Source organism: Macadamia integrifolia, chromosome 3 (genome assembly GCF_013358625.1).
Source record: "Macadamia integrifolia cultivar HAES 741 chromosome 3, SCU_Mint_v3, whole genome shotgun sequence".
NCBI classification, from domain to species: Eukaryota; Viridiplantae; Streptophyta; class Magnoliopsida; order Proteales; family Proteaceae; genus Macadamia; species Macadamia integrifolia.
The window spans coordinates 10,638,811-10,710,899 of record NC_056559.1 but is presented as its reverse complement, the minus strand read 5'-3'; the positions used below and the strand labels follow the sequence as shown (position 1 = coordinate 10,710,899).

The following is a 72,089-nucleotide window of genomic DNA, read 5'->3' as shown; positions in this document are numbered from 1 at the left end:
GTATCATAAAAGTATAATTGCAAATAACATGGATTTTCTTTATCTAAAAAAATTGGAGGTAAATCATGATATACTTGTCCTTGAACTCTAAAGGTATATATACATTCTTTTCCATTTGCAAGATCTTTGTCGACTTGAGCTTCAAAGGATGTGAAAGAAAATATACTATTGAAAATACGTATATATCTACGGAATTCAATAGCTTCAGATGTTTGAGAAGTAAATAAATTATGTAATTCATCCGAAATTGTTGTAGATGCCAAAACAATATTTCCATTAGAGCAACAAAATGAAGGTGGTTCATATTCAAATTTCTTCGCTCCACAATGGCTACATGAGGTAATTTTTTAAGTACATGTACTTTAGAATATTGTGGTTCAAATACTCCTATATCGCATAAAAAAATATACTATAAGAAATGCAAGAAAAAAATTAATCTCAATCATTTTTAAAATATAATTATTTTAATACTAACCTTTCATAGCAGATGGTTGATTTTCAAAATTTTTAGAATTAGAAGTTGTCGAACTTGATTCTGTATGTTGGGCTTTCAGTAGCCATATTTGATTTTTGTTTCTTTTATTTGTACCTAGGGTTCTTCTAATAGTCCTTTTATTTTCATTGTATCTTTGACGTTGACTGTCAGTTGCTATATATTTTGGTGGCATAGTGATCTAAGAAGGAAAAAAAAAATCCATTAACAATAAAAATATGAACAATCAATGTAAAATATTAAATGCAACTAAATTAACATATAAATGTACCCTGACATTGTTCGTGTAAAGAGAGACAAATTAGTTATTATTTGAGCAAGTTTGGATCTTAAAAAGAAAATCCATTAGAAGTAAACATCATGCACAATGGGGGATAAATTTATGGTTATAGACCCTATATATGAAATATTAATAGTAGTTAAGAAATCTATACCAACTTCACAAAAAAATAACAGAAAATATATTGACAATCTGGATAGAAAGATTAAACAAATTAGAAAAGGTGACATTGTTAAAAAAAAAAAAAAAGAAAGAGTTACATAACCATGAAAGTCCGTACAACAGGAGTACAATAGTGAGTAACTTACCTCACTGACTTTTCTATAACGAACAAAAACATTGTGCTCATATGCCCTGCAAAAAATAAAAAATAAAAAGTAACTATATGAGAGCAAAGGTGAATATATGGAATACTCATGATTAGTATTTACTTTATAGGAATTGCAGAATCTTGAGGTCCTTAACCTCTGCTAGGTGTTCCAAACTTCAAATTGAAATGGATTGACTGATGAAAAATTTGATCAATTATAAAGTCTTCTAAGTAAAATATTAAGTACAAAGCAACAACTCAGCATTATCCCAATTAATTGGGATGCGCAAGGGTGGGGAACCGTTGGATATGATGATGAGGTTATCGGGAGAGAGGTAATCCTGGTATAACATTAGAAAAAAAGACCGAGGATTTCCAATAACTGATAGTTAAATGAATGTTTCCCTCGGTTACAAACTCAATTTTTAAGGCCCCACCAACTTTGGTACCTCAATTTTGATTGGCATTCACCTATGATTGATCGAGATTTTCCCCATTTAAACCCTCAATACTAAGGGAGATGCAATCTAATAAACCCAAATGGTTAACTGGATTGAAAAAATTTTAACCAATATGAATGCATCAATTAAAAAAACCATAGCAAAATATTGATAAATTTCTGAAAACTTACAAAGAAAAAGAATTCTGCAATTGTCACACGATCACCAGCAACAACAAAATGGTAACAATTATTGTTCGTTAGCCCCACCTGGTGTTAGAAACCTGTAACGGATATATTTGTATGATTGCCAAATTAGAGCTTCTTATAAAAAAAAAGTAAAATAAAATAAAAATAAATACAGTAACAAAAAAAGTGAAAAAAACATAGAAGATTCAATGGTGTTTCTATAGAAAGACAAAAAAGGATTCCCCAAATTCATCAAATCAACAAAGCAGAAAAAAGAAAAAAAAGAAAAAAAAGGAGAGAGAGAGAGAGAGAGAGAGAGAGAGAGAGAGAGATAAATCAAGCACATATAGGAATCGATTGACAGGAAAGAAAGAAGATAGAAAAGATCAGAAAGAAGGGGAAGCGGATAGGGGGATGAGGGTGGGTTTCTCATCCCACTTGTGTCTCACGGAGACTTGGCTAACGCTAACCCAATTTTTTTTTTTTTAAACCATTCAATCGTATAGGCTTGATCATCGTTGTAGACTACTTCACTTGTTGGCAAATGCACAGATATATGGGGAAATTGGTGTAAGATTTCCTATTAGGTGGGCTAGCATAGTCAAAGATTTGTTTCCAAAACCGATTTGGTGGTGTTGGCTAAAGATGGAGTAAGCAGAAATAATCCAATATTATTGGCAAGTGATCTCTATGGAGATATTGGATTCTATTAGCACACCTTAATGGTATGAAATATTTATTACTATGTGTGGACTTAAGGTATTGTTTCCTTAATGGGGAGGAAACCCTAATTTTATTGCAGGGTTAGTCACTACCCTCACCCCTATATATAGTTATCACTGACCCATTAAGTGAAACTAACGACCAAAAGCAAAAGGAGAAGAGGGTAGACCAGACCAACATTGATCGTGTTGTACGAGGAGCATACAAGAATACATTGAGGAGTTCTTATTCTTCAGTCATGGATTCAGATATGCCTAAAACTTGTTTTTATAGTATTTGTCGTGCATGCTTATCGATCTTCATGAATCGTTCCGCATTTATTTTCTTTCAATTAGGTCATTACTCAATTCTTTGGTCAAGAGTGTGAGAGGTGCTCCAACTCTTCATTAATCTAGCCTGGGTTATAAATTATGCTGATTAACTTGGTGCCTTTGCACCATGACACCTGTGGCTGTATCTCTCACCTAAGATATTGTCTAAATTTGATAGTTTCAACCATCCATTATTGCAATTTGTGGGAGCATAATGGAAGTCAATATTTCAGAAGATTTTCATCATCCAAGATGGTTGGTTTTGGGCTTGGGAGTCCATGGGATTGGATAATTGGCAATTGGTAGACATAACATCCATAATTGAATTATCAAAGAAAATATCCTGTTTTTTTATACAAATTTTCAACAATAATGTGATTGAATGATTTAATACCAACAAGAATCTCTTAAACATTAGTAGGAGATTTTACATCCACAATTGGTAATTGTAGGCGAGAGAGAGAGAGAGAGAGAGAGAGAGAGTTAGATCAACTATGGTAATTCTAAGAGCTTAATATAGTAAAAGAATGAGGATTATTAACCAAAAGAAGAAATGTACAACTACTTGGAAATTCTGGAAGAATATATGGACGGCAAGTGAAGGAGGGCTTTACTTGAAATCCTTGAGTTCCTAGATTCACCTTTGGGATTTTAACTGTTGCCCTTCTGCCATTTTCTACTGTTTACCCAAATATTTTCACTATTCCTTTTGAGACTTAGTTGGAAATTGAGAGTTCACTACTGCACTTTAAAACTCTCTTAAGTAGATGAAGATGAAGATGAGGTAGAATAGACTCAGTAAGTAAAGTAGTAGAAGGTATAAGGGTCAACAAGCTAAGCTCCCATTGTCACTATTCCGTATGATGTATTGAATGACCTGTTGGCGTATGATGTCTTATATTCCGTCACAGTTTAATCTAAGGAGTACTGGTGCAGCGCCTCGACAGGAAGGACGACTGTTCGGCTAGCCAATTAGAGGGCCATGGGGGTTGCAAGGGGGCAGGAGACTCCACTGCATAGTAGGGGGTGTAGGGGGCTGCGCCCCCTACTCGAATTTTTTATTTGAGGGCAATTGTGTACTTTTCGGATTAGGGGTTTTTGCTATATATTTGTAGCGAGGATTTCTTCCTTTGTAATACAAGCAATACTGAAATGTGTGAGGACGAGCGCTGTAACCCTATTCTCCATTGATAGTGAAGCAGGATCTCATCTCACCCGCGACGTAGACAACCTTGCCGAACCTCGTAAAATTCGTGTGCATTATTTATTTTATTTTTTCATTATCTTCTGCATCGTTTTAGGGCTGCGTTTCTACAAATTAATATAAGAGCTCTAGGTTTTCGTTTTTTAGGGTTTATTATCACGATGGCAGGGAAATGATCGAATGTCAAGTATGATATTGAGCGGTTCAATGGGAAGAATAATTTTACTCTCTGACGTCAAAGGATGAAAGATCTTCTGATACAACAGGGTTTGGCGTAAGCGTTGTTGGGAAAGTCGAAGAAACCTACAAAAATTACTGACGAAGATTGGGAAGTGATGATCACATTTATGTGTGAAATCTAGTGTAGTAAAATATGCATTTTACATATTTAGAATGGAGCTACCTTGGGTTTTACTCTCTTTTTGTAGGTTTTATATTTTTAAGGCCTTAAGGACTATCGAGCGCTATATCTCCAATTTTATACGTAAAGAGGTCCTATATCTCCACACGTTTTCTCTCTTCTCTCTCCTCCACTTCATCAACAAGATAAAAAAAAATCATTTTTTTTAGAAGCTAAAATCGTTAGCTTCCCTCCCCCATTCTCTATATAATAGAATTAACACAAGGGGATGAGACACTTCATTCTTCTTCTAGGGTTTTTTCTTAGTTGCTCTATCTCTTTCTCTAGTTCTCTCTTTCTCTAGCTCTAGTTTTAGGCTTATGCTTTAAACACTTTTGTAAGTTATTTTTATTCAATTAATGCAAGCACTTTTGTTTTTGATTCAGTCTTTTATTTTTATTGTTTAAATAGTTGAAGTTGTAATTTTCAAGTTCTAGTTCTAGGCTTAGTTCTAGATGACAAGAACAAACTATGTAGCATGTCTTTCAAGTTCAATTTTTTTTCTTCAGATTTGTTTTCTCTAGTACTAGAAATTTCAGATTTGGTTTATTTCAGATCTGGTTTTTAGTACTGATAGTATCTCAAATCGATCAAGTTTTCAGTTCAAGGAATGAAGTTCAAGTAAGTAGGCTCTTTCAGTAGTCTTCTTTCCCCCCTCTCATTCCCTCTTCTGACTACCATTTCTTTCTTAATTTAAGATTTTAATTTCAATCGTTACGTTATTGCTATCCCTTTTCCCCAAGGTTTATGGCTAGTGTATGTGTTGGCTTTGTCCCTCCTGGCCATAAAACCATAATTTTATTATTTTTATTTTAATCGTCTCCCTTTCCTTAAATCCAAGTAGAGTAACCTTTGTAAGAGTGACTCTCCGGTCAAGTAGGGAAGTTGATATTATGATGCATCCCTCGGGCTAAGTAGAGAAACCTACTTGTGAGTCTCTCTCTAGCTTTATCCCTTTTTTTTACTTTATTTTTATTTTAACATTTTTTTTTTCATTGCTTTTTAATTGTGTGGGGTGTTTATTTTCAGCTATTTATTTATTTAATTTTAATTGCGTGATTTATGTGTTTAAATTCTAAGATGATGAATGATTAGGACGTTATTTTAGATACATATGTTTAGGACGGTAATTATAATTAGATCACAACCATTAATTGATTCACTTTTGTATTATTAAAAGAAGCAAAAAAAATAAAGTGGTTACTCTCCCTGTGTTCGACCCGTAGCTACACTGATCCGTACGCTTGCGGTTATATTTTAAAATCTCAAACAAGTTTTTGGTACCGTTACCGAGGAGACAGTTCCATGTTATTTTTTGCTTTCTTTTGGTAAATCGGAGTGCTTTATTTGTTTTGTTTTGTTTTTTCTTTTCTTTTATTGAATTCCTGAGAAGAATAACTTGCAATAATAGTTGTATCGGTGGAGGTCATCATACCTCACAGTATGATAAAGACAGGTTTCGCCCTGTAGCAGTACCTCAAGAATTGACCTGAACAACCCCGGATCCCTGCCGGTAAGCTCCCAAAAAGCCAAAAAAAAAAAAAAAAATTCAAAAAAATCAAAAAAATCAAAAAAATCAAAAAAAAATTTGCTATCAATTCTTTTGTGCTTGTCTTACTCTAGTTGTGGGTAGTTTTCTGTTGCATGAGTGTTAGGTGTGTACGTAATACTTAAAATCGGTTGAAAAGAAGAGATCCAATAAGTAGTGATCCTATACGTTTGTTCTCTTTAAAACCTTTCAATATAGGAGACCAACATTAAAGCCCTTCACCTAAATCTCTAAAAGATAGGTTCTACCCTGCTAGAACAACCCAACCTTTCTGCATAGTTCTACCACAAGCATAGGGCAATAACTTTGATCTCAAATCTCAATACATCACTATGTTGCCCCACTTCCATGGGTTGACCTCTGAGGATGCATACCTATTTCTAAGGGAATTTGAAGAGGTATGTGTTCTAATTAAGATCCAATAGCTTTTTGATGATGCTGTTAAGCTTAGGTTTTTCACTTTTGCATTAAAAGACAAAGCTAAAAAGTGGTTGTATGGGTTATCCGCAAATTCCATAACCTCATGGGATCAGTTCATAGTTGTCTTCCTTAAGAAGTTTTTCCCAACTCACAAGACCAATAAGCTTAGAAGTGATATCCTTCAGTTTGGGCAAAAGCCTAGTCAATCATTTTCCAAACTTATGGAGAGATTCAAGGATCAACTCCAAGAATTCCCTCACCATGGCCTAGACTTATGGTATTTATGTCAAACAATTTATGAGGGTATTGATTACCCAACTAAAGAAATGATAGAGTCTATGTGCCCTGAGGGATTCACATCCTTTACAGATGAAGGAAAGACATGAGAATTCTTACTTGACTTAGCTGACAAAACCCGTGAGAGGAAATCAACCTAAGAGAGTGAAAGAACCATAGGAGGAAAATGATATTTTGTGGATGGGATAGTAACCAAGGAAGCCCATTTGGATAGCCTAATCAAAAGAATTGAGGCTATTGTTCCTAGAGAGCCATCATCAGTCAATTTAGTTAAGATTTGTGCTTGGTGCCAGTCCCCTGGACATGTCATAAAAGAATGCCCCAACACCTCTGGGAGCACTTCTAATGATAATATTAATGCCTTATACCAGAATAATCTATATAGTAACATCTACAATCCAGGATGGAGAAATCACCCAAATTTCTCTTACAATCAGGGCAACCAAGCAGGGCCTTCCAATTTTTATAATCAAGGTCAACCTGGACCCCAAAGGCCTCCCTTTGCATAACAATCTTTTTTTCAAAATATTTTTCCTTGGTAAAATGTATGACCTCAGGCTAGTTTTCCTAGGGCCCCTCTCCTATCATCTTATCAACAACCCCCTGGGTTTACCAACACTGGAGAGGTAAGTAGAATAAGTGACATAGAAAAAAATATGACCTTCCTCATGAGAAGCCATCAAAATATTACGAGAGAACTCACCCAAATTATCTTAATTATGCGTGAGAGGGAGAAAAGAGCTTTACCTAGTCAACCAGAGCCTAATCTTAGGCATTATTAGCCTGTTAGTTCACAAGCACCAACTAATGCACCACTGAATATAGTATAAGGTCAGACCCAACAAGGGCCCTCTAACCAATGTAATATTGTTTATGCCCTTAGAAATGGTAGAGAGTACCAACAGAGCATTCCTAAATCTTCCCCATCTATTACTCCTATTAACTCTCCTTCAGTTGAGGACATAAGTGTGCCTCTTGTTCTAGGTTCATCTGATGAACTTAAAGATTTTTTTTAAAAAATTAAAGATGATTTGGTTGAGGAAACAAAAAATGATTCTTTTGAAAAATGCCAAATCCCTAATAGTCCTTATGTTCCTCTTGTCCCATTTCCTAATCGCTTGGTAAACAAAAAAAAGATTGCTTTTATGGATAAAATTTTAGAAGTCTTCAAAAAGGTAGAAGTGAACATCCCTCTTTTGGATGCCAGATCCCAGATCCTCGCCTATGCAAATGTACTGAAAGATTTGTGTACTCACAAACGTATCACTAGTATGCCCAAAAAAGTGTTATTGGTAGGTAACATTAGTTCCATAATTACTCAGCCTATAGCAGCCAAGTATAAGGATCTAGTGAACCCTACCATATCTTGTGTCATAGGCAACACCTACATTGAGTATGCGTTACTTGACTTTGGCGCAGGTGCGAATCTTTTACCTTACCATATGTACAAGCAACTAGAATTGGGAGAAAATTGAAAGCCACTGGAACTACTCTTTAGTTGGTAGATAGGTCTGTTAAGATTCCTAAAGGGATGGTTGAGGATGTCTTACTAAAGGTGGGGGAATTTATTTTTCCTGTTGATTTCATTGTGTTAGATACCAAGCCCTTCTCAACCAAGGATGAGATCCCAATAATTCTAGGAAGACCATTCTTGGCTATCAGTAATGCATCAATCAACTGCTGGAATGGTTTCCTAAGGTTATCTTTTGGTAACTAGACTGTTGAGTTTAACATGTTTAGGATAGGCAAGCAACCACATATGGAAGAATAGATCAATATGCTTGAGGATTTTCTGGATTTTTCTAATGATTTAGTTACCAACTTGGATATTAATTTTGATTCAGAATTCTAAGAGCGTATGGATGAGTTGGATGATGATAGTAAATTTTTTTTTCTGAAGTCTTGAGTCTTCACACACATGTGGAGCCCTTATGAACCCTTTCTAATTTCATTCCAAAATCTTCCATTGTTGAGCCCTCTAAGCTAGATCTTAAGGAGTTTCCATCTAATTTGAGGTATGCTTTCCTAAGGCCTGACCAGACTCTTTCTGTAATAATTTCTTCAAATTTGACTTCTAGTCAGGAAGAGGAGTTACTTAAAGTGTTAAAAGATAATAAGGAAACCCAGGTTGGACCATGGCTGATATCAAGGGTATAAGCCCTTCTATTGTGCAACATCATATACATCTTATGGAGGATTCCAAACCATCCACGGAACCCCAAAGAAGAACTAACCCAGTGATGATGGAAGCTATTAAGAAAAAGATCCTAAAGTGCTTGGATCATAGAATAATTTATCCTATTTCTAACAACCAATGGATAAGCCTAGTTCACGTAGTGCCTAAGAAGTCTGGTGTGACTGTAGTTCCTAATGCCAATAATGAACTAATTCTAACCCGTGTCCAATCAAGGTGGAGAGTGTGCATAGACTACAGGAAACTTCATGTGGCAACTTGGAAGGATTATTTTCTATTGCCATTCATTGACCAGATGTTAGAGAGGTTAGCTGGACATGAATACTATTGTTTTCTTGATAGATATTCCGGTTATAACTAGATCTCAATTGCTTTAGAGGACCAACATAAGACCACTTTACATGCTCATATGGAACATTTGCTTACAGGTGTATACCCTTTGGGCTTTGCAATGCTCCTGCTATGTTTCAACGATGCATGATGAACATCTTTTCTAACATGGTCGAAAAATTCTTAGAAGTATTTATGGATGACTTTTCAATTCATGGGAATTCCTATCCTGAATGTTTTTATCATCTTTCTCTAGTTTTGAAAAGGTGCATATCTAAGAATTTGGTTTTGAATTGGGAGAAATGTCATTTCATGGTTAAATCTGGTATTATTTTAGGCCATGTAATATCCAAGGAGAGAATTAAGGTAGATAAAGCCAAAGTGGATTTAATTGATAATTTACCACCTACTCAATCTGTTAAGGAGATTCGGTCTTTTCTAGGGCATGCGGGCTTCTATAGAAGATTTATTAAGAACTTTAGTCAGTTAGCCTGACCTCTCACTTCATTACTTGCCAAAGATCAAACTTTTGAGTTTTCTAAAGAATGGCTAGAATCCTTCAAACAACTTAAGAATGAGTTGACCAATGCACCCATTATTCAACCACCTGTTTGGACTGATCCTTTTAAACTGATGTGTGATGCTTCGGATTTTGCCATAGGAGTGGTTTTGGGTCAAAGGATTAATAAGTTTCCCACTATCATTTACTATGCTAGTAGGACCTTAAATGATGCACAACTCAATTATACAATCACTGAAAAAGAATTTTTAGCTATTGTGTTTGCATTAGAAAATTTTCAGTCTTACTTAGTTGGTTCATATGTGGTGGTGTATACTGATCCTTCTGCTCTTAGATACCTAGTTTAGAAGAAGGATGCCAAAACCGCTCTCATTAGGTGGGTTTTACTTTTGTAAGAGTTTGATTTAGAAATTAGGGATAAGAAAGGAGTTGAAAACCTAGTTGCAGACCATTTATCCCGACTTCCCAATTTCTTGACTGTCGATTCTCCAGTTAACGAGAACTTTCCAGATGAACAATTATTTGCAGTGTCCAGTGAACCATGGTTTGCTAACATTGTCAACTTCTTAGTTTCAGGTGTGACTCCGGATCACTGGTCCACCCAAGATAAGTATAGGTTTCATTCCCAAGTTAAGCACTTTTTCTAGGATGATCCTTATTTGTTTAAGATATGTTTGGATCAGATTATCCGACGATGTGTTCTTGATCATGAGCATCATTCTATTCTCTCTTTTTGCCATGATTATGCATGTGGTGGACATTTTGGACCTAAGATGATTGCCGTAAAGGTTCTCCAATGTGGATTTTATTGGTCCACTCTTTTTAGAGATACTTTTGATTTTTACAAGGCTTGTTTCGCCTACCAGTCTTTTAGCCGTATCAATAAGAGGAACATGATGCCCCTCAACCCTATTTTGGTAGTTGAGATCTTTGATGTATGGGGCATCGATTTTATGGGACCATTTCTTAATTCCTTTAGGAATTTATACATACTTTTGGCTGTTGATTATGTTTCTAAATGGATAAAGGCCATACCTTGTAAATCTAATGACCACAAAGTGGTGGTCCAGTTTCTCAAAGAGAACATTTTTTTTTTCACTTTGGTGCACCACGTGTAATAATTAGTGATAGGGGTACTCATTTTTGTAATCGACCTTTTAAGGCCTTAATGAAAAAGTATGGGATCACCCATAAGTTATCTACCTCTTATCACCCCAAAACTAGTGGCCAAGTGGAGGTGTCTAATAGGCAGATCAAACAAATCTTAGAGAAAAATATTAATTTCAACCATAAGGATTGGTCCCTTAGGCTCATTGATGCCCTGTGGGCCCATCGTAAAGGGATTCAAGTTGTGGGATCCAAGTTTACAGAAAGTTGTGGTTAGTTAGGACATTGTGTTTGATGAGTCTCATATGGTGAAGTCAAAATGTAATTCACAAACAGTTGGTGAAAATAAAGAAGGTTCTACTGTGCAGGTGGAGTTAGGTGAGTCAGAACAACAAGAGAAAATGAGTCATACAGTGACTTACCAGGATAACAGGAAGCAATAGAAGTTCCCTACACTATAGCAAAGTGTAAAGGAAAGCGTACTCATAAAGCACCTGTGAGATAAGGGTTTGAGGACATGGTTGCCTATGCCCTCACTATAGGTACAGGTGATCCATCTTCCTACCATGATGCTTTGAGTGATACACAACATGATAAATGGATGACAGCTATGATAGAGAAAATGGAGTCTACAGAAGAACAAGTTAAAAAATTATGAAAAAACCTAAGGGAAGAAAAATCATTAGCTGTAAATGGGTCTTTCATAAGAAAGAGGCAGCATCTGAGAAGGAGCGTGAAAGGTATAAGGTCAGACTTGTAGCCAAGGGCTATGCACAGAAGGAGGGGATAGACTACAATGAAATATTCTCTTCAGTGGTGAAACACACTTTGATCAGGATACTACTTGCTTTGGTGGCCATATGTGATTTAGAACTTGAACAACTTGATGTGAAGACTGCATTTCTTCATGGTGACTTGGAGGAACAGATTTACATAGAACAACCTGAAGGTTTGAAGGTGCAGGGAAAGGAAGATCATGTTTGTCTGCTTAAGAGGCTTTATGGTCTTAAGCAATCTCCTAGACAGCGGTACAAACATTTTGATTATCACATGATGAAGATTGGCTACACAAGAAGTGAGTATGATAGTTATGTTTATTATAAAGTGTCAAGTGATAATTCTATTATTTTGTTGATGCTTTATGTTAATGATATGCTTATTGCTGCAAAGAAAAAACATGATACTCTTTGAAGTCTTTGTTGAGTGCTGAATTTGAGATGAAGGATCTTGGTGCTGCTAAGAAGATCCTTGGCATGGAAATCCTTAGAGATAGAAATATAGGTAAACTTTGGGTAACTCAGAAGAGGTATATTGAAAAGGTGCCAGAGCTTTTCAATATGAAAAAGGCTAAACCGGTTAGCACTCTGTTAGCCAGCCACTTCAAGTTATCTAAAAGGGAATGCCTTATAACACATGAGAAGGTGGAGCAGATGTCTCAGATCCCTTATGGTAGCGCAGTTGGGAGTCTCATGTATGCTATGGTTTGTAGCAGGCCGGGTTTGTCTCATGCAATCAGTGTTGTTAGCAGATACATGAGTAATCCAGGGAAGGAGCATTGGAATGCAATTAAGTGGATCTTCAGATATTTGAGTAAAACTAAATATGTAGGTGTTATTTTCAGTGGCAAGGGAAGTTCCATAGAATTGGCAGGTTATGTTGATTCCGACTATGCTGGTGATTTAGATAAGAGGAGGTCTACTACAGGGTATGTATTTACATTGGCTAGTGGATCTATATCATAGAGGGCAATGCTTCAGTCTACAATTGCATTGTCCACTACAAAGGCAGAGTACATGACGGTAGTTGAGGCTGCCAAGGAAGGAGTCTCGTTGGCTGGACTGGTTTGTGAGTTAGGGTTGGAGCAAGGAGGTACAATGTTACATTATGATAGTCAGAGTGCCATACATCTTGCAAATAATCAGGTGTTTCATGCAAGGACAAAGCATATTGATGTGAGATTTCACAAGATCAGGAAGCTTGTGTCAGACGGCAGTATTCACTTGAAAAAAATTCATACAGATCTCAATCCTGCAAATATGTTTACGAAGCCAGTTACTACAGAGAAGTTCGAGTCCTGTTTGGACTTGATTAATATTACTCATTGTTGAAGATGAGGGATGCACCAAATAGGTGCGGGTTTGTACCTCTGATGAGGTACAAGGATGAAGACATCTGCAGGTTATCTTTACACGAGACTTGACAAAATTCAAGCCAAGGTGGAGATTGTTGGTGTACGATGTCTTGTATTCCGTCACAGTTTAATCTAAGGAGTACTAGTGCAGTGCATCGACAGGCAAGACGACGGTCTCGCTAGCCGGTTAGCGAGCTGTGGGGGTTGCAAGGGGGCAGGGGGTGTAGGGGGGCACAACCCTTTGCTCGAATTTTTTATTTGAGGGCAATTGCGTACTTTTCGGATTAAGGTTTTTCACTATATATTTGTAGTGAGGGTTTCTTTCTTTGTAATGCAAAAAATACTGAGAGGTGTGAGGACGAGCATTGTAACCCTATTCTCCATTGATAGTGAAGCAGGATCTCATCTCACTGAGGATTAGCATCGTTTTACGGTTGTGCTATGCGAATTCCCCAAATTCACAAAATCAACCAAGCAAAAAAAAAAAAAAAAAAGGAGAAATAAACCAGGCACATACAGGAAATGATTGACAGCAAAGAAATGAGATAGAAAAGGGGAAGGGGTTAGGGGATGGGGGTGGTTTCTCATCCCAACAATGTCTCAACTTCAGTTAATCATGAATTCATAAAAGTTCGAAAAAGGCTTACCTCCTCCTTTCTTCTTCTTCTTCTTCTTCTTTTCTTCTTCTTCACAAAATCACAACAAAGAAGCAATCATGAGTGTAAAATAAAAAAAAAAAGGCTCAAATCTTCTAAAGCAGAGTCTTGCTAGAGTTCTCTGAATTGAAACAATATAAACAGAAAGATAGAACAAAAAATCATCACTAAGCTTTAGATTCAGACGGAGAAGAGGTGCTTCAAGAAATCACAATAGAGAAGCAATCATGAGTGTAAAAAAAAAAAAAAAGAAAAAGAAAAAACGCTCACCTTCTTATGGAGCAGAGTCTTGTTGGAGAAATATAGAATAAAAAATCATCACTGAGTTTTGGATTCAAACGGGGAAGAAGTGCAAACGGGCTTGAGAACCATGCATTCATATTAACATTATAAGTTGGTCATGAATTGAATCATATTACAAAAGGAAATTAGTCGGACTCACTGCCTTAAAAATCAGAAATCGTTTAAAAACAATATTCGAGTGACAAATAAATAAAGAATCCAGATGATCTAACCTAAAATTCAACTATAATTGCAAGTAACCTTAGCCTGTAAGCCTATGATTTAACCCTAAGTATAATAAATTCACCAAACGTGAAGTTCTAGTTTGGCTAAACAAAATAACTGACCTCCGATAGAACCATACGTAGAGTAGTGAAGCTTTCGGCAGTGGCCATTGAATCCCTCTCAAAAACTTCTAGAGCTATCACAATCCATTCAGGATCAAGCGAGGGTTTTGATTTACATCGATCTTCCAGAGCATCAGAATAGTTTTGAGAAAATGGAGACATATCGCGTTAGGGTTCTAGAACAGGGGGTCTTCGTATACATCGAAGAATCGTATGAACTGTGTACTGAAGAGTGAAGGGCCTAAGGCTAAAATGTTGTGTTAGTGGTTGATCAGCAAATGCTTGATTTTTTTCTATTATTGAGCTTCAGATGCAAAAGGAGAAGAAGATGAAGAGAAAAGCTTGGAAGATGAGGAACTCTTAGGCTCCGTTTGGTATCATTTCTGTTCCAGAAACTCCGTTTCGTGTCAAAAATGAAAATTTTAGTTTTTGGGTCAAAATGTCGTTTTTTAACGATTTAAGGCTATTTGGTGAATCTGTTTCTGAAACAGTTTCAGAATAGAAAATCGACAGTTCTGCCATTTGGTACTGCTTGTTTCAGAAACATTTTTTTAATCAATAATTACAGAAATAACATTAAAATATGTTTAGAAATTACTAATCCTTTGGGACAATAAAGTATTACATACCAAAAGAAAAAAAAAATTGGTTTCAAAAGGATGAGTAAAGTACAGAATTAACAATGTATTGTCCAAGTTAATTGTTACATAATTCTTCAAATTTTCACTTTTTGTCCCAAGTCTAAAGACTTGAATGCATGGAGGATGTCTTTCATCTTATTTGTTTGGTCCTCTAATCCTTTAAGTGTCCCTTCCAGATATCCTTTCATGTACTTGTTCGAAGTGGACGGTGATGTGGATGATGTTGATGTTGAGCTTTCTGAATATAATGTATGTTGTATGGTAGAGATATGTGTTTCATCTTTCAACCATACAAACATACCACATTCACGGTTATCAGTCTATATCAAATAATAGATGTGATTAGGGTCGTTGAAATCTAACATCGAATTAAAAAAAAAATTTAAAATTATCTATAAATCAATTGTAGAAATAAATTACCCCCAGTTGAATTTGGGCAACATAGAAAATACTATCCCTTCTTTGGACATTTCATCGTAGTTCGTACTTTGCATTGACCTTTACCACATCTATATAGATGTAGTTGGTCCACCCACATAAAAAAATTACATGAATCTTAACACTTGAAATTTTTTTTTCTAATATTTTTATCTGACTTGGTTGTATACTTAGCACAACTCTTCCTGTAAATTTCATAATTTGTTATTATGAGCGGGGGCATAGAAGAAGTCATTTGTAATAGTAATTTAAATATCAAAGAAGTTAATATAGCATCCAAATATATGACATTCATAATAATATATCAATTTGTACCACATACATAAATGTAATATAAAACAAGTACTACATCACTTGAAACATCAATTTAGGTTTTCAGTTTTGTCAAAATAGTTATCGGTTTTAGTTTTCAACTAGTTCTGGCATCCTTTTTTATCTAGCCATTGCATTTGTAATTCTTAGCGTAGTGGCATTCATCTCTTTTGCCCTATTTCGTTGATTTGATTGTGCTGTAGAATGATCAATGACATCTTCATATGGTAGATTCAAGCCATCTTCTGTAACTTTTAAATCATCGTTCATTCCCATGAATTCAGCATCAGTAATATGCTCTTCTCAAATATAGTTGTGTAGCCCACAACATGCCAGTACGATTGATGCTTGAACTTTCACTGGGAATTGGTGCATTAGTCTTAAAATTTGAAATTTATTCTTCAATACCCCAAATGTACGTTCAATGACATTCCGAAGTGATGAATGCCTATAATTGAACAACTCTTTTGCTATTCTTAGGGATCTTCTACGCCATTTGTAGTCTGGTAGATGGTATCTCTCACCCCTAAATGGTGTCAAAAATCCAGATTGGTTAGCATACCCAGAGTAGACAACATAATATTCTCTTACAGATGAAAAATAATATATGTTATTATGTATATACTCAAATTTTAATCTAATATACTAGAATAAAGTTAATACCTAGAGGTGGATGTGAAAAACTCAATTGAGGATCACTCCTTGCCTGTTCAAGTACTTGACAATCATTTGCACTATCTTCCCATCCTGCATACACATATGAATCGCATGTCAAATAAACATGCACACATCACATTTTGAGTTGTGATCCCTTTCCAATTCCTATATCTAGTTTGATCCTCTTTTGGAACTACCGCATGGATGTGAGTACCATCAATATCAACACTATTATTAGCTTCGATGTAATCCAAATCTTGAACACTATCAACCCCTAAGTTTCCTCTAGCATAGGCATCCCCAAATATTATGCTCAAATCTGGCCAGTTGTTTAGTCCATACTTCTTGTATTTCAACCAACCTGGATTTTCCTGTATAAGCATTCATTGTATCACTTAGATATACTACTCATTGCAATCTAATTTTGAAATAATTTAACTAGCTAGTGAGATCTATTGTACCTGTATTGCCCTATGCCATACGGACTCATCATCAACTGTGACTGATTTTGTCATTGAGTTCTACCCAAATCCAGTTGTGTCAAGTAGTCTTTTGAATTGTTGGTACTCGTGTTTCAACTTGTTCATCTTGTTGCGTAATTGTTCTATCCCAACTGTATGATTTAAAGCCTTTTGAAATTGCTTTGTAATGTCCTCCCGATTTACAGCTTCTTTCATTGCCTCAATGAAAACAGTGGTCTCAAGTTCTGACCACTTAACGACAGAGATACTACTTTTAGACATAATAGCTAGACATTATGAGTTAGCGTAAAAAGTTAGCATATTGGGTTAAAAAAGACTGAACACTAAAAAAAGAAATAACAAAGCTCATCTTCTGAATATGATACAAACATTTGTAAATAAAACTTTTTACATGCATGTAGAATAACAATTTCGCGTACTAATTCTAGTATGCCTCTGTTTGTAACCAAGACTTTATAACCAGACTTTTATACCCTCCATATAAAAGTGCAGAGAACCTACATTCAGTTATCCATTAACTAACAACTATGTAATGAATATTAAATCAACAAATACCATGAGACCATGAGAAGTAAGTAGAATGAACCATGAATTCCAAACAACCACAAACATAGAAAAACCACAATTCTAACAGTAATATAAAAACCCTAATTTGACAATTAGGGAGATAGTGAGATTGAGAGGGTTTAGGAGTAAGAAAATAGGAGGGAAAAGAGAAAAAAAGAAGGAAAAAAGGTAGGGATCTGCAATTTCAGAATAGGCTTCCATTCACATGGTTTGTCTCTTTAAAGTTTAGATTTTAAAGAGACAAGGAAGGGTTCTTCTAAGTTCCCATTGAGTTGAAAATTTGAAAGAGAGAACAAGAATGAGAGTGAGGGTTAGAGAAGAGTGAAGGAGAAGCTATTTCGCTGGCTAGGGAAGAAGAGGTAGCTCTGATTCCGGTTGACTAAAAAGGGGTTTCAGAAAGAAATCACAACAAGAAGAGGGTTTCAAAGGAGCTGATTTTGCAGGTTAGGAGGAGAAAGAGTAAAGGACAGAAGGGAGAATGGAAGCCTTGGATCACAGCTCACCTGGGGATTTCAAGCACTGAAGTGCTCTATTGATCTATTTCTTCAATTCTGGGAGACAACTGAGGTTTGCAATCTTGAACAGATAGTCATCTAAGAGTAAGGTAAAATTCTGCCAATTTACTCTCTAAATTCATTATTCTTGATCTTTTAAACATATTAATGATAGCTTCATATATGGTATGGCTGAGATCATGGAATTTGTTTAGACGAATGAAACTAATTAGGCATACCTATTTGAGCGAAAACGAGCAGGGATGAGATTTGAGACCCAGACGCGATCGACGAGCAGAGATGAGTAGAGAAGAGCAGCGGAGTTCTCCTGAGAAGAATGATGAGAAAATCAGGTTTGTAAAAAATCCAAAAGAGCTTAGGGTTTGTGCGAAAGAGAGAAGAGCAATGAAGAAGAAGAAGAATGAAGATGAAGAACAAAGAAGAAGAAAGAAAGGGAAGATGTACATGTTGTTTCGAGGATTCAAGCTTCGATCGTGCTTCTTCTCCAACCTTAAATTTCTTCTTGTCCTGCTCTGTGTGCGCAGAGGTGAAAGGGTCAGAGGTGAAAGAGGGGTGTAAGGGTGAGAGGTGAAAGAGGGGTGCTGATCGTGCTTCTTCTCCTGCTTGTGTGCCCTCGGCTCGATTTTATCAGGAACGAGGGTTTCATGATCTATTGCTTTTTTCAAGTTTGGAACGAAACTTGTTGGACAGAACGACAAGTTGTCATTCCATATTTCATCCTCCAAATCGTTTTTTTTTTTTTCAATTTTTGTTTCAAAAAAACTGAAACACATCATGATGTTGCCAAACAGTTTTTTACGTTTTTTTATTCCAATAGAATGAAAAAACGATAGAAACGTTTTTTTAGAACGATACCAAACGGGCTCTTAGAGGGAGTGATGGGTTTAACAAGAGGAAGAAGGGAGTGCTAGGTCTGTCGACGGAGAGAGAGAATGAGGAAGAGATTGTGGGAGATAAGAGTTTAGGAGCACGAAGGAGGAAGAGGGTTTCGGGAAAGTGATGTATTTTAGAATTAAAGATATTAAATTAAAGAAAAAAAGATAAAAAGGGTACCAATATATTAAAAAAAAAAAAAGAAGAAGAAGAAAGAATAAGATGAAAAATAATAGTAAAAATATGGTATTTAAGTAAAAAATGAAGGGTAAAATAGTAAAGTGAAAGATTAACCACGAAACATGAGTACATGCACTTAATAATAGTATGACATATTGGTAGATTATATTTCCATTTTAAGATCATTCAAAATGTCAAGGTACTGGTGTAAAGCCTTAGTGGTTCTAAATGGTCATACATTAAAGCAAATAGGAATACAGACTACCATCATGGTCAATCTTTAACTGAAATAATTTGACTCAAAATGCAGTCTACCTTTCGTATGGCTTTATCCTTCCTCTGCTATGAATGGAAACTGAATATAAAAATTACCGAGGCAAAATCTAATCCATAGTTTAACCACAAAATCACTCGAACTGCTCTCTTTCTCTCTCTCTCATCTACTATCATATTGGGCACTAGTAGGGGTTTGATCCCACAGCCTCTCCTTTAGAGGTCTGGGTCTTCAAGCCAAAACTGTCAACACTAGGCTAAAGTAGTGTTCGTAACTAATCTCGTATTAGATTGTTTCCAAAAACAGAAAAATATCTCATATGGGATATTTCTCTCTTACGATCTCGTACAATACACACACCTTTTGTGCACTTATACCAATGTATTGAAATTAATATTTCGAACAACACATGGTTTGATGACTATATAAACAAGATTTCCAATCATACAATCATATCATTAATCGAGTATGCTTGAAGTCAAAACCAAACAACAATCATAACTCATAAAATATTTTGCCTATTAAATGAAGTTAATATTAGAAATCTTGCATCCAATGGCTTGGCCTAGGAGATGTCATTTACAACATGTGTGACTGGTATGTACATGGCCGCAGCACGCACCCTCTTCAATCGAACATGGGAAAGTCACCAGCAACAACAGAGATAAAGAATTAATTAAAGATGAGCATTGCAAGTGACATACCACTCCCAAGTGATAGATTGATTTGACTTCATCAGATTCTTAAACTTAATAAAACACTTATAAAAAAAGAAAAAGAAAAAGAAAAATTAATACATGATCGATTCCTGAAGCATTTCAGAAAAAAAAAAAAAAAAATGAAAAATGAAAAATCTATTCAATGGGTATCTCAACACTTTTATTTCTTCTTACCTTAATCAGAAAAACAAAAATTCATGAAACCACAGAACTAATTTTGACAAACTTAAATTTTGACTTTATTGAGATAAAACCAAGCTGCAAAAGCTGCAACAATGATGAAGAGTGGAATAAGATTCACGAAAGCAGAGGAAGACTGCTGCTTCTCTTGTGTTGCCTTGGCTGCAACAAATCTCTCCGTTTTCTCTTCTTTAACAGATTTAGAACTTCCGGCGCCATCACCGGAATCAGAAGCACCCTTCAGAACTCCGATCAAGTAGCCACTCATCATAGCTGTGGCTGTGGAACTATGACCCACCTCCTCAAAATCTTCTGTAGCATCTCCTTTGGCTATATAGAATTTCAATAACCCAAGAGTCAGAGTTCAGATCAGGCCCTGATTTGTAATAACTGCTTTCAATATTGGCAATTATGGAATCAATAACCTAGAAAATAATTTTTCATTTACCTGCTGCCTCTAACAGAGGATCTTCACCTCCTGGATGTTCTTCCAAGAAAACAGTGACATCATAGACCTGAATCAAGAGATAGAAGAAACCATTGAAAAAGATCCACAGATCCACAGATCCCTTAAGATGTAATGAACAGATGTGGGTTGAGCTTCAAAACCAGTGGTTTACCTTTCCATGAACGACTATCCAGCAATCCTTTTTAGAGGTATGAAGGGAGACCTCTGAGAGAGAGAAAGATTTGGTTTCTGCCATTGAAGCCTTCAAAGGAGAAATGGGAAAGTACCCAGATGATCAAAACTTCAAAACTGATACTGTGATAGGGAGATAAGATCAATGAATAGATAGAAAATTTAAAGCTATTCCATCTTGGGAACTACTTATTTATCGGTTGATCTTTCCCACTCTCTATGAGAAAATATACAATAATCTCAGGCTTAAACACATGCAATATATGTGACTTACCTACCCAATCCGAAACGTTCATCACAGATCAGCATCAGCAAAGTCCAACTACCTGATATCATCTACCATCCATCCATCTATACAGGTTATTCCTTTAGATCATTGACTAGTTAGGACTCTCAAGGCATTTTAAGACTTCATCATATTTAAAGGCCTGGCTGATGGATGATCTAGATGATTGCCACTTGAATGGTGAAAAGTATGGGGAGCATCCTTCTAAATTGCCTGTGGAAGCATCCTACCTTCTCCTATTTTCTACCAAATATGATTTCTGACTTGATTTTTATTTTTTATGTTTTTAGGTCAGAAGTCTGAACAAACATACTTGCATGACTTAATACAGAGGACCAAAATTTTCTTAAGCCACCGTTAACGGAATACCTTGACCTCAGGGCTTTGGACGTGAGTCGTGGTAGGGTATTTTATAATAATCATAACCGTATCACGATTAAATGGGGACGACTAAATGGATTTGGTGTAGAATAGTAATAAAAATACTGATAAAATGAGGTAAAAGTCGATAAAAGAAGTCAAAGCAACATTATAGGAACATCCTCTAGGTCAACTACATGGGTCTTTATCCTCCACATAATTTTATCCGCGTTTGTATTAGAATCGAACCCTCCCTTTGCATATCTTTTCTTACCATTTCGTCCATGGTTATTTTAGGTCTGTTCCTACCTCTTCTGACTCCCTCTAATTGAACTTGATTGCTTTTCCGTATGGGGTCATCTATGAGTTTCCATTGAACATGATCATACCACCTCAATCGGCTCTCATGGAGCTTGTTATGGATCAGTGCAACTCCCAATTCATTTTTAATACAATCATTCTTTACTTTATATCTCCTGGATCGTCTTGCCATAAATCCCTCTCAACATCCTCATCTCCGCTATATCCAATTTACTCAAAATACTCTTCTTGACTGGCTAACACTCTACCCCATGTGTCATAGTTGGTCTTATTACTGTTTTGTAGAATTTTTTCTTGAGTTTAACAGGCATGCGTTTATCACATAATACTCTTGACGCACCTCTTTACTGAGAGGGTAATTTACATAACACACTAAAATTTTATAAGAATTTGTAAACTCTAAATAAGAGAGAGAATGTCAGTATACATCATACTATACTATTTATTATGTGAGAAAGATATCTATTCAAGGTAGCCTAACAATCTTTTTCCCAATATTTGTAATATCAATTAAGAATCTTTTCACCTACCATGGAGATGGTAGGTGTAGAGATTCTTGATTAAGAAAGCCCTTTAAGAATTTTATTAAACTTCTATAAAATATAATGATTAAAAGAAAATCTTAATAAATAAACTGTGGGTGATGGAAACTAAATCCAAAGCTACGCAAGGAAAGGAAGAATAATTGTATTAGGAATAAAGCCATAGCAGGCGGAGTAGTGGTGCCGATCAGGCATGGGATTTTTTATGAGTGGGAAGTCATTTATTTTGGTTGTCGGAAAGATGGAACCTTGCGCATTAGGAAAGATCAAAAGGTCAGTATAAAAGCTGGCCCTCACAAAAGGAATGGTATTCTAAGCAGTACGTTAATATCATAGTACGTTAATATCAAGGTAATTCATGAGTCGTGACTTATGAGACTCATCCCAATTGAAGAAAATAAAAATTTAGATTCTCTCAAGTGCATCGAGGGTGCATGTTTGGGTATTGCCAGTCGTTCGAGGTGCACTAGGCGTACTAGAGATCGGGTCCAAAGAATTAGATCCTATCCAATCTAGGTGCTGGAGAAAGGATAATAAAAACAAAGAGAAGAAAAAAAAAAAATTAGAAGAGAAAATTCCATTGGTCCCTCACAAGTTGAGAGCAGCTCATCATGTCAAAAATTAATTATCACTTATTTGAAATAAAGTTACAGAGAAAATATCATAATGTCCACTTGGACTATGAAAAGTGAGAACAACCTTACGCCTTCTAAATCTAAAATGCTAGAAAGGCTTTCATTTATTATTATTATTATTATTATTATTTAATGAAAACCAATCTAGTGAATTTTACCATTGTTGCTGTCAAAAATCCGTATGAGCTGACCTGCACAAGCACAGACGGCAGAGGTTCAGAGCTTTGTCCGGGGTTAGTCCTCCGACGCTCAAGTTAGGGATTGGCCACACAGTTTTTGTATAGGAGTAATGGTGGGGGTATTGATGCTTACCTCTCCCTTTCTTCTGGGCCTTCTTATATAGCTCTTAGGGTTTAGGGTTTCCTCTTTCCTCGTAAGAGTCTTTCTCGAGTCTACCTCCTTTCCTTTTAGAGTCCTACTCCGATACGTCCTACCCCTTCGTGGGGGATATTCTCTTCACGCGGTTGACGTGGTAGAGTCCTGGCAGCCCCTATTAGGTGGGCGACACGTGTCCAATCGGGCGACGCTTGTCCTTAACCTACTGGATAGTCAATTTGGCCGTATCAACCATCATAAGATATTAGGTATTCCCACCAAATATATGCCATATAGCAATTCAACTAAGGTTCAAAAAAAAAATTTTTGGGTGAAAATTAAGGTTCAGATTTTGTGTACAAGAAATTTTTATGATACTTTGACTATGTATTACATTTTGATACTTTAAATCTTATAATTTTAAAGATTGATTATGTTTTGAAAAACAAATGAATGACCAGAACTATAAAGGAATAATGCCAATAAATATAGGCGCCAATCTACACCATAGGCTTCCAATTCAATGATTACATCGGTTTCTATCCCCCCCACACCCCCCAAAAAAAAAAAAGAAAAAGAAGAAGTTATTTTGATACCATTTGAGACATTCAGTGTTGATACATGAAAACTTCAGATAATGACATAAATGGTCATTCTGCTCATAATATTATCATGTTGCATATTATAGGAATGCAATTCCAAACTATAAATCTGAGTATTCATTGTCTATTTATCGAAATGGATCATCTGAGAGTTTTATATAGACTGTTGCTAGTTGGTTAAGAAACAAGATTCTTTGTTATATTATTTTGTCCCCTATACCTAAGAGGTTATTATTACTGCAGTTGTACTTTTTGTGTGTGTGTGTGTGATGTATTAAAAGTTGATGCATTCACTAGTCATATATCAGTGCATTAGATTCATAATATTTATCTGTGGTTGAAAAAGATGTTCAACGTGGAATCCATTTCCCAAACAAGGTGAATATCTTGAGAGAGAGATTTGATTGTGATTGGACGAAAATCCAAATTCGATGATAATTTTATAAAAAATTTACAAATGAGTTTCAAATAATATTATTTATTTAATAATTATATTTTAAAAGTGTTCTTCAAATGCATTATGTGCAATCAATGGTCGAGATTCTTTGACAAAAATATTTTTTAACTGTAATACATTTCATGCCTATAAACTGTCATGTGATATCGTTAAGTGGAGAAACTAAATTGTAATTTCTATCACTTAGAAGTGATTTTAGGTTATATCCATCCTATGAGATACTAATAAGTAAATAGTTTACTTACTTAGAGAGAGTTCCACTCATAAGTAAAAAAATTGTATTTACTAAAGTTGAGTTAGACTCATATAAGACAACCTAGGTACGATCATCCAATAAGATTTCACCACTTAACACGTATGCTATTTAGTAGATTAGAGTTTATTTTATTTATTTTTTCATAAATTTGTAACTTTGGTGCTTAAGGAGTTATCTAAAAAATTGTGGGAGGGTTCTCTAATCTCCTTCTCTCTTTTGCTCCCTAAGAGAATAGGGTTTATAATCCTAAAGTGTGAGAGTTTAATTTCCAATGTTTGAGTTCTTGTTCAAGCATTGATCAAGAGAATCCTTTCAACAATGAGAAGACGCAGGATCATAAGTGTTGTTTTGTCTGGAGGTATTGTGCATGTGGTATTGAGAGGTAACACTAGACCTCAATTTTCATTTTATTCGAATACCTAATGCATGTGAGGAACTATTTAAAGATGTAAATTTTGATTTGAGATAGTCTCTACAATGCTATTTAGCCCAATTAAGATACTTTCGATTATAACATTCCTCCATATAAAAAATAAAGGAAAAGGTTCTTTGAGCCGACTGTGGAGGGTACAGTAGCACTCTCTCCCTCTTACATGAAATTATCTTTCTCCCCCTATGTATGAAATCATTTCATCACTCCTCATTGGTGCTCTTCCCAATAATATTTGCTCAGAGAAAACGATTTTCTTATAAATGTACTATGTATATTCCATATTAGTAATATATGACACTTTTACTTCAAGTACTCATCTCTATGCGAGGATTGGGAGGTCATTTTATAATTTTATGAGGTCATCAATTGATGGAATATGGAACTTGGATGTTAGAACTTTTTTTTTTTTTGTGATGTTTAGTTTAGTATATATTTTTATATTATGATTAGGTTTGTTAGTTAATATTGTCGATTTAACATCATGATGATATGTCATAACTGCAGATAAATTATCTGATTAGTATGAAAAGTTGCTATAAAACAGATATATCCGATTAATATCTTCTTACTAAACAGAATGGATATGCAGTGAGAAATGTGCTTGGATCCTCTCTAACCATTGAGATGACCAGTGAGGTATCCAACGGCTAGGGGTGTGTGTCCAAATCCTCCCAGCCGTTAGATTGCTCACTCGGCATCCAAGTAGTTGGAAAGGATTTGTATCCATGAAAATTGCAAATTTGATATACATATAACAGTGAAGGGTTCCCTCCAACACCTGTGTGTGGATCGCAATGTACGAAATAAAAAAAAAGAAAATAAAGATTATGTTTGGGAGTGTGGGGGTTACACCCAAACATAAAGAGGGCGAAATTACTGCCTTACCTTTCATAAAAGGTAGAAATGCCCCTTAATGTTTCCACATGCGCTCCCATTGGGTCCGCACTTAATGTAGGTGTCACGCTCCTGGACATAAAACTCTTCCCCTAAAATATATTCTTGGTATCCCACAGTGTACAACCAACATAAGTTTTAAACAACGAAAGAATTGGAAGAGCTAAGGGACAGATCAACAACAACAACAACCAAAACCTTATCCCAACTTAATGGGGTCGGTTACATGGGTTACCAAGCAAGGACGAGCGTAAGGATCCATGCAAAAAGATTGACTGGTTATGGCTAACCATCATAAGTGCCGGCTGTCAATTTGACGCATAACTACAAATCAGCCACATGCTTATAACGACAGACTATAATAAGGTACTGACTGTCTACTTGATGTACCAATGCGTCCTACATGCATTACATCCACTAGCAAGATAAATCATTACCCAACCTACTTTCATAAAAGGAGGAATGAGATAACGAAATCTTGATAACCCTGTTAAGTATGAAAGTAACAACTCAAACACACATCTCCGCATTGAAAACTAAGTAATCACACACAACTCCGCATTAAAAGCTAGATACGCAACCCACAACTCGAGCCGAAATTATCTGTGAATAGAAAGATTCAATGCACCAGCATAAAATCCACCACCGCAAGCAAACCAATTGCAACATATCACAAGGTAAAATAAAAGATAGGAGGCATGACCATCGGCCTACCATAGTATACAACTGAAAGAAAGAAAAAAAAAAAATCCTGCTGGTAGGAATGGTAGGACGAAAGAGTGAGGTTCAAAGACAAAGGATAAATGTACAGAGTTGCAGAGGATGAGCCACGGTGGTTGTCGGTTGTACGTGTTGTGTTGTAGAACTTGTAAGGCGGAAGTCTCTTCATGATTGCACTTCTACTTTTTGAACCGGTAACTGTTATATTCAACCCAAAAAAAAAAAAATATGGTAACTGTTCTTCGCCACATGAGACATGACATGCTTGCTCACTTTTAATCTTACAATTATATTTTAAGATTCAAATTCAAATTTCATCCACAGCTGTGACGAAGCCATAATTTTATTTATTTATTTTTTTTTTTTGAAATTTTTTTTTAGGGGCATTGGGGGTGGGGGAAAGTGATGTGCGTCTAGACGCATGGGTGGTGGAATGACTGCTCTGCTCCTCATAAAAGGCAATAATGATTGCAATATTGATCCTTTTATGGGCGTTGCCATTAGCATATGCGCTGTTGATTCCTAGAAAGAAAATTTGCTCTCAATTTTTTTTTGTCCACTTATCTGACAATGACCAATGGGACTTTGATTACAATTATTGGAGAGTGACGGGAGGTGGGGCATTAGGTGTGAAAATTGTCTGCAGCCCACACCGGTGCAATGAATATCGGTTGGCTAAGAATCCCTTGGGGCATGTGCCCAAATGCTCTCAGCCACCCGATGCTCACCGCACCTCATCGTTTGCTACGGAGGATGTGAATTCCATTAGAAGTGGAGGGAGGGAGAAGTAGGGTACCATAAAGCATAAAGAGTGGACAGGAGAGTCGAACCTATGAACTCCTCAGATGCTATACTCTACTGGTACCAACCAATTATACTAGCAGTTGTCTTTGAGGAGGCTACAATTGATTCCTCCCTTGAGATGGTTTAGTCTCCTGCCTTGTTTCACAATCATAGATTGACTTCTATGATTCAATTACTTGCAACTTAGCCACATATTCCACATTAGAGTTGCATAACTCCTTGTTAATAACTACTGCTTCTTGCCACATTTCAATGTCGTCGGTTGCCATTGTGGTTGCCATGTATCATTCATCCCATTACAGGATCAACATCATTCTTGTAAGTCTCTGTAAGTAGTATTTAATTGTCAATCTTAGACGATCGCTAGTAACTGATGATCAATTTGAATTCCATCATTTCTGACACCGTTTTGATCGATCAGTGCTGCAAACCACTCTGTTTTGTTATCCGTCCTTTGTTTCAGTGATATCGCAACCACAAAATTCAATTATGTGAAGGATCTTCTTTCTATCAATTTCAAGAGCCATGCTTGATTCAACACTAAGGTATGAATGTTGCAAGCTGGTAGTTAAGTGATTGAAACAATCTCTCGACATTCCCGGTGTAAGGTTATAAAGTTCTCTCGCTGGACCTCGTACATACGGGAGCCTAGTGCATAGGTTAAACTTTCAATCTCTTGACATTCTTGCTGTAAGGCTGTAAAGTTCTCTCCCTGGACCTTGCACATACGGAAGCCTAGTGCATAGGTTAAACTTTTTTTTTTTTTTTTTCTATATATATATGGGCAAGTGTTTACTGTTTGTGAAAGGCCTCTACGCCGACACATTGGGCACGCACCCCAAACAGGGGCAAGATGGTCATTGCATGCCCCTATATGTGTGGCATAAGGGGCCACACATGGAGAGAGAGAATCTTAAAAACAATATGGGGCTATCAAAGTATGCATCATCGTCAAGGTATTACCTAGGCATGGTGGCCCTTCTTATCTCGGGTCCAAGGCAGCAAACCTTTTTGGATGCAAGCAGACCACTTTCGAGGCTTTGGACAGCTAAGCATGTGGCCTTGTGACAATACACCTTATAGTACATCGGGTTTAAAAGAACAAACACTAACAAGTTTCTGCTGATTTATGATTATTGCTTTTTGTTTGATGAATATGTTTATATCATATCCTATGTCTTGTTCATCTTATATATCGATTTCTCATATAACGCCATTACTAATATAATTCTATCATATTACATTGATATGAATTTTATATTGTAATAAATATAATTATATAGAGAGAAACTCTTATTGTAACCAAAGTTGGTGAAAAAGTTGTAACCTCATTAATATGATTATTATTATTATTATTTTTTTTTGGCCTCTTATAGTATCACACATTTGACTTTCAATTATTGTAAAATCCTATAAACACATTACTAGGGAAAAGTGCAAGACAACAATGGATCTAGAAATTGACACTATGGAAGTCACTTTCAAATTAGTTTGAAACCTTCTCACCCAACTTCAAGAACTTTTGGGAATAGATAAGGGACAATCAATATGTTACAACAAGATGCACCCTTACATAAATCATCTTCATTCTTACCACTATGCACGACTAGGGCACCTAGGCAGGCACCTTGTTCCCTAGGCATCCCTATGATGTCTTAAGGGTTGCTAAATTACCGATGTCGTCACCGGTGACACAAAAGGCATATGGTTCAAGTCCACCTCTCCGCCCCAGCATTCTTTCATTCATATTTATCGGTCTTAACTCGACCAAAGATGAATGGAAAAATGTAGATAAAACTGAGCCTCACACATCTGAAGTTTCTCGGTTCAGTTAGATTTTGACATATCCTGAGATTATGTACTAAATGAATTGTGAGGGATTTCAGCTATCAATTACATTACCAGAATACATGGCTGTGGAAAGGATTTGTTCAGATTTGTTCAGAAGGGTACTAGAGAAGCAGGACTTGAACTCCAATTTTCTACTACCAAATGTTTCCAACAAAGCTCTTGACCAGCTTAGTAAGAATTCCACGTTGAAGGTCAAAGGGAGTAAAAATAGCAGGAAAAAATAAAGGTGTAAGGAATATCTTCCTATGCTTACAATTGTGAAAGCCAGCCTGCTTCCATTGAGAAGCACAAGCATCTCAAGGCATTCACTCTTTTAAATCCGAAGATCGTCAATTGAAAGTTCCTGTGCTGTCAGCATCTTCAGTTTCTGCAAGTCAAATCCAAAGCATTCTCTTGTTAGGCCTGACCTTTTACTCTAATTACATTGTAAGAGGTCCATTGGTTAAGCAGATGAAATGACAAAGAATCATGGTGTTGACAAGAGCAGGTTGAGCGGGGCATAAAATTGAGCAGGTCAGATATAATATCAGGCTACAAATCCTGTACATATTGCCTGGGTCCAGATCCCAGGATCAGATGGGATCGGATCTATTTGAATTTCAGGTTGGTAATGCTTCTTCATTCAGACATCTGGATTCAGATCTGCGTTATATCTTATATGAGAGAAACAGTTGGAACACACTAGTACCTAGAAATGACCTAGATTCAATATGTATTCAGATCTATTTCAACTTTTTTAGCAGATATGGATCACAGTCAAACTAATGGGAGCTGAGACGGGGACTTGCATTCACATGGATCTGAACAGGTCTCATCCGTTTGAAGCCTTGGGTGAAGGATCTTTGTTAGCATGGAATGAGATTCAGACATGCAACCTAAACCAAATATATTATATAAAAATATGAGGGAGGGAAGAGAGTGGGCCTCTTTTATCACATAAGGCAAAAGGCAAAGTGCAAAGAACAAAAGTCTGATGGCCAATTGTCTGGCAGGGAAAAAAAATTCTAAAAGGCAAAAAGCCTTCTCTAGAATCAAGCAAAAGAAGCGTTTAGGGTTTCATTACCGTGATAAATGCTGGAGGATCATCAAGACTAGAAGAACCCAGGACGATTTCCCTCCCAAGCTTTCCTGTCAGCTTGTGACAAACACGCAGCTGACAACAAAAGGAATTTAGTAAGAACCAGTTGTACACTTTGTACACCAGAAGAATACAGAAAGACATTAGAGAATTGGTTAAACAATGCATAAAATCCTAGATATTTTCTTACCTCCGATCGAGTGGCTCCACCAATGATAAAAACAAAGATGCGCTGGCCCAACTTCTTGAAATCACTAGATGCATGCCTCAGTACTGAGTCGCTATATAAGACAACACAGCATTTTTCTTCATCAGAATACATGAATGATGTTACTTCGTGGTAATAAACGAAGAGGAAAACCAATGCTATGCATTTGGTAGCCTTGGAATCACCCGAATCCCTGACACATGCATGGATAGTCTAAGCTTACCACAGGCTCAATCGCCCCTGACACATGCATGGATGGTCGGCACAGCACATCCAAGTAGAACTGGGAATTTTACTTGTCTTACCCAATTACGAAACCCTCATTTGGAGGGTAAGGGTACAGATCTTATCCCATTGAACTAAATGGGCTCAATCACCCCAGACACACGCATGGATGGATCCATCCCCTTTGGCCAAACACATCCAAGTAGAACTGTGAATTTTACCTGTCTTACCCATTTATCCAACCCTCATTTGGAGGGTAAATGAGTATAGATCTTACTCATTTAACTAAATGGGCAAGGTATGGATAAAGGCTTTATCCCTGGTCAATTTACCCATCTAAATAATAATAAAAGAAAAAGATAAATTAAATTTATATTAATACATATAGGCATGGGTCCTGAGTTCAACTCCCCTTACCCCCATGGGGCCAGCCCCATAGTTTCTATGGTTCTCATAGGAACTGGTGCCGACCTGATCGCATGGGGGCATCTGGGGGATTAGTCGGGCCAAGGGTCTGGACTACTTTGTTAGACAAAAAAAAGAGAGTATATCGGAGAGGGTTTCCTCAAAGGCAGCGTGGCCTCTGCACCAGTGTGGAAACCAATGGGAGAGGGCACGGAAGAATCAATAGGGGTGGGACTTCTGCCTTTCATGAGGGGCAGGGTGGGCATTTTGGCCCGTGTCTGGGTGCAGGGGCCATGCTGCCTTTCAGGCTTCTTTTCCCCTATGTATATATCTAATGGAAAACGAATAATAAAAATGCATTCATTATATGCATACTACATATGATCAATGGTATACTTTGGTCATCTATTGGTTGTTAATAGGTTATGAAGTGGATAGTATAGTATCTTGCACATATTGGTAAATACCTTAATACTGTTTAGTAGGAAAATAGGCAGTAATTTACTAACCATAGGCTTACTCCCTCACTTGTTTACCGTACAGTAAGGGCATTTCTTACCCATCCCCTGTGGGGTAAAAATACAGTTAAAGGTTCCATTCTGTCTAGGAGGTTAGGGTAAGGCCATTACCTGACCCTACCGTTTACAGCCCTACATCAAGAGATACTTTCATGATATGATCAACATGATCAGATAATCATCGATACCTAATAACCACATGAAAATATTGGGCAGAGTACAGAAGATGGCAGTTAATTGGTCTCAAACGATGCATACACATTCCATGCATAGCCGACTGGAACAATGTGAAGAGGATGAATTTATACCTTGAATAGCCATCGTCAGAACTATGTGGCCGAGCCCATGTGGCAGTGCGCCTTGATCTCATTGAATGAGCACCTGAAACTTGGCTTGACCGTCCTGATGATCCACCCTGTGTGCTTGCATGTACTGTTGGACTCGGGTCATTCATACATGGATATTCATTCTTTGGCAGTTCACCTTTGCTCAGTTTTTCAATCAGCTCCTGGAACATGGAAATAATGACACCGAGGGGGGGGGGTTGGAAACAAATTACAGCGTGCCCAATACTTTGGTGGTAAATTGAAGGGTATAAATCGTATTGCAATCTCATAATATAGGGGCTCTTATAACCAACAAAAAATTTATACCTAATTAAATCTATTTTATTAGATTAGTATCAGAAGGACACGAGCTCAGACATCATGCAATGCATTATGAAAGTAAAAAACCCTTTCCAACAAACAAGTACAGTCTGCAAGTAAAATGTTCCAATAAATCCTCTTAGTGCCTTCCTCTTTTGCCTGATCAAGGCTAAAATGATTTTTGTAGTTGTTATGGTGCCAAGGTGATCGGCAGCCACCATGGCACCTAGGCACAACGTAGGCCAGGACAAGGAGCCAAGCCAAGTGCCACATTTTATAGCCCAGGCCACATTTTCAAAATATTTCTTACAAATGCTATATGTTATGTGTTACACAACAACCAGACATCTATCTCCCTGCTAAAATTTCAGCTCAGAATGAGTAAAGAAAGTTGCTCAAAGTTCAACTTCATTACAAAGTTGCCAGCATAGAGAAATGAATAAATACGAAACCACATCCTTGTAATTCTTCTTTGCTAATTTGGGGTGGCTACGAAGTCCTCTATCTCATGGACCTATCCTTAGGTTTGGCTCGTCACCTAGGTGGTACCTAGGAAACACTTGACAACCACAGTTTTTAAGGCGGTAAGGCGACGGAGGTGTTTGAGGGTCTTTCGGAGCCCCTTAGCGATAAGGCGGGCATAAAGCGTCGCCTTATCGACTAAAGTGTTCCTGTGTAATTTTTTTATAAAACCAATCTATTTGGCTCAAATCCTAATTGAATTCTATTACTCATATGTTAAATAAATATTAAAGGTTCATATTCATACCAATGTAAGATATTCATCAAGAAAACAAATCAATAAAGTGAATAAACTAAGTTCATCTTCATCAATCATCAATCATCAATATTCAATATTCAATCACCAATCATCAATCATATTAACATATAATATAAATACATAATTATGAAACAAAATTATAAATATAAAGAAAAGAAGACATAAAAAATATAAATATTTATTATACTTACCTCTATGATGCCAAAATGAGTGCCTAAGCCCTAAGGTCATCCACTATATTTCTATTCCTGTCAAAGAAGAATGAAGCTCACCATTGCCGGAGCAAGCTCACCGCTGCCGGAGCAAAATGGTCACCTGGATCAGTGGTTCTTCCTTGTTCCTTGATTCCTTCTCAAAGCCCTTTCTTAAAACCCTTGACAAAATCCAAACCCTGTTTGTGAATCATGTTTTTGTTTTGTTTGTCTTGGTTATTTTTGGTGGAGAAAAGTTGATCCCACACATTTCAAGTGTTAACAAAACCATACACCTACTAATAAAAAATCTATATTTGGAATCTTCATCAAGTAATTTTAAAATATGTTAAAAAAAAATTAAAAAAAAAAAAAAAAACCCATAAGGTGCCACTTCACATAAGGCGGAACACTGCCTTACCATCTCTAGACCGCATCAGCGCCAAGGTGTTACTAAGGCGTCGCCTTACTAACGCCTTAAAACTATGTTGCCAACTATAGTAATGATCACTGCATTCTGTATATCAAAGGATATGCAATCTAGTGACATGTTAATGGTGTTGACATTTTCCAGTAGGATTCAAGCATAAGCACAGATATCTCCCATGATTCACAAAGAAGCTATACCACAAAACCAGGAATTAATGAATCTCAAGAAATATTTGTTAACTAGGCCCTTCTATTAAAATTTTACATAGGCAAACAACACATTAAAAAATTCTCTGTACGAGGGCATAGGTATGGCGTAGACTCAGAGATGTTTTTTACTTGAAAATACAAGCAATAGGAAGCCCAAAAATTGAAAAAAGGACCAAAAGTGCCCAAATCATCAAAATATGATTGCCAAACAAGATAACTCTCACTAAAAGATCCCTTTCTTACCATCTCCCCCCTAAAAACCAAGTAGAACAAGCGATAAAAAACACACAGNAAATAATAATAAAAGAAAAAGATAAATTAAATTTATATTAATACATATAGGAATGGGTCCTGAGTTCGACTCCCCTTACCCCCATGGGGCCAGCCCCACAGTTTCTATGGTTCTCATAGGAACTGGTGCCGACCTGATCGCATGGGGGCATCCGGGGGATTAGTCGGGCCAAGGGTCTGGACTACTTTGTTAGACAAAAAAAAGAGAGTATATCGGAGAGGGTTTCCTCAAAGGCAGCGTGGCCTCTGCACCAGTGCGGAAACCAATGGGAGAGGGCATGGAAGCATCAATAGGGGTGGGACTTCTGCCTTTCATGAGGGGCAGGGTGGGCATTTTGGCCCGTGTCTGGGTGCAGGGGCCATGCTGCCTTTCAGGCTTCTTTTCCCCTATGTATATATCTAATGAAAAACGAATAATAAAAATGCATTCATTATATGCATACTACATATGATCAATGGCATACTTTGGTCATCTATTGGTTGTTAATAGGTTATGAAGTGGATAGTATAGTATCTTGCACATATTGGTAAATACCTTAACACTGTTTAGTAGGAAAATAGGCAGTAATTTACTAACCATAGGTTTACTCCCTCACTTGTTTACCGTACGGTAAGGGCATTTCTTACCCATCCCCTGTGGGGTAAAAATACAGTTAAAGGTTCTATTCTGTCTAGGAGGTTAGGGTAAGGCCATTACCTGACCCTACCGTTTACAGCCCTACATCAAGAGATACTCTCACGATATGATCAACATGATCAGATAATCATCGATACCTAATAACCACATGAAAATATTGGGCAGAGTACAGACGATGGCAGTTGGTCTCAAACGATGCATACACATTCCATGCATAGCCTACTGGAACAATGTGAAGAGGATGAATTTATACCTTGAATAGCCATCGTCAGAACTACGTGGCCGAGCCCATGTGGCAGTGCGCCTTGATCTCATTGAATGAGCACCTGAAACTTGGCTTGACCGTCCTGATGATCCACCCTGTGTGCTTGCATGTACTGTTGGACTCGGGTCATTCATACATGGATATTCATTCTTTGGCAGTTCACCTTTGCTCAGTTTTTCAATCAGCTCCTGGAACATGGAAATAATGACACCGAGGGGGGGGGGTTGGAAACAAATTACAGTGTGCCCAATACTTTGGTGGTAAATTGAAGGGTATAAATCGTATTGCAATCTCATAATATAGGGGCTCTTATAACCAACAAAAAATTTATACCTAATTAAATCTATTTTATTAGATTATTATCAGAAGGACACGAGCTCAGACATCATGCGATGCATTATGAAAGTAAAAAACCCTTTCCAACAAACAAGTACAGTCTGCAAGTAAAATGTTCCAATAAATCCTCTTAGTGCCTTCCTCTTTTGCCTGATCAAGGCTAAAATGATTTTTGTAGTTGTTATGGTGCCAAGGTGATCGGCAGCCACCATGGCACCTAGGCACAACGTAGGCCAGGACAAGGAGCCAAGCCAAGTGCCACATTTTATAGCCCAGGCCACATTTTCAAAATATTTCTTACAAATGCTATATGTTATGTGTTACACAACAACCAGACATAGGGTTCGTAGGTTCCTTGTGTTAGAAAATATACACCTCTCTCCCTGCTAAAATTTCAGCTCAGAATGAGTAAAGAAAGTTGCTCAAAGTTCAACTTCATTACAAAGTTGCCAGCATAGAGAAATGAATAAATATGAAACCACATCCTTGTAATTCTTCTTTGCTAATTTGGGGTGGCTACGAAGTCCTCTATCTCATGGACCTATCCTTAGGTCTGGCTCGTCACCTAGGTGGTACCTAGGAAACACTTGACAAGTGACAACTATAGTAATGGTCACTGCATTCTGTATATCAGAGGATATGCAATCTAGTGACATGTTAATGGTGTTGACATCTTCCAGTAGGATTCAAGCATAAGCACACATATCTCCCATGATTCACAAAGAAGCTATACCACAGAACTAGGAATTAATGAATCTCAAGAAATATTTGTTAACTAGGCCCTTCTATTAAAATTTTACACAGGCAAACAACACATTAAAAAATTCTCTGTATGAGGGCATAGGTATGGCGTAGACTCAGAGATGTTTTTTACTTGAAAATACAATCAATAGGAAGCCCAAAAATTGAAAAAAGGACCAAAAGTGCCCAAATCATCAAAACATGATTGCCAAACAAGATAACTCTCACTAAAAGATCCCTTTCTTATCATCTCCCCCCTAAAAACCAAGTAGAACAAGCGACAAAAAACACACAGCTATCAACTAGAAAACCAATGCCATCTAGAAAACAACCCTACCCTTAAACACCACCTAAATAATTGACCAGAAAATTTCAACCTCACATTTCATATATTCGGGATTTTGGGATTCGAAGAGATCCTAGAATTCTTTTTCTTATATTGTCTCTAGAATGCTTAAAAAAGCACAGATTCTGGAATCTACTATCACCCTCATTAATCATTGTTTGAGATGGGTTAGCTTTGAAAAGTGATTTTAAGATAAGTCTGGGAGATCTATCAAAGAGACACTAAGAGATGCTGGGTACCTTTAAGATGCACATAGATACATGTAAACCTGGTATTTGAAGCATAATACACTATAAATAAGCAATAAATAACAACATCTAATCACTAAAGCATGAGAAGCAGTTTGTCCAAAGCTAGGTAAGGGTGCAAGAATGGCTAAATTATATTCAAGTTTCTAGGAACTTAATGCAAGTCATATGTCTCTAGGGTCCAAAATGTAACTCATATGATCCTCATGGCTTAACTATAAATTACTATCTATAAATCTGTAATAACGGCTTAAATGTAAATAAATTATAACTTTATAAGCAATTAAGGACATAATTGTAAGTCAAGCCCCAAAGGCTTAAGTGTAACATGTGAAATCCTTCTTTAATATGATTCCGTTGTATTGTTATTCAGTGTGTGTGTATAGTTTTTTCTGTACACCATCATAAATAATACCAAATCGTATTACTTATACAGCTTTTATCTCATCCTTCTCCCTGCCAATGTCTCCGTCCCCTCACACTCTCTCTCACCTCCGTAACTCGACCAAGTTCTAACAGATTCCTAATCCCAATGAGGCAATTATCATCATCTTTTCTTCTTCTTCTTCTCCTACGCCAGCAATGGTGGTGATGGTGCTCTCTCTCTCTCTCTCTGATATGCTGCTTCCCAGCCCCCCTCAATTCCCCATCTTTTTCTTTTCCTTTTCTTTTCACACCAGAGCATGCACCCGAACTCCATCGGTCTTGATACAGAGGCTTTTGTATTGAGTTGTATCGACCACCTTGGGCTGATAATGCCTGATACATTGGCTGATGTGGATCCAGGGTTTAAAAACCCAACTCATATTGCTTATGGACCCACCCAATTGACAAAAGTCTAATTAATATAAGGGCAATGGAAATATTGTAATAACCAGATTCAAAGGCTTAAATTGGAAGGTTAAGAAGAGAGGGTTTGATAGGGATACTGAAGGAGAAGTTACAGGAGAGTAAAGTTCCTCTTGCTGAATCAGATCTAATGCCAAAGCAGAGTACCGAACTGACAAGAAGAACATGAGAAGAAAGGAGGAATAAGCAGAAGAACAAGATAGGATTATGGGAGAGGTCCTTCAGATGATCAGAGAGGAGAAAGGAATCACTAGTCAAATCAGACTTTCGACTCTTACGGCACCCAACCAACAAATTAAAACTCAAACAGAACTCCATTCAATTCTAATAACCTTTCCATCGATTACATGCATATATAGACTCAAAACTAAGAGAACTAAACAGAAATGGACTTCAGTTGGACTCAATCTCCTACTCCCTTTTTGTTTGGGCTTTGCCCTTTTGCTTCCCCTTGTAGTGCCCTTGTTTGGGCGTTGCCCTTTTGGTCCCCCCCTCCTCCCCCCTCCCTGTTGTATATTCTTCTTCTTCTCCTTTAGTATATTTATTCATCCCAAAAAAAAATCTCCTACTCCCACTTACGTTATCTAAACTCCCATAAAATAAACATTCAGATTTAAAAAAATCCCCACACAAATAAATAAATCCCTAAAAAAACTTTAATAGAGTGAAATCCAGGTATGGACCTGGTTCTCCTTGATCTGGGCTTTCATAATGGTCTAACCATAAGATTGCTACTACATCACCAAGTGATGGGGAACCAGCCAGCAAGGGAATTAGTTCTTCTGGGTTTGCTTTTGGGCTGTGTTCAATTTTTAAAACTTGGAGGTTGAGTGTATTCTTATAAGGGATGATATTATAGTAGTGTTTTTCTGGGAGGTTATTTTCATGATCTTAGATAAAGGTAATATTGTAATTAGCTATATTATGTAGGGTGTTTCACCATTTGCTTCAGGGAATTTATATAATTGTGCTTTTGTTTTCTTAGGGCTTAAAGTTTGTATTTAGTGAGAGGTTCCCATGTGAGCCCGTAGGAACAATCCCTTTGTATCTTCTCACCCTTCTTCCCCAATCTTGGGTGCTTTTCGCAACCCCTTAACAGTAACTGATTTCTTTGTCCTTCTTAAGTTCTTTACTACTTCTTACTAAGTTCCAACACTACAACTATGACAGGCAAGATTTATTACCGCCCAATCGTGGTACTTGATAGAACAGCAGACAAGTTATAACAATGGCCAACAGACAGCTTAAAGTGGAGACTCTGATGTGGAAAGGGAAAAAAAGACTCAAGAAACTTCAACAGATTATATAACTATTGCTAGTACAAGCACGGTCTTAATGTCAAGCTCAGATTTAACAGAATACTGTCAATTTTAAATGGTGAAATGTCAATTGCAAAACAATGAAGAATAATCAACCCGAACTCGAATATACCTCCATCATGGGGTAAAAGCGTGATAGTGCCCATTGTTGTTCCTCCTCACCTGTTCGTTCTTTTCTAGCTGCATGGCTCTTCTGTAAATTAAACAAGAATATGCAAACATTGTAAGACACTCAATCCAGACTTTTATGCAGGCAAGAAGCTGCACCAATCATATTGCTACTATGCTTACCTTATGAATATCAAACTTTAGAGAGAAATGGCCTGTTGACTTTTGTTTTGAATCAGTCAATCCCTCAAGCAATCTCATGTTGTTTACGACATTCATGTCATCAGATGATAATCTTGCTAACTGCAGGAAAAACAGCACAGGGAACCTTAATGGTGAATACTTGCTAACTGATATAGAAGGTAAAAAGTATGCGCATAACATATGAGAATATTTATTTTGCCAATATAGTTTCTTTATTTGATGGTACAGAAGTCGAAACGTTACCATATTGTGCTTAATGGAAAGGAGAGAACCTAGGACGGATAGAAAGTCCAATATGGAGATACAAGTGAGATGAAGAGATGAGGCTAATCCCAGGATATGATAGTGAATACCACCGGAAATGTGATATCAAATAGAATCAAACCAATCAACCATCAAACCAAAAGGTCCATGAACTGCTTACATTCAATTTGTGATAACATTTGTCTCTATGTAATCAGAAAAGCTAGACATTTTTTGTTGGAATAGACCATCCTTAAATAAAGTGTCTACTACAGGCTATCTCTATCAAGGTAACTACATAGCATGAGAGAGAAAAAAGCGGAATGTGGCTAAACTGGGGGATCCAGTTGGATTTACATCTTCAGGTTCAGATATCATCTATGAATACAGGTGCCCAGGTGGCTACCATTAACTTTGAATGGTAGTTAGGTTGTTTCTGGAGAACACTGCCTTTACTTACTAAGATTTGACATTTGTTCTATCTCTTTCAGCCTTTCAGGTAGGTTGTGCATGAGCAGGAATTGAACAAGCCTGCTGATATTCTATCAGGGAACCCCTACACTCGGAAGGCTCCAAAAGACCACTACGCTAGGAAGGCATTACAAAACCAAACCAACACAACCAACAAAGCAATGAACATCCACAAGGATTAGCTCATCGGGAGACCACATTGCTCAATCCAGATTGGAGGCATGTTCCATTTCTGAACTAGGTAGAGGATCCTCGGGGATTTCTTTCCCTTAGGAATTACAACTTTACACTTATCCTCTACCTCTGCTTTGATATCTCTACTGATGCAAGGCAATGTCTTAGTCTTGTAGAAAAATAATTGAAAGTTTCTCTCCTTCCAAATGTGGGCAACTGTAGCACAGAACGTCAGCTTGGCAATACAGCCAATAAAGTCTCAAGGGCTTAGTAGCGCCTGAAGTAAGTAGAGGGGATGAAAGAAGAGTTCATCGAGCCTGTCACCATTGGCATAGTAGTAAGCTTCCTCACGTAGGATTCATAAAACGCAAGAGCAAGCTGCTTTAGATCATTTGACTTCAAAAGGAACCTTACTGAAACTATACTGAAAATACAGACAGGACAGAAGGATAGGATTGAAAGGAGGACCCCTTATTCAACTGTAATCACTCTATTATTCAGCTTCATAGACCTCCCTTAAAAGTATTCCCAATCCACCTAGTTTCCAATAGAAAGTTATCCCTGGGTCATCTAGATGGAGAACAAAGATTCATAATATCTCTCCATTTTTTTTTTTTTTGGTTAAAGCAGCACTCAAACAATAAGTCTGAGGAAATGATGGCACTTGAGAAGAGTTGTACTTGGAAACTGGTAGATCTTCCTAGTGGGAAAATTCTAATTGGATGCAGGTGGGGTCTATACAATCAAGTATTGATTAGATGGTGCTATTGAGAGGTACAAAGCAAGATTGGTGGCCAAAGGGTACAGTCAGGTGTATGGAATTGATTATCATGACACCTTTGTTCTTGTGGCTAAACATAACTAAATAAGAGTTCTTTTATCTGTCGCAGTAAACAAAGATTGACCCTTATATTAGCTGATGTGAATAATGCCTTCCTCCATAGTGACTTAGAGGAGGAAGTATATGTGCAACCCTTCTGGCTTCAATTTTTCAGCAACTGATGGTAAGGTGTGTGTCCTCAAGAAGGCATTATATGATCTCAAACAGTCACCAAAGGCTTGGTTTGAGAGGTTTAGGAAGGCCATTCTGAAGAATGGATATTACCAAAGTCAAGCAAATCACACATTATATACCCAGTGAGGTAATGGTGCCATCACAACATTAATTCCAAGGTCAAGAGAGAGAGAGAGAGAGGCGTTGGTTCCAAGGTCGAGAAAGAGAGTCAACAAAGAGAAGGCTAGGGTTAGGGTTAGGGTTAGGGCTAGAGTTTGGTCAGAGCTCTGCTCTGATACCATACAACAACAGCAACAACAACAACAACAAAGCCTTATCCCAACTTAATGGGGTCGGCCCTCTGCTTTGATACCATGTTGAGGAATAATAACTTGTCTAACTAGCCCTCTTTATTTATAATGATGGAGAAAATGTTCTAGATTATTACAAGGACCAACAAACCTCTAAAGATGTAGGACCTGTTTAGATTATAACAGCCCTAAAACCCATTATTACAACAATTATTTTATTGCACTTATGGTTTTTAGCAATGCTTTACCATGATAAGAGATGAACCAAGAGAGTACTTAATGCAATGCTTATCTTGAACCAGTGAAGTCCACTGGGAAATCAGCTTGCAACAGGATCGCAGGTATAGGGACAACCCGAATTGAGAGAAAACAAGATAACTATATCTATTCATCCAAAAAAAAAAAAAAGATAACTCTATTTAAAAAACTCAGATATGCATAAGATTCTGACCAAATGTTCTATTTGTCAAGGAGACCAAGTCTGTAAAATCTTATTTTGTTCTAATGGTCAGATCTGAAGATACGGGGTAGTCTAAAAAATAGCAAGTCACCAAAAGTGAGACCAGATTACCAAATTTAGCAACCAATAGAAAATAACAAGGAACCAAAATAGCAAGTTAATATCAACATAAAAAAAGGGAATGAGATTAGGAACTTAGGTGAACAGAAACAGAAAGTGCATCAGAAATTAGTAACCTAGTAGAGAATAGAAGCAAAGATGAAGTGGCATTTTAACAGAATTCAGACATAGCAGAAAACTACCTACAAAACTTGAGTGTGATGGAAGGAATTGTTTACTAGACCAGCACTAGAACCTGATTTGAAACGGAGAAGAAACTATCTATCATTAGTGAATAGAATAACAATTCAAGACAAAACTAAAACTGAAAAACTTATGTGCGCAAGGATGGAGAGATCAGAAAACTGACTTTGAAAAGTGGAAGGAGGAAAAGGAAGAAGAATATGGGGTAGGATTCCCGCGTAAAACTTGACTAGCATCTCACAAGTTCAACTTGGTATCGCACCTAATGTAGGAGTAGATTACAAGAAACTACCCCAGCAGTTTATAATCCCAAACAATACAAATAGGAGTAGGAAACAAAGAAATAAGACCATCAAATAAACCACCAAGGATAAAGTACCAACGCAGGAGCAAAACCAGCCCAAAAGCCAACCCGATAGGAGAGAGAAAGACCTGCTAGAGAGCTGGAGAGAGAGAGGTGCGGCCAGGTCTGTAGGAGTCCGATTGAGCTGCTCTCTTGGGTGTAGATAGTCCATAGGGAGGGTACAAAAACCCCCAAAGTTGAGAGGATTCTGAAGGCTGGTTGTGAAGTTACAAGATTTCTTGATTTTCTGACCTAGGAGAAATAATCGCAGGCTTCAAGAGAGAGAATCAATTCTGGTTGGTAACTTGGACAAATCTGAACTTCTGAATCACAACAGTCATATACTTCAGCAATAGTAACTTTAGGATAAAATAGAAAGCTTTAGACAAGAAGAAACAAAGGGAAAAGTGGGGGAGGAGTGGCTGTCTCAGCCCGGGCTTCTCACCCACAGCTATCCCGACTGTTCTAAGCAATTGACTGCAATTATTCTTTATTCAAATATGAAATTATGAGTACATAGGCACCTCTATTTATAGAGGGCAGACTAGCAATCAAACTACTACTAGGAGCTAGTTTCCTAATAGGACTAGACACTCCTAGTTCAACTAGGAATTCAAAATTGGACTAGGAATAATAAACCTATGTGGAAAACAAATAGAGTCCTAAGACAATTTGGACTCGACATACCACTTACTCAACTCGATGGGCCCAATGGCCCACTAATTAATTAAAAACAACTATTAATTATTCCCCTAGCCGATGGGCCCAATTGGCCCTTATTTATACTTAGCCACTCAGGTGGACCAAGTAGGGGTTCGGCTGGCTTCTTGGCTAGACCCTAGCCACTCAGGTGGACTAAGGCTGGACCCTTCTTCCTCTCATATTTCTTTTCATAATGTTCATCTACATCAGCTCCCCCTTTCTTAGAATCATTCAACTCCGATGAATGGGTAAGGGACATGTAGTGCTTATAGAGGTTCGTGTCAAGGCGTTGAAAGTCATCGGGATCCAAGTACAATCCTCTCGTGGTCAACCTTTCCATTTGATGAGGAAGGAGTAGTACCCTTTGCCCCCACGAACTGGGGTGAACTTGTTGTCGAGAACATCTTCGATGACATCATCTTTAGGGTTTGCAAATTGAGGAAGTTTGAGGGTGTGTTCAGTGTCACCGTCATCAGAATGGTGTCCCAAATATATAGTCAGATCAGCTAAATTGAAGACATTATTGATCTTCAGTAGGAGATAGCTCTAGCATGTAAGCATTAGTGCCAGTGCGCTTCAAGACCTTGTAGGGACCCATGTTCTGAGGATGGAGCTTGTGCACTGTACCAGGAGGAAACCTCTCAGGTGGAATTCAAACCATTACCATATCACCAGGCTGAAATTCCACGTAGCGACGATGTCGATTGATAGTTACTTGGTATCCGTCATTGCTAATAGTGATGCGACGACGAACATCAGCATGTACCTCTGTGATGTGTCTAAGGAATTCATAGACTTCCACACTAATACGAGCCTGAGGTGGCAAAGGTACTAAGTCAACCGATTGTTGAGGTTGCAGTCCAAGGACAATCTCAAATGGTGTACAACCTGTGGTGCGGTTGACGGAACTATTATAGGCGAATTCAGCAATGTCCAGTATAGATGGCCATATCTTTTCATAGTCTCGGACTAGACATCGAAGTAAGTTGCCAAGACTTCTGTTCAACACTTCGGTCTGTCCGTCTGTCTGAGGATGGAATGCAGTGGAGAACTTGAGTTTAGTATTTGTTTTCAGCCATAGGGTCTTCCAGAAGTAGCTCATGAACTTGACATCCCTATCTGAAACAATTGTTTGTGATAGACCATATATGCGCACTCTCTTTGAAAAAGAGCTTGGCCAACTGACTTGCATCAAGAGTCTTCTTGCACGGGATAAAGTGTGCCATCTTGGAGAAACGATCTACAACCACAAATATGGAATCATACCTTTCCCGTGTAGGTGGTAAGCCTAGGACAAAGTCCATGCTTATGTCTTGCCAAGGTGCATTTGGAATGGGCAGCGGTGTGTACAATCCTGTATTCTTCTTTTCTCCTTTGGTAAGTTGACAAGTGTGGGCATCTCTGTATCACATGTTGCACATCTTTTAAGAGTTGAGGCCAAAAGTATAAGTCTTTCATCATGGTGTATGTTTTGTCCTTGCCAAAGTGTCTAGCCATTCCTCCTCCATGTAGCTCTCGAATCAAGTGATGTCTAAAAAAGGTGTTTGGGATACAGAGGCGAGTGCCTTTGAAAAGATACCCATCATGTATAGCAAATTTGTCATCCCGTCCTCCTTGTAGGTTGTTGAATACTTCTGAAAAATCAGCATCACTAATGTACTCTTTGATGTGTTCCACTCCTGCACTTTGTATTATGAAGGTGTTCATCATCATCACCTTTCAACTAAGTGCATCAGCCACTTGATACTCATTCCCAGCTTTGTACTTGAGAGCAAATATGTATTCTTGCAAGTATGAGATCCATTTAACATGCCGATCACTAATGGTCTTTTGTGAGTGTAAGTATTTGAGTGCTTCATGATCCAAATAGAGCACGAACTCTTTGCCAATTAAGTAATGCCTCCAATGCTTGAGGATTTGAACAATGGCATAAAGTTCTAAATCATAGGTAGAATACCTTCTTTTTGCATCATTCAACTTTTCACTATAGAAGGCAATCGGATGGCCCTCTTGAATAAGCACTCCTATCCCAACATGGGATGCATCAGTAGCCACTTCAAACAAAAGATCAAAATTGGGTAGTCTGAGCACTGGTGCTTCTATCATCTTTTGTTTGATCAAGTTGAAAGCTTTAGTGGCTGCCGGAGTCCATTGAAATGGGACTTTTCCTCCTTTTGTGCATTCTGTAATTGGGGCTACAACATCGCTGAAATTCCGGATGAATCATCGGTAAAATGAAGCAAGACCGTGAAAGCTACGAACCACGGTCAAGGTCTTTGGAATAGGCCAATCAACGACATTTTTTACCTTCTCCGGATCAGCTTCTATGCCTTGTGAAGACACAATAAAACTAAGGAAGATGACCTTGGGCAGCATAAAAGAACATTTCTTCAAGTTGATGTACAACTTTTCTGCCCGTAGTACTCTCATGACACGTCTCAGATGCTCTAAGTGTTCACTTTGTGCTTTGTTGTATATTAGTATGTCATCAAAGTACACTACGAGAAATTTACCGATGAAGGGTCGTAGTACAAGTGTCATCACCCTCATGAAAGTGCTAGGTGCATTGGTGAGGCCAAAAGGCATAACCTTCCACTCATACAGACTTTCTTTTGTTTTAAAGGTTTTCCATTCATCCCCTGGATGGATTCGAATTTGATGGTAGCCACTCCGTAGATCAATCTTTGAAAAGATGGATGCTCCTGTCAACTTGTCAAGCATATCATCCAAACGAGGAATAAGAAATCTGTACTTTACCGTGATTTTGTTAATAGCCCGGTTGTCAATGCACATACGCCATGATCCGTCTTTCTTTGGTGTCAATAGGGCTGGTACTGCACATGGACTCATGCTCTCAACCAAGAACCCTTTCTTTAATAAATCATCCACTTGTCTCTTGAGCTCGGCATGCTCTGTAGGACTAAGACGGTAAGTGGGCAGATTAGGGAGTATTGACCCAGGCACAAGGTCAATGGCATGTTGAATATCCCTCATCGATGGTAGTTTATCAGGTAATTCCTCTGGCACTAAATCTGAAAAATCAGCAAGTAATTGTTTGATTTGTGGAGGATGTTTTACCTCTATCACTGGTTCAGCAGCCTTGGTAACAAGAGCTATGATTAGGCCGGTTTCTTCACTAATGGTTAGGAATTCTCTATGGGGCAACACGCATAGCTTGTTGTCCACAGTGTTCTTCTTGCTGAAATTTTCTTTGCATGGTTGCTTCTTTTGCTCAGTGGTTGTTTTGGAAGAGGTCTTAGCAACATTCTTTAAGACATGTTGTCTCCCTAGTTGGGCAGCCCTTAACTTGTCATTTACCTGAGGTATGTTAAGTGGGTTTAGAATGAATGGTTTGCCTTTGTGATCGAAGATGCATTGGTTCTTAGTACCTCCCACTAGCACATTGTTATCATATAACCAAGGCCTTCCAAGTAGTACATCAGTGAGGACCATGGGGATGACATCACACCATACACTTTCTTCATAATCTGAGACCTTCAATGGGACTGAAAACCGTTGAGTTACAGCCATGATGTTGTCTAGAAGAAATACCTTGTATGACTGTGAATGGAATTTAGTCTTAAGCTTTCCATCAATGACAAAGGCCTGAGATACCACATTCACACAACTTCCACTGTCCACAATCACTTGAGCTTTGTGAGGTCCACTAGACATTAAGGTGTAGAAGATATTGTGCCTCCTCCAGTCTTCACCCTTAGTTTCAAACACTAGGATTCTTGCAACCACATTGACATAAGCATGAGGATCATCATTCTTTGGTGCAAGCTCATCTTCCAGTTCATCCTCCTCTCCCTCAACTGCAACATTAATAGTCCATTCATCATCCTGAGGTTTGTGGATTTGTAAATCCAGATTGGATTCGATGGCACTGATGACAGAGTTGGATCATCCCCGTTTAGGGCAGAATTTTGCCGTGTGTCCAGTCTTTCCACAACTGTAGCATGTCACAAATCCACTCTCCCTTCCCATTAGAGCCTTCCCCTTATCCTGTGTATCTTGTGGAGCTAGGGTAGGAAATCCAGTGGGTTTGGTTGGTACATAAGGCTTTTTGTTGTCAGTTGGCTGGATGTACCTTCTGGAGGTTGTTTTGATCAGATCCTCTGCTTCTAATGATTTGTCAAAACAAGTACTTAAGGAGGGTATCTCGATCACACCAATATTTTCACGAATATCATACCTTAACCCCAGTTTGAAACGGGATATGAGCATTTCTTCATCTTCTTTATAGGCACCTGTTCGTGAAGGCAATTAATTAAAACAATCAATATAATCTCCTATAGTCATAGTACCTTACCTGAGAGTATTCAGCATGTCGTAGAGCCGACGTCGGTAGGTGGGTGTTAAGAATCTATCGTTAAGGATAAATTTCAAGTCTTCCTAATGGTGAGGCATCTGACGACTGCGGATCAGCCTATTCTCTTCATTCTTCCACCAGTCCTTAGCTCCACCAGTTAACTTAGTGACAACTAATTGGACTTTCCTTTTTTCAGGCATACAATACCACCGGAAGTAGTCATCAAAGGAAGTTACCCAGTCCTAGTAGTAGAGGGGATCGTGACTCCCATTGTACTCTTTTAATTCTAACTTGACCTTGTACGTATCGTCAGGCTGATAAAACTGATTGTCATACTCATCACACTCATCATTCTGAGCTGAGACATTCCTTCTAGGTTGCATAGTGACTCTTCTGGGAATATTACCAATGCAATTAACAACAGGTTGAACATTAGTTTGGGCAACATTTGATTGGGTGTTAGAGTGGGCAGCAGTACTCTCTTTTAGGTCAGCCAACTATTGGTCATGTCCATCCAACCTCGTAGACAAGGCTTGGATTGCTTTCATCACATCTTGAAGGGTGGGTTGGGGTTCTTCTGTCTGAGCCATAGCTTTGATACCACTTAATGCAAGAGTAGATTACAAGAAACTACCCCAGCAGTTTATAACCCCAAACAATACAAATAGGAGCAGGAAACAAAGAAATAAGACCATCAAATAAACCCCCAAGGATAAAGTACCAATGCAGGAGTAAAACCAGCCCAAAACCCAACCCGATAGGAGAGAGAAAGACCTGCTATAGAGTTGGAGAGAGAGAGAGGTGCGCTAGGTCTATAGGAGTCCTATTTTGCTGCACTCTTGAGCGTAGATAGTCCCTAGGGAGGGTACAAAAATCCCCAAAGTTGAGAGGATTCTGACGGCTGGTTGTGAAGTTACAAGTTTCTTGATTTTCTGACCTAGGAGAAATAATCGCAGGCTTCAGGAGAGAGAATCAATTCTGGTTTGTAACTTGGACAGATCTGAACTTCTGAATCACAACAGTCGTATACTTCAACAACATTAACTTTAGGATAAAATAGAAAGCTTTAGACAAGAAGAAACAAAGTGAAAAGTGGGGGAGGAGCGACTGTCTCGGCTCGGGCTTCTCACCCACAGCTATCCCGGCTGTTCTAAGCAATTGACTGCAATTATTCTTTATTCAAATATGAAATTATGAGTACATAGGCTCCTCTATTTATAGAGGGCAGAATAACAATCAAACTACTACTAGGAGCTAGTTTCCCAATAGGACTAGACACTCCTACTTCAACTAGAAGTTAGTTTCCCAATTGGACTAGACACTCCTACTACAACTAGGAATTCAAAATTGGACTAGGAATAATAAACCTATGTGGAAAACAAATAGAGTCCTAAGACAATTTGGACTCGATAGTGGCCCACTAATTAATTAAAAACAACTATTAATTATTCCCCTAGCTGATGGGCTCAATTGGCCCTTATTTGTAGTTAGCCACTCAGGTGGACCAAGTAGGGGTTCGGTTGGCTTCTTAGCTAGACCCTAGCCACTCAGGTGGACTAAGGTTGGACCCTTCTTCCTCTCATATTTCCTTCCATAATGTGCATCTACATCACCACCAAGGCACCTTTGCATCTCACAAAGGCTTTCTTATTTATAGAACTAAGAAATAATAGAATTAGGAAACTCTCCATGAACAAGCTAAGGAAAGTTGAAAATAGAAAATATCTAGAAACTCTATGAAAAATAAAACAAACACCTAATTTTGTATAAACCTCAAATCCCTCATATTTGGGCTTTATAAAATTAGCCCATTACAACAGAAACCCAAAAATACTAAGCACTTGGCCCATATAACCCATTGGGCACTCAAAATTAAGTTAAACTTGAACCATAAAGTTCATTTGGACTTGTAATTAAGCAAAAAATTAACCAAACCCAAAACAACAAGATTTTCTTCTATACTTGCTACCATTCTGCATATGTTCTTTTGATTGGATCCAAAGCAGGTTACTGCTGGTTACATCCCCCCATTGTGAGGTTGAAGATGAATAGTACCTTAAATTATAAAGGGTCTTTCTTTCAAACAATACAGGCGCACCAAATGGAGCTTTAGGTAAACCCTGCTTCAAGAAGTTCATCTAACTGTTTTCTCAGGAGGGAGTGGGTGACGTGGTGGTCTTCCGGTTCTTCGGTTGCTTCCAGTACTGGGTGGCCAGGTCAGAAAGAAAGGCTTGTGCTTGGTGGTCTTCTCTCCATCAATGTTGGAGGTGGGGCAAGTCCTCCCATAGGTCTGGCTCTGAACACATCTCTTGGGTTGGGTCTGACCAAGGTCTGTCCACCTGTCCGGTTGGCAGCAAAGGTGCCTTTATCATTGGTGATCTCACTCGGCTGTTGTGCCATATTCAATTCACCTCCCAGTTCAGTACTTTCTTTCAGCATACAAGACAAGTTCCATAAGTCATGCAGTGAGCGGTACTTCATCAACAAAGTTGACAAGGCAGCCATAGGTAGCAAGACAGAGAGTAGGATTATTGACTGAACTCGTCATAATTGCACAAAAGCCCCTATAATCTGAGTTTCTCTCTTTCCTAGTGGGTCCATAGCGACAAAAAACCAAGGTTTTGGGAACCAGATTGCATCAGTGGGCCTACTTGCTAGGCCTGGGTTTAGTTTCTAATCACAGGCTGGCATACAAACATAAGTATATACTCATTTCTAGCTCCTGAATAGCATGCCCGCAAGTTGATGAGCTCAGAAAAGAGGATGAATATGACAAACTACGAAAATTTAGCAATATGAAACAGTGTGGGCATTTCCTGCCCAGAAACACCCATGGAGCAAAAAAGACTAGCCCCAACAAAAGAGAAAAAAAGGACAATAAAGCACCACTCTATGCCAAAAAATTAAAATTAGGTAGAACAGATGTTGCCATGGCTATTTTTGATACTTTTATAGGAAGGTTCCACATAAGGAGACCAGAATAAGGAAGTTGAAATAGCAATTCAGCGGCTTACCTGCATTAATTTTGAACCTTTGTCACTCTCAAACTTGTCAGGATTAAGTGCTGCATAAATCATCAATAAACGCAACTTATTTTCAGGGCTTGTATCCTGGACAGCAAAGGAAATTCATTTATCAAATACACCCAAATATTTGGTTCAAATGGTACATCAGTTTATTTTTCAAATTAAGTCCTTAACGAGTCACCTGCTTTGTCCTCAGAAAATTGATTACTTCCTTTGTCCCTGCTTCTCCAAAGACTAGCTCCTGCTCTAATTGCCCAAGTTCCCGAAGCCCTTGTTCCCTGATAATTCTATTAATTTTTCCAGCAATCTGCATCAAGATGACAAGCTTAGCATAAGAATATAGTTAAAATAATGTCACATTCTTTCACAGCCTTAAAAGTTAATCTATCAATTCATTTAAATTAATGTTGCCTCTCTCTCGACACTTTGCTACGCATGACTAAAATACCACAATACCTCACTCACTACCCTTGCTCTCACTCTAATGGGTCTCCCTGCACACATCCCAACGCCACTTGCCCTTTCCCTCTCAAAAGGCTCCCCTACATGCACACGACTCTGTCCCGAGCATAGTTGTCATGGTGCCAAGGCGTTGGAGGGTTGCCTAAGCGCTTAGGAGAAAAGGTGCCCCACCTTAAGGCGAAAAAGGAACCTATGGCAACCATGTGTTATTTTTATTTTCCCCCTTTTCTAACATTATTTAGCGTGCTATATATACCTTGTATCATACAAAATCAACATTAAGCCACATCAAATCATAAAAAATCAACATTAAGTCCTAAAAAATCATTATTTAGAGAAATACAATTGTTCTAAAATAAGTTTGACTGGTCAAATGATTTTATTTTTACATGAGAATTTTTGTATTAGGTATAACACAAAACCAGCTTTCTAATAAGTCTAAGACTACTTAAATCTGAATTCTTATGACAAAGTTATGTTTTGGTCAAACTTATTTTAAAGTGCGTGAATCCTGTTAAATTCGCCTGAATGACTGGAGGGTTGACTTTTTATCATTTTAGAATTTGATTTTTAAAGTATTTTTATTGGATTCAAATAAGGGGCATTTGCTTATTAATGAATACTATGTTAAGTAAATTTTTTTTAATTTTTTATTACATTTACTTAAATGATATTTGGTATAAATAAGTGGCAAAACATAAGGCGACATGCAATGTAATAAGGTGACAGTCGCCCAGGCCCCAGGCAAACTGCTTGGACGCCAAGGCGACGCCTTACAACTATGCTCCGAGCAACACACCTCCTCCAATAAAAGGAAATAGAGTCATTAGGATCCAAAATTCAGAGCCGCTGCACTAAAACAACCTATACTTGATGGTTGGCAGCCTTTACCAGGGAAAATAAAAAAAGGAAAACATGAAGCTGAAAAGCATAGTAATGGACTAATGGTGATACGATGAAGCCACCACCAAAACTAGTCACCTCCCTCCCTTCTATCATACATGTACTTTCTGATGGGTTCTAGTGTACAACAAATCATAGGGCATAATACCTGTCTCTCCTCCCCCCCCCCCCCTAACCCACGAAGGTGACAAAAAGAAGATTGGGGAGAGAGAGGATTTGGTTGCAAAGACGGTTCTAGGAAATGGATAATGCAGGCAGAGAATGTCTTCTCCGATTGAAGCTATACTCAAATCGTTGAAGGAGATCGGTCTTTCTCATTTTCCTATCTCTTTTTTCATAATTAATCAAGTCAAATACATGAGCCTCCATGATGTGGAACCGGGGCCAAAGACCCTATTCGGTTCACTAATGGACCCAATCGAATGAAAGAACTCAAAAATCAAAATGCAAAGGCAGTTTGGTGAATATCCCAATACTCACAAGGGCTTAGTCTCACAATAACATCAGATATTGAAAATAATGGCAGTCTTGTAAATAATCTGAGGTTAATAGGGGGTGGCAGAACTTGTAAATAACCTGGTTATTTAATGAGCTATTTGGGAGATGGGACCCACTTCCACTATACCTAGATTGGTCAATTGAACAACCAAAAATATCAAATTATTTACCATTGATGCAAGTATGCAACCTTTCCTCCCCCTCCCCCTCCCCCTCCCCCTTTTGTGATAGATAACAATTGCACCAACCTTTTCTTTTAATATTGACATATGCATGGTTTAAAGAACCAAAATATAAGCACTTTGGACCATAGCACCCCAGTTTTTATCATCTCCACATTCCTTTCCAAAATTCAGTCACTAAACCATGAACCTCAGGCAAGTGGCCAACCACATCGACTGATTGGCATCCTTAGAGAATAGTATATTTTAAAAAACAACTTGCAGAATAGAAGAATCTAAAAAGGTTTACCAGAATGGGCCGTATGGTATGGAATGAAGTTAGGAAACAACTCAAGCCTATGACAAGGAGAACCGGATAACATATGGTCTGGTTCTGTCCTCTGAGAATAGAATGGCATCAGAGAATATGAATATAGACAGTAGACACTTTATATTCTAGTGTTTTTCTCTTGGATAGGCCATAGAGAAATTTATTAGAGAATGGGAATGCACTAGTAGAGTAATCAAGTCCTCCGTACGGCACATAAATTAGAAGGCAAATATTTTTCTCAATGGCAATCACTTATCAAAACACAAACCAACTCTTGAAAGGCTCCAACACAAAAATCCATCTTGAAGAAATTGAAACTCATAAATAGAACTAGCTCCAGTGGGAAGAACCAATCAAAAGCAACCAGAACCAGGAGAAAAAAAAAAAAAAAAAAAGACAACCTCCATAAAAAAAATCATCCAAAAACTTTATCCATGTGCTTTTTTATGGTCATCATGCTAACTGAAATACTGAATGCAAAATATACCGAGTCTGAAAAGAAACATGGTAGTGAAACTAACCAAAAAAAAAAAAAAAAAACATACCTCTACATGGAGAGAAAGCTTTTCAATTTGTTCACTATATTGTGGCAAAGCTTGAACCATTTTTTGCAAATCTCGTGTAGATAGTTCACTACCATCTCTATCCCACCAAAGAAAAAAAAAAAGTGAGAAGTATACCACAATGGGATAGTAATTGCATGAATAAGTAAAGGAAAGGACACACTTGCATGCTTCGCTAAACATAAGAGGGATGGGGAGAATAGTCCAACGCTAGACTCTTATGACATGAATAAAAATAACCCAAATAAAATATTTTCCAATATGAAAGGTCTCTTGTTTCTCTAGATCAACACTGATATTAATGGTCAGTGAGATGTGTACCACAATATTTGTTATTTTTTCATTTACTTAAGATATTATTCATACATAAGCAAATACCCCCTATTTGAATCCAATAAAAATAGTTTAAAAATAAAATTCTAGAAGGATAAAAAGTCAACCACCCCCCCCCCCAGTCCAAGAACAAAAACTGAATTTTTTGTTGTACAGGCGATTTTCAACTTTCTAACGCTGGCGTTTTTCTCAATTCTGAAAATTTCATAAACTTATCATGGTAAAACATTGCTAAAAACCAAAAGTCCGGTAAAATAATCTTTTGTTTTTATATCCATAAAATTATTTTCATTTAGGCGATTTTAACAGCATTCACACACTTTAAAATAAGTTTGACCGGAACATAAATTTGTCATTAGAACTCAAATTTAAATAATCATAGACTCGTTGGAAAACTGGTTTTGTACTCTACTTAGTACAAAATGTTTCATGTACATTTGACTAGTCAAACTTATTATAGAACAAGAAAATTTCTCAAAATGTTGATTTTTTATGACTTAATGTTGATTTTTGATGTGGCTTAATGTTGATTTTTATGACTTGATGTGGCTTAATGTTGATTTTTGATGATACAAGGTATATGTAGCATACCAAATAATGTAGAATTGAGGGAAAATAAAAAATAACACTTGAACGTCTTAGGCACCTTGTTCTCCTTTTAAGGCAAGCGACTTGTCGCATTGGCGCTTAGGCAACCCTCCAACACCTTGGTTCGCCTTAACCCTGTGCCAACTATGCCTCCAACTCTCAACCTCTTCAGAAGATTTGGGATTCCAAATCCTTTGACATTAAAGCCAAGATTTTTGTTTGTTCTACTACTTGTACTAACCCCCAAGGAACAAACATATTGTTGTTTCCTCTCCCCTTCTTGTATCCCGGCCCGGCCTCCCTCCTTCCCCTTGAGGTGTGGTCCTTGTATTTTTTGTTCTTTTTTTTTCATTCTTTCCCCTTGGGGACTTGTATTTTTTCTCCATCTCTTTGGCAATGAATATATTATTCACCCCAAAAAAAAAAATGCTACCACTACAAATTTGTGCATTAGAGGGAGAGAAGAAGAACTTATGTAGTTGGAGAAAATCTATGAATGGAAGTTAAATGAAAAATACTTGGTAATTAATGCAATAACAAATTATCATTAAAAAGTGGGATTTGTCAAACTTGAGAATCATTGTGGATGGTGTGAGTAAAAAATCAGGGAGCGGTTTTGGTGGATGGCAATCCACGGTAAAAAAAAAAAAGTGGGTGGGCACCTAGAATTGCCACATGGCACATCATGTAGGGTTGAATTTTATGGCCAAGTAGACCCCAAGGCCCCCTGCTCACATGTTAAGTTTCAGCCAAATAGCAAATATCCTAGCAGCAAAACACAGCTTAGAAAAATCCAGGACTACCAAGACGGTGCATGGGGAGTAGATGGGACTATGGGAGGGAAATGATCAAATTTAAAGCTAAAATTCAACACATGGCCTATTTAGACCATTTCGTAGATATCCAACAGTCAGGATTGCCATATCACTCTTCCACGTGGCAGAACAGTTGCACGCACCTACCAATTTTGTCGGTGGATTGCCGAGCACAAATATTTTCACCAAATTTTTTTGTATAAAGATACAAAGGCCTCCTCAACTTATAAGTATGAACCATAAACAAGAAAATAAATAAATAAATAAATAAGGTGCATATGAATGGCCAGCACACTAGGTTCATTTTCCAGGGTTTCCAGGAGTAAAGAAAAAAAAAAAGGAGTGTCCCAATGCACGAGATTCCCCCTACTGCAGGGTCGGGGAGGGTTTCCAGGAGTAACAACTCAATTATTCCAGTGTAATTGATCAGATGGTTCAAATTTTTAATAGAGACCAGTCATTGATTCAAGTAGAAATGCTAAAACAATGGCCAGGCAGCCGAATGACCTACAAGTTATATGGCTATATGCTATTCATAGATTTTCTCTCCCCTTTATTACATTCACCAACAATTATTACAGCATGCAGGCCATCAGTAAGGGCCTTTCAAACACTAAAACAATGGTTTCTTCTCCAGTTATTCAGAAGTATAAGAGGCTAAGATGTACATTGATGTATTCATGGATTTAAAGACAAATAATGCAAACAATGGGATTTTGGGTGGTATACTTTTTGTGATGTATTTTGTAGATCTTCACCTTCTTATTACTTTGTGATGTATTTTGTAGATGTTTGCCTTCTTATTACTTCGGCCCTCAGCTTTTTTTAATTAAATTATTACTATTTATGAAAGATAGATTGCCACGATCTTTTAACAGGCAACAATAAAGGATAATATTTTCAAATCGCAAAATAAAACAAAAATAAGACCACAATACCCACCCCCCAAGGAAAATATGCATATAAGATATAGAAACCTAAGCATCTAATGTATTTTTTTTAACTTCTTCAAATATAAAATAATGGAAAAACCATGATATACACCAAATTCTTTTGAGTGAATGAATCATAGATCAACAATTATAAGTGTCAGAAGGGAAATTTGAAACCTGTCAGAAAAGAAAATTTGCAACGAAAAATTCCACTGCCAAATCATTGTTTAAGAGAGATGCATTTAATCATTTTCTACACTTCGTAAAAATGAAAGCATCTGCTAGGTTTGATTCTTGATAAACAAAATAATTTGTCCTTGTAGTTTTATCTCCCTAAGCTGTGGTAGTCAGCATTCGAGGGCCCATGTTTGACAACAACGTGAGTATTCAACTCACAACATTCTTCCATGAATGAAAGGAAGATGAACGAGGTCTGCTGAAAGAACCACAGCATCAAGTAAAAAAATTAAAGGATTCTATCAAAATGTACTAGGACGGTCCACCCAAAGTGAAGAAATCAACGCACTCAAATCAGATCCTAAAATTAGATAAAGAAGGGATTAATATCGCAACAAGATTCTTCTATATAGAAACAAACACCAACCTTGAACCATGACTGATTTGTGCAGCTTTATTCTTTGAAATGAAGTTGGTCATCTTCTCATGTAACCGCTCACTAGCCTGACACACAAATCAATGATAAAAAAGCATTCAAGATGATCACATAAATAAAATAAAATAAAAAATCTGAAAACATGACACATACATCTGCTATATGTGCATGGCGAAGCTCAAGCCAAATGGGATCATGATCCTCCAAAAGGACCTCCTTTTTCTCAGGAGAACCACCAGTTTTGCTTGGAACCTAAACCACACTTACATACATACATTTACGTATATGGAGATGTCAATTGCTATAATAAAAGCTGCCGAGAAGATGAAAGAACTGAAGAATTCAAATTCCAATTATATTTAACATGAAGGTGTACCTCATGCACATATTTATTTCCGTCCATATTTAATAAATCATGGCACATGGCATCATACGTCCATTCATGTATAATAGGTGCAATCTACAAATGAAACCACAAACACAACATTAAGCATATACCAAGATAATATAGGAAGCAAAAATATTTAATAGACCATTCATCAACCTGATCCACAGATCTGTCAAGAATAAGCAACTCGCATGTTTCTGCCTGAGGAAAATTAGGAACAGAGGTTTTGTATTTAGTAAGACAGTTCCAAACACCAGCAGCAAGCTTTGTTGAAACTAAATCACGAAAGGGGGTCTCTGTGGAAGCATCCAGACATTTGGCAGCACGGTAGCGCACAAATGGAAGCTCCTGAGTGAATACAAACACATCATGAAGCTTATTGAAACACAATTCAAAATTATAAACACATTATTAAGCTTATAGAAACACAACCAGAAAGAATTCTACACTTCAGTTTATAACTTCCCCGACCTATTAAACAATGCTAAGATCATACAAGGACAGTTTCATTGAAAGAATGCCAGAAAAAATATATTTTTCATAGTAGAGAGAAATGATTTGATACAAATACTCACCATGGAAGAACCTTCCTTTCTTTACCATCTGAATATGTATTTTTTATTTTTCTTTAAGTGTAAAATCTTCCAGCACAACCCTTTTCAGGAGCCATCCCAAAATGAAATTATGAAGGGCTCTTGGATCAGTGGAAGATATAACTGAGAGAATGCAAGGTGAAATGGATTCAGCCAACTACAAGCCTGCAATTTTTTCCAGGGGCTCCTGAAATAGAGGCAGTTTCTTTTGATTGGCTATGTAGTGACAAAGCTCCAGCAAGGCATAGCCTTAATTTACAGTAGTTAGTGCCTGTTTTGACTCGGGGTCTGCAAGGGCATCTAATGTGGAGTCAATAGAGGAAGCATTCGAGTTTTCCCTTCAACATGCAAGATTGGAGTTGCAGGAAATGCATTGTACTGAGTTGAGTGACTTGAGTCTGCTTCTTTAATCAAGATCATGTTCATGGCGTCTGGAGAACGATTTTAATGGCAGTCTTCTCTGGGGAATCAAGATATGAGAAATTTAAATGTGAACGTGAATCTGCAAGAAGCTGAGAACGAAGACATCCCATTGAATATGCAATTGAAAGTATGCATTTGTAAGAACGAATGGGACAGCAACGAGCAAGGAGCCAGAACCAAATCCTGGAAGAGAAGGGGCAACTGAAGAAGAGATGATCCACATCTTCAATAGCATTACAGATAAGGATGCAGTGAGGAGATATCGGGATACGCCTTTGGAGAAGAAAGGACTTAGTCGGCGGGGAAGAGGTGAAAAGTATTCAAACCGTGAAGATGTGCAGGGGAATATAGGAAGAGAACCAAATTAACTTGCGCCAAAGAATAACTGTTCCTTGAACTTTAAGGAGAGATCCCAAGCCAACTTCAAACTAAAGGGGAAGCGGACCAAATAATACGATCACCTATACCAGAAAGCGATCAAGAAATACTCAAGAGGCTAGCCCATATAGCACTCAACATAGCAGAGGGGGATATGGGAAGAGCTCAATCATCAGTTCATCACCCAAAGAAATATTAAAGACAAAAGCCAATTTGTCAGAACCCCAACTATAGATGGATCTATCACCAATCAAAGGGAGAAGAATGCCGAGAAGATGCCAAGGATCCAACCAAAGCCTAGTAGAGGCTCCATCATCAATCAAGCTGGATATAGAGCCAAGGGTAAAAGGACGGACCTGTAATAACTTTCGTAAAACCCAAGAAGCATTTGAGGGTCTCTTCGTAGGAGCCTAGAGTAAACCCAGTCAAACCAGATGCTCTTCTTTTTAGAAGCTAACTTCCAGATCAGCTTGAAAACACCTGTCGAGTTGATGTCCTTTATGCGCCTTAACCCCAGAACATCTTCAGCTTTGGGAAGGCAAACTTAGGCCCAAGAGAAGGACTCCCAAATGTAAACCCAAGAAGCATATTTTCTTCCTCTCTTTAACCCCAGACCACCTTTATATCTGAAATTCCAGATTTTACTTTAAGAAATGACTGACCAGATTTGAGATATTAATGGGTGGATTGATGGCTATGAAAACAAGGAAAGAGAGGGAAAATAGGAGAATCAATAACATGAGAGGGAAAGGATAAAACCTCCGTTAAAAAAATAAGATCTAAAGCCAACAAATCAGTAGAACAGAGAGGAGAAGAAAAAGGGAGAAAACTTCCTACCATGGGGGCTGAGAAAGAGAGAGATAAGAAAAAGATATGAGAGAGAGAGAAACTGTGGGGTGTGAAGGAGAGAGAAATCTCTTTCAAAAAAACCAGCAAGCAATCGATTTCAAAAACATATTCACTCAAATTCAAATCATAGGAGGGGTGGTCACATAATTGACTCTCACTACTCTTTTTTTTTTTTTGGTAATGGACACTCACTACTCTGGTACCCTTAATAAACAAACAAAATTAATAAAACTCCTCATACTAAACTAAACTAAAATAATAATATCAGTACCGTACAGTACACTCCCTTAGACCCCCACTTTTAAGCTTTATAATTCATCCCATTAGAATGATAAAGCCAAAAACCTTGCCAATGTAAAGTTATACTAAAACATGACCCAAATTTAAACCGTGCCAGCATTAGCCACGGAAAAACCAAGGAAGAAGAAATAAAGTACAATGACAAAAAAAAAAAAAAGTCCATCAGAATCCCAAAAAAATTATAAAGTTTGCCAGTCAAATGACATTTCCTAGATAAACTTAATAACTTTCTTTACATGAAATCCAATTACCAAAACATGGGCCGTTTTGGCCTTCCAAGACAGATCTGTATGTCTAAGTTTTTACCTTTCCTCAAGAAACAAATAGATATGATGGATGTATGTCTAAAACAAAGTACAAAACCCCAACATAATAAGCCCCCATTTGAAACATAAATACATCAAGATGCACAAATACTCTAATCACTCAATGGGAAAGCATAACCAAAACTACACCTCAGCTTAAGTTACCTTGTAAGTACGATTTTGTATACTCAATGTATGACCATATAAAAAGAAAAATAGGGCAAGGGAGGGCGCAGGTAGAGTTAGATGATGCGGAGGATCCCCTATACAAGTGAGTCAAAGATTGAGGTGACCCTGTCATGGATCGGGCTAGGGGTAGGCCCGACCCTAAGATAGCTAGTTAGATGGATGCTAGTGCAGACGACTTTATGGCATCTCAAGAAGGCTATAGTCATTCACAAACACCCCAACCTTTTGAGTCTCAACCTGGAGGGATGATAATGAGGACATCGACTGGTCACATTCTAGTGGCAACACTCGCACACTGTCCCCATTTGATGGTGGTGATGAATGATGGTGACTATAGACTTGGAAGGATGCGCGAGATGTAGCATGAGGCAAAGCCTGACCAGGTCTGCTTCATAGGCAAGAATAAGTTCACTCATGCCAACTTCCCCTCCTCCCTCCCCCCCTCTGATGGCCTGACCACGGTGCTCCCTCTCGCCGTGGGTTGTGGCCTTCCCCACCCTCCCTCGTCCCTCCCCCCTTCTCCCCTTCCCAATCCTCCGCTCTCCTCTACCCCTCCCTCCCTTTCCCCTCCCCCTCTGGCCTCCCTCCTTGCAACCAAAACTTGGTCCTACTTAAACCCTTCTACCTCCACCTCCAAGGTGGCCTCTCTCTGCATTTCGTCCCTCCCCCTCCTTGGTGACAAGCGAATCGACGGGTACCTGGCAGCATCCTTCTCCTCTGAAATCTCCAAATGAAGATTCTGTTTAGTTGGCCACTTCCTTGGCAGTCGACCACCCTTCCCCATTTTTAAAAGCTCCCTCACTAAGCAATGCAAACCTAAGGGGCTTCTGGACCCTTACCTCCTTGACAATGGAGTCTTCTTATTCAACTTCGCAATGGAGAATGATATGCTCAAAGCTACTGAAGGTGGCCCTTGGCATATGGGCAACAAACCCCTTTTTCTTCAGCTATGGAATTGGTTTATACAGCTTCATAAGATTGACCACTACTCTATACCCTTATGGATTACCCTCCCTAATATCCCTCTCCACTTTTGGTGTGAAAAAGGATTAAGCATTATTGGTTCCATTGTGGGTAAAACACTCTTCACCGACATCAGAACAAGGAGAATGCAAAGGCTTTCTTATGCCCGTGTTTGTGTCAAAGTTTCCGCTGAAGTGCCACCGCCTGCCTCTGTCATTGTCATGGACGATGAAGGGGCGACCTTTCATCAACAAATTAGATATAACTGGATTTTGCCACATTGTACCAACTGTAAAATCTTTGGACACCCTTCTTTGAGTTGTAGCAAACACGCCCCTCCGGCTCCTGAAGATATGATGTCCCTCCCTTCCACGGCTGTCCCCTCCTCTCCTCCCGCCTTTCACACTTCCACTACCCTTCACACCACAATCGCCCATGACCAAATCGCTTATACATCCACCATGCCTCCACCCACCAATCATCCTCCACCACACTCGCTTGTCTCGCCATCCACACCACCCCCTATCGGCCACTGTTTCCATCTCTCATCGCCACCCTAGTTGTGGAAGGAGTAGACTCTGGTGTACTTCAAAAAAGGTTGTTGCTACCTTTGCCAGCCCATGTGCTAATCGCACCTGTTCGACCACTGGATGTTCCCGTTGTTCGCTGTACAATGGCTCTGCCCGCCATTCTAGGCCCTTTATCCTTGACGATGCTGCGCCCTGCCATTCCCTGTCGCCTGTAGCTGCTCCTTCCACCTCCTTTTGCCCTAGCCATGCGTCCTTTCCCTCCTATTCCCCTCCTTTCGGCAGTGTCTTTGATACCTTGCCTATTAAGGCACCCGTCGACTCTGGCCTCCCTCCCTCTCATCCTTCATGTCTTCCCCTTCTTTTTGCCTCTCCCTTCTCATACTTTTACAAATGTAGCCCACATCCCTTCCTCATTGACTTCTTCAGTGGCCCATCTCCCTCCTCACTCACTCTGTCCAACCCATTTCTCCTCTAGGCCCATCGCTCCCTTTCTTCTAGGCCCATTCCTTTAGCTCCTTTTTCTCCTAGGACCACAACCCGCCCATCCTTCCTTTTCATTTCCACTCCTCTACTAATACGGCCCTTCCTGGCCCTCCACCATCAACCACCCTCTTTGGTCCAGCCTTAGACTTCCTTGACCCAACCCACTTCTCTCGAAGGTCCTCTTCTCCACCTGATGACCCCCTTAAGGAATTCCCCCCTCTGGTCTCCCACCCCCTCTTGGCCGTTGTTACCTCTACTCTCTGCACTACCCTCTCCTCAACGAGGCTCCCCCGCCTGTCCTACTCTTCCAGCAGGGGCAAGCCCATGCCACGTCTTCTCCAGCAAATTCAACTCACTCCGTTGCTGCCTTGCTTCCCCTCTATGAGACTCCGTCTTCCCTGCCTCTTCCAGCAAGGGCAGGGCCTTGCCACATCATCAACAACTTGTGCTCCTACCGCGTCTTCATCAAATGGCCCTCTGTATGTTCTGGCCATATGTCCCTTGGCTCCACTCGTCTATTCCAGAACTACGCCAAACTCCCAACCGGATCGGTCTTCATCAACTTCCCCTCTTTCTTGCCCCCACGAGCAAACCTCCCATGCTCTGTGAGCTGAGCAGAGGCAAGGCCATGCCACGCCTGCCACAACTACCTTTGTTGGGCCCTTTGCCCCCTTTCGCTGCCACACGGTGCTGACTATTCTCCCATCTCTCTCAGCACATATTAACCACCTATCCCCTGCCCCCTACCTCTCCCCTTCCCTCCCCCCACCCTCTCAACCCAGCCATATCCCCTCCCCTCCTCAGCTATCGTTGATGGCACCACAGCCAGCGTGCTAGCCGCCCTTGGCCCCCTCAGCTCCCTTAAGGCTACCTTGCTTTTCCCCCCTCCTCCCCCATGAATTGTTGGACTAAAGTCCGGGGTCTCAATTCCTTGGCCAAACAGGCTGAAATCCATTCCTGCATCAAATCCTCCAAGTCTATCCTTTGATGCCTCCTTGAGACCTGTGTGCGAAAAGCAAATGCCGCCCGCATCGCTTCATCCATTGCCCCTTCTTAGTCTTTCCTTTTGAACTACTCCTCCAGCCCCAATGGTAGAATCTGGATCCTATGGAACCCCTCTAAAATCCGAACTTTTATTCTCTTCTTCCTCTCAATTCATCCACCTCTCTATCTCCGATCCTTCAAATGGAATCCCTCTCCTCTTCATTGCTATCTACGGGCTCAACAGAGCTCCCAATCGCTCCCCCTCTACTATGATCACCGCCTCTTAGGTAACCAAGTTGGCTCCCATCCCTGGGGGTGGGGAGGTGACTTTAATATGGTCCGCCACTCTCATGAGAAATGTGGGGGCACGGGCATCGATCCCTCTTCGGTTGATGCCTTCAACTCCTACATTGAGGACTGCAACTTAGATGACCTCCGTTGGTCTAGCATTAAGCTCTCCTAGCACAATAAGCATTCCGGCCCCAATCGTATTCCTTGCAAGCTTGATCGTGTCCTTGTCAATGAGGCATGGCTCTATTCCTTTCCATCCTACCATGCCTCTTTTGACCTTCCTAGTATCTCCGATCACAGCCCTATCTCACTCCTTATTCACCCTCTTGTCTCCTTTGGCCTTAAACCATTCAAGTTCTTCGATATATAGACCCTCCACTCGGGCTTCCTCCCCATAGTCTTATCCACTTGGAGGAAACCGGTCTACTCGTCCTCTCCCCTCATCTCCTTTGCCCTCAAGCTCCAAAATGTCAAAGCTAACCTCAAAATTTGGAACCACTCCACCTTTGGAATTATTGATGCTAGAGTTTCTGCTTACAAGGGTTAACTCGCTTCAATCTAGTCCCACCTTCAATCCGATCTTCATAATCCCTCCTTTGCTTTGGAAGAGAAAGAGACTTCCCTTAAGCTCGCTTCCCTGTTTACCCAAGAAGAAAGTTTTATTAAACAGAAATCTCGTATTAAATGGCTTGATCTTAGAGACTCTAACTCTTCCTACTTCCATAAATCCGTCAAATCTAGATCCGACTCTAATTCCATCCTTCTGCTTCAGGCTAGAGATGGTTCCACTCTTAGTGCCCCAGAGGCAATTAAGGCTGAAGCTGTACTTCTACCATGATAACGTCCACCCCCTCCCCCTCCCCCTCCTCAACAAATTAATCCCCTCCCTCCAGTCCATCCCCTCCAACCAAAAATCCATTCTGCCATCCATTCCCACAAACCCAACAAAGCCCTTGGCATTGATGACTTTAGTATGGGTTTTTTCTCCTTTTGCTGGGGTATCATTGGCGATGACCTTGCGAAAGCTATCAAGAGCTTCTTCAATCCTTCCCAAATCAACTCCATTAACCACACTTTCCTATGCTTTATCCCCAGGTTGAGGGTGTTTATTCCATGATGGATTCCAGACCTATCTCCGTCTGCAATCTTCTCTACAAATTTATTGCTAAAATCCTGGCCAACCATATCCAAACTGTCATTGACTCTCCAGTCAGTGCCAACCAATCGGCCTTCATAGTCAGGAGTATCGCTGAAAACATAATCCTCTGCCATGAGATTGTCAGGGGCTTTGATAGAAAGTCCCACTCCCCATTTGGTCTTCTCAAGATTGACATCCACAAAGCCTTTGACACTATCAGATAGGTCTTCATCACCAAACTGACCCAAGTGCTCCTGGCCATATCCTTTCCCCCCTCCTTTGTTCACTAGATCTTCTATTGTATCTCGTCTCCCAAGTTCTCGATCCTCGTCAATGGCTCCCCCGCTGGTTATTTCCCCTCCTCTGTTGGCATCCGTCAGGGTTGTCCCCTCTCCTCTTTTGTCTCGCTCTTGAGGTCCTCTCGAGATCCATCCAAACCCAAAATGATAACCTCCTCATCTCCCCCATCCCTAAATGTAAAGCCTCCAAACTCTCCCACATAGCTTCCATTGACAATCTCATGATCTACCCTAAAGCAGACGAGACTTCCATCCAATCCATTATGTCCTCCCTTCGTCTCTTTGAATCTCTCTCTGGCCTTTGCATCAATCTGCTTAAATCCCACCTTTTCCTCGCCGAAGTTTTTTTACCGTAGCAAAACTCGTCTTCTCGAGCTAACTTGCTTCTCTCTTGGCTCTCTGCCTGTCAAATACCTTGGCCTTCTCCTCATCTCCTCCAAGCTCTCTGCCCACCATTGCACTCCCATTCTTAGCCAAATTCGTAAGAGACTTCAACTTTGGAAAGGCAAGCTCCTCTCCTATGCAGGTAAGGGTGTCAATCAGCTCGGTTTCGGTTTTTGGCTCAGTTTTGATTTGGTTCAAGAGAGTGATGATATGAACCGAAACCGAACAGAGAACCGAATCGGTACTAAAATTAGATACTCAATCCGAATTAAATCGGTTTGGTTTGGAATCGGTTCTATACTACGTTTTAAAAACGGTTTTGCTTTGCTTCGTGAATTGTGATGGACCAAAGTATCCATAGTTTTTTTTTTTGGATAGAGCCGATCCACAACTTGAATTGGGTTCTTTCTAAAAACTAATAAAAGGAAGAGAATTATGTAATAAAGAACAGAATTGGGGTTATTTAATTCAGTTAGAAATAATTGATTTAAGATATGTTGAATGGGTTGTCTTCAACCTCCAGATATCAAACTAGCAGTAACACCAATCAAGTCCATCCGATAGAACTCACTTGATGGAGATCGAATCGCCCTGAAATTGTAGGAGATGATCTTCCACGCAGAACTTACCTATTGAAACCCAACTGAAAGCAGGGCACAAGACCCAAATAGGAAATACCACAGGAGTTGGGGAGGCCTCCGAACCTGATCCATTAGTGTAGAAAAGAGAACCTACGACGAGAGCTTGTGAATGAAAGAGAGTAACGAAGAAGAACTGTGTTGCTTAGGAAGACAACCAAGGAAGATGAGATTAACGATTTATGGGTGGAAACTTGGGAAAGAAGAGTGGGACTATGGGAAACGGCACAGCCTCCTCAAAGACAAAACGATCTAATAAATAGTGGTGATTTGCAACTAGGGTTTTGGCTTAACTCTTAAATGGGTAATTTGTTCGGTTTTGGTTTGAACCGACGGTTTTTTAACTGAAACCGCAACTGAACCAAACCAAAGTAATTACTCATATATGTAAACTGAAATTGAACCGAAGTAATTCGGCTCGGTTTGACTTGATTAATTCGGCTCAATATCTGTTTTGGTATTTGGTTACAAATTGACACCCTTATATGCGGGTTGTTTGGTTCTCATCAGATTAGTTCTCTAATCCTCCTACATTTACTAGTCAGGAGTGTTCCAACTGCCCAAATCCACCATCAAATCTATGATATCCCTCTTTTACTCTTTCCTGTGGAAAGGTTTTGATTCCCCCAAATTCCTCCACCCCCTCCTCTCCCCAAGTCGGAGGGCGGCCTTGTCCTAAGGAGAATCAAAGATGCCAACCACGTTGCCATCCTTAAGCTAGTCTGGAAGCTTGTTTCCAAAAAACCAAGCATATGGGTTAGCTGGGTCTACTCTCCCTCCTCCATAGAGACTCTCTATGGACCACCACTTGTAATCCCAATTCCTTTTGGGCTTGGCGAATTGACGCAAGATTTCCTTGCCAAGCCCCTTGCCATTTCCGCCATCTGCACTCGTATCGGTAATGGGACCACCACCTCCTTTTGGCTTGACAACTGGCACCCTGCTGGTGTCCTCTCCTCCATCATGAGGAACTGCCTTGTCTATTCCTTTGGTATTCCCAGGACCTCTATGGTGTCCTCAAATCATTTCCCTTACCTCTTGGTCCCCTCTCCTAACTCTCCCTCTTGATCCCATTTGGCATTCTCTCTCCCTTCCTGCCCCCTCCTCAAGAGCTGATCAAATCATCTGGACCCCATCCTCCTCGGGCTCCTTCTCCCCTGCCTCAGCCTAGAACCTCATCCGCTCCCCTTCCCCTCATGTTCCCGGGCACAAGATTGTCTGGTTCAAAGCCCACATCCTGCGCCATAGCTTCACTATTTGGAGAGCCCTCTCAAACTGCCTCCCCACCCAAGCCGTCCTTATATCCCGCCACATCCCTGCCATAGTTTTTAAGGCGCTGCTAAGGCGTCTCCTTACCAGTGCCTTAGCGCTGATGCGGTCTAGAGATGGTAAGGTAGTGCTATACCTTATGTGCAGTGGCACCTTATGGGTTTTTTTTTTTTTTAACACATTTTAAAATTAATTGATGAAGATTCCAAATATAGATTTTTTATTGGTAGGTGTATGATTTTGTTAACACTTGAGATGTATGGGATCAGCTTTACTCCACCAAAAATAACCAAAACAAAACAAAAACACGATTCACAACCAGGGTTTGGATTTTGTCAAGGGTTTTAAGAAAGGGCTTTGAGAAGGAATCAAGGAACAAGGAAGAACCACTTATCTAGGCGACCATTTTGCTCCGGTAGCGGTGAGTTTGCTCTAGCAGCTGTGAGCTTCATTCTTTCTTGACAAGAGTAGAAATATAGTGGATGACCTTAGGGCTTAGGCACTCATTTTGGCATCATAAAAGTAAGTATAATAAATACTTGTATTTTTTATGTCTTCTTTTCTTTATATTTATAATTTTATTTCATAATTATGTATTTATATTATATGTTAATATGTTATGATGATTGATGATTGATGATTGATGATTGATGATTGATGATTGACGATTGATGAAGATGAACTTAGTTTATTCACTTTATTGATTTATTTTCTTGATGAATATCTTATATTGGTATGAATATGAACCTTTAATATTTATTTAACAGATGAGTAATAGGATTCAACTAGGATTTGAGCCAAATAGACTGGTTTTATAAAAATATTACACAGGAACGCTTTAGTCAATAAGGCGACGCTTTATGCCCGCCTTATCGCTAAGGCGCTCCGAAAGACCCTCAAATGCCTCCGTCGCCTTACCGCGTTAAAAACTATGGCTGGTCTTGTATACGAGCTCTGAAATTACGTGGCAAGTACTTATCAGATAGTTCTTGCTTCATCTCTTCCCATATAGTAGGTTCTCTACCACGGTCCTCCAGTTCATACTCATAGGTTCTCCACCACTCACGAGCAGCCTCAACTAGCTTGGCACGAGTTAGTTTCATCTTCCGTTCCTCAGGTAACTCATAATAGTCAAAATAGTCGTCTAGTGCGACTACCCAATCATAGAACAATTGGGGGTCATATCTCCCATCAAACTCCTTCAGATCGAGCTTGACCTTTTGTAAATCTCCAGAGTACCTCTGATATGTGGGGCATTCAGTCTCAAAGTAACCCCTTACATATTCTTCAAAAGTAGGTTGCACTACATGAATCCTCTGTGGTCCTCTCAGATTAAGGTTAGGTCTCATGTTAGCCAACTGAGCAACTGAGTTTATAGGGGCTTCCACTTTAGGTGGTACATGAGTACCATGTGTAGGTTGTTCAATCTCCATAGCCAACACCTTTTTACTAAGAGCTTGTTGTTCAGGCTTTAGTTCAGGCTCTCATATTCTATATCAATTCCATAATAGAAGCTAAGGTGGGGGTGTTGTTCTCAGCCATGCTCTGATACCACTTAATGTAGGACTAGATTTGACAAACCAAACTAGACCCAATACTGCAGGAACTTATAAACCAAAGAACAACCATAATTACCCAAATAAATCAAGCACAGTATGGTAGTAAAAACCGAGATAACAGAATATGACACTTGCAATCGATTTCAACAACTCAGAAATACAGCCAAGGGTTTAGGGGCTGAACTCATCAACTAACAAGCATAAACAGTGAAGTATATGATCAGCAACCAGTAACAACACACAGTACCAACAGAATCAGAATTCTGGGTAGGAAACAGAATTGGCCAGAATAGGAGACTTTCCAGATTTCACAATCGGCTGGTCTGATTACGCTCAGATTAGTATTGAGCCTCCTTCTAGATGAGACTATCACTCAATCCAAAATTCAAGGCCATCAGATGGCTGCAACTCTCAGAACAGGGAAGGGCGACAGGATGGAAATCTGAAATTCTAAACCAGAATTTGGAAAAAAAACCAACAGATCTCTTACCTGAATCGAATGGCCTTGTAGATAAACTTGAGAATAAGAAGAAGAAAACTTGAAGAAGAAAAAGAACACTTGAAGAGACCTCTTGGACTTCATGCCGCAAAGAGTCAATTGGATCAAACACCAATTCCTTCAACCTTGATCAAACACAAGACAACTCTTCATGAATAAGACAATAGCAACAGCCATTAATTTTTTTTATCAAAATCATTATAGGCTTTTAGGAGCCTCCTCTTCTTTATTTATAATGTTAATGCGGGAGGGAATTACAAAATAGAAGGTTCCTCAAAAAGGAAACCAAATATTCTCCTAATACAATAGTTACTAAAAACTGAAATTAGAAACTGGTTGAAAAAGGAAACTAACTACTAATGACTTGACTCAATTAATAACTTGACTCCTAAAGAAACAAATATAACTCAAATCAAGCCCAACTAAAAAGGAAACTAATGAAAATGGAAACTAACTAGTAATCCCGTATTTAATCTTGGACCCCCCTTTTAGACCCATAAAAGTGGTCTATTACACTCAAAACACATGGGATCAAAGACCCAACATGTATGGAACCTAACCCTAAGCTTATTCCTAATAAAACAAGCCTATTTTGGTAATTAATCTGCATCACTCCTTCGATAGTGAATCCCATGATGGGGATCTATATCAATGTAGGAAGCATAACACCAAACAAGGTTCAAGGTATCGGGTTTTGACCATTTGGGAAATCGAAATTTCAATCAAAACTTGGGAAATTTCGAGAAAACCAGAGAATTTTTCCTAGTTTGGTGGAAACTTAGGTTTCGACCCCCAAACAGTGTTTTTTTTGCATTTTTTTGTGTATATCCTATTTTAGACATTTTTAACACATTTACATCATTAGTTTCATAAAAAAAACACAAAGTCATACTTGTGTGGTGAACCAAAGGTTCGTTAATCATTATGCTGAGTTGTTGATTGAAATATGTTATAGGTAAATGCATTTTCAAAAACAAAAATGGAAAAAAAAAAAAAAAAAAAAAAAAAAAAAACCATTAAACATGCAAAACAAAAAAAAGAAAATGCGCCGATCAAACTAAATACGAATAGGACCAGGGTCCTCCGTAAAAGTAAACATAATAAAAAAATGATAATCATATTTCGTCACTCTACGATTCTACAAGTATATTCTATAAAAAAAAATGACTTTTGGGGAAGTTGGGACCTACCTTTTTGGTCCAATCTATCTTTCTTATGTAGATAAAGCAAGAACCACCCTTAGATTCAACTTTGGTAGGCAAAAAATGGAAATCTCCATTATTTCACCAAGTTTCCCACTCCTAGGAGAAAAAACTATGAGGGTCAAATTATGCTAAAGAAGGCTTTGGGTTTCTTTTCAAACTAACTTACATAGGATCTGGTTCCACCCAAAGAGTCGAACCAATTGGTTTGGTCAAAATTTCTCATGTTTCGGTCGAAACATGGTCAAAACCTGTGAAAGTCACAAGACATTGTTTCGCAGGTTTCGATCGAGTTCTCGAACCATGACACCAAATTGGTTTTAGGAAGTAGCTCTGTTCCCACCAACAAGAGAATAACTGAATGACCCATTTATCTCTTTCTAATCTCTCCAAAAAAATTCAATGAAATTACGTATGAGAAATAAATCTGAAATGTGCAACTAATATGAATGTGCCGTGGGTAGGAATTCTCATGAGGAAAACAGAGAGTGAAGAGTGAGGATGTTGTTAATAAATGCTTCAGTGGAGTATAACTAAGACTTGCAGGGTAGAAAAAAACTACTATGATGTTAATTAATTTATCAGTTACGGAAAGAAGCTGGGGCTTTGAGACAAGGCTTTTTTTAGGTGATTATAGTACTAAAACCAAATACAAGAAGACACGTCAGAGATGAATTTGCAAATAGTAGGATAGATAAACAAGCTGCAATCTACTATCTAACGCCTTAGCATGTCTAAACAACCATATAGATGGAAATAACTCAACTACAATCCATGATGCTATAAAACAACCAAGTTATTGAATATTAAAAGGAAATTCAAGTTATAATAAGTAGATATTGATATTCTTCATGTACCACAAATAAATATTATTACTACTCAAAAAAGAAACTTCCATGTTGACTTACAGAGGTTTGGTGCCACCGACTCATCTGAAACTGGCTGTGAACACTTATAGCAAGGGTTCTGCACATGCATGGGAGAAGATAAAATTAGCTTGACTGTTCAACAACCATATAACAGTACAAAAAAGGGTGGTACATCAGGAAATATTCTTCTAAACTTGATAACTTCTGCAACTGATAAATAATAGAAATGGAATCCTGAATAAGGAGGGTATCTATTATCATAGTTGGCACGGCGCCAAGGCGAACCAAGGCGTTGGAGGGTTGTCTAAACACTTAAGCGACAAGGCGCCCACCTTAAGGTGAACAAGACGACCAAGTATTATTTTTTATTTTCATTCTTTTCTAACACTATTCAGTATGCTACATATACCTTGTATCATAAAAAAATCAACATTAAGCCACGTCAAGTCATCAAAAATCAACATTAAGCCACATCAAATCATCAAAGATCAACACTAAGTCACATTAAGTGATAAAAAATCAACATTTAGAAAAATGCTCTTACTCTATAATAAGTTTTACTGGTAAAATGATTTTATTTTTACATGAGACTTTTCGTATTAGGTATAACACAAAAACAACTTTCCAACAAATATAAAATTACATTTTTTTTGAGTTATAATGACAAAGTAATGTTCCGGTCAAACTCATCTTAAAGCACGTGAATGCTATTAAAATTGCCTTAATGAAAATATTTTAAATAAATCAAAACAAAAGATTATTTTACCGGACTTTTGGTTTTAGCAATGTTTTACCATGATAATATTTATTAAATTTTCAGAATTGAGAAGAACCCCAACATTT

The 72,089-nt window shown here is 38.5% G+C and overlaps 2 protein-coding genes, 1 non-coding gene and 1 pseudogene across 3 annotated transcripts; all 4 read right to left on the bottom strand.

Annotated features, from left to right (window-relative positions):
* LOC122074152 overlaps window positions 1-14,344 on the bottom strand; it is a 33,549-nt pseudogene extending 19,205 nt beyond the window's left edge.
* On the bottom strand, window positions 6,480-6,586 carry LOC122075036. The gene has a single exon (XR_006139172.1). It is a non-coding gene; the product is annotated as a small nucleolar RNA R71 (small nucleolar RNA).
* A 5,466-nt stretch (window positions 14,345-19,810) lies between the features above and the next one.
* LOC122073427 (cytochrome B5-like) lies at window positions 19,811-20,860 on the bottom strand. Its single transcript, XM_042638007.1, has 3 exons — window positions 20,641-20,860; window positions 20,469-20,535; window positions 19,811-20,350 (listed from the first exon to the last, which is right to left on the bottom strand). The coding sequence occupies exons 1-3, from the start codon at window positions 20,722-20,724 to the stop codon at window positions 20,067-20,069; spliced, it is 435 nt and encodes a 144-aa protein (XP_042493941.1). The 5' UTR covers window positions 20,725-20,860; the 3' UTR covers window positions 19,811-20,066.
* Window positions 20,861-29,121: 8,261 nt separating this feature from the next.
* On the bottom strand, window positions 29,122-61,878 carry LOC122074151 (SNARE-interacting protein KEULE-like). Its single transcript, XM_042639015.1, has 15 exons — window positions 61,737-61,878; window positions 58,191-58,318; window positions 57,258-57,476; window positions 57,090-57,173; window positions 56,867-56,965; window positions 56,705-56,781; window positions 53,415-53,511; window positions 50,696-50,821; window positions 50,503-50,598; window positions 39,152-39,271; window positions 38,973-39,053; window positions 35,010-35,209; window positions 30,405-30,495; window positions 30,200-30,289; window positions 29,122-29,503 (listed from the first exon to the last, which is right to left on the bottom strand). The coding sequence occupies exons 1-15, from the start codon at window positions 61,876-61,878 to the stop codon at window positions 29,450-29,452; spliced, it is 1,704 nt and encodes a 567-aa protein (XP_042494949.1). The 3' UTR covers window positions 29,122-29,449.
* Window positions 61,879-72,089: the final 10,211 nt, after the last annotated feature.

Bases quoted from the DNA above. Each gene is read 5' to 3' on its own strand.
- LOC122074151 (XM_042639015.1), bottom strand. From the start codon at position 61,878: ATGGCTAGGGCAAAAGGAGGTGGAAGGAGCAGCTACAGGCGACAGGGA. The intron at 57,477-58,190 runs GTTCACATTTAA...TGTTTCAATAAG, and splicing joins TCAGCTTCTTGCAGATTCAC to CTTCATGATGTGTTTGTATT. The intron at 56,782-56,866 runs GTATGTGTCATG...TTTGTGTGTCAG, and splicing joins GCCATGCACATATAGCAGAT to GCTAGTGAGCGGTTACATGA.
- LOC122073427 (XM_042638007.1), bottom strand. From the start codon at position 20,724: ATGGCAGAAACCAAATCTTTCTCTCTCTCAGAGGTCTCCCTTCATACC. The intron at 20,536-20,640 runs GTAAACCACTGG...CTCTTGATTCAG, and splicing joins GGATAGTCGTTCATGGAAAG to GTCTATGATGTCACTGTTTT. The intron at 20,351-20,468 runs GTAAATGAAAAA...AATTCTATATAG, and splicing joins TCCTCTGTTAGAGGCAGCAG to CCAAAGGAGATGCTACAGAA.